This window comes from Mya arenaria, chromosome 12 (genome assembly GCF_026914265.1).
Source record: "Mya arenaria isolate MELC-2E11 chromosome 12, ASM2691426v1".
Taxonomy (NCBI): domain Eukaryota; kingdom Metazoa; phylum Mollusca; class Bivalvia; order Myida; family Myidae; genus Mya; species Mya arenaria.
The window spans coordinates 4,080,030-4,152,118 of record NC_069133.1 but is presented as its reverse complement, the minus strand read 5'-3'; the positions used below and the strand labels follow the sequence as shown (position 1 = coordinate 4,152,118).

At 37.0% G+C, this 72,089-nt stretch overlaps 4 protein-coding genes and 2 pseudogenes across 8 annotated transcripts in view; 4 read left to right on the top strand and 2 right to left on the bottom strand.

Moving 5' to 3' along the window:
• LOC128211684 (uncharacterized) overlaps positions 1–873 on the top strand; it is a 1,703-nt pseudogene extending 830 nt beyond the window's left edge.
• A 1,432-nt stretch (positions 874–2,305) lies between these two features.
• On the top strand, positions 2,306–3,101 carry LOC128211683 (uncharacterized; annotated as a pseudogene).
• Positions 3,102–14,279: 11,178 nt separating this feature from the next.
• LOC128211913 (uncharacterized) lies at positions 14,280–28,562 on the bottom strand. 3 transcript variants are annotated; one of them, XM_052917039.1, is made up of 7 exons: positions 28,417–28,562; positions 27,411–27,597; positions 21,689–21,750; positions 18,940–19,090; positions 17,336–17,430; positions 16,895–17,033; positions 14,280–15,945 (listed from the first exon to the last, which is right to left on the bottom strand). In XM_052917039.1, exons 3-7 carry the CDS (start codon positions 21,737–21,739, stop codon positions 15,017–15,019), a joined length of 1,365 nt encoding a protein of 454 aa, XP_052772999.1. In that variant the 5' UTR covers positions 21,740–21,750; positions 27,411–27,597; positions 28,417–28,562; the 3' UTR covers positions 14,280–15,016. The 3 variants fall into 3 exon arrangements, with proteins under 3 accessions (XP_052772999.1, XP_052773001.1, XP_052773000.1); XM_052917041.1 differs by lacking the exon at positions 18,940–19,090; XM_052917040.1 differs by lacking the exon at positions 28,417–28,562 and having other exon boundaries at positions 27,411–27,607.
• Positions 23,584–25,750, bottom strand: LOC128211916 (uncharacterized). Its single transcript, XM_052917046.1, has 4 exons — positions 25,644–25,750; positions 25,343–25,512; positions 24,722–24,943; positions 23,584–24,526 (listed from the first exon to the last, which is right to left on the bottom strand). The coding sequence occupies exons 2-4, from the start codon at positions 25,446–25,448 to the stop codon at positions 23,829–23,831; spliced, it is 1,026 nt and encodes a 341-aa protein (XP_052773006.1). The 5' UTR covers positions 25,449–25,512; positions 25,644–25,750; the 3' UTR covers positions 23,584–23,828.
• On the top strand, positions 28,027–46,609 carry LOC128211914 (uncharacterized). Of its 3 annotated transcripts, XM_052917042.1 has the most exons (7): positions 28,444–28,466; positions 29,149–29,238; positions 31,718–31,788; positions 31,921–32,071; positions 32,565–32,659; positions 43,204–43,342; positions 44,627–46,609. In XM_052917042.1, exons 2-7 carry the CDS (start codon positions 29,217–29,219, stop codon positions 45,343–45,345), a joined length of 1,197 nt encoding a protein of 398 aa, XP_052773002.1. In that variant the 5' UTR covers positions 28,444–28,466; positions 29,149–29,216; the 3' UTR covers positions 45,346–46,609. The 3 variants fall into 3 exon arrangements, with proteins under 3 accessions (XP_052773003.1, XP_052773002.1, XP_052773004.1); XM_052917043.1 differs by lacking the exons at positions 28,444–28,466; positions 29,149–29,238 and adding an exon at positions 28,027–28,169; XM_052917044.1 differs by lacking the exons at positions 28,444–28,466; positions 29,149–29,238 and adding an exon at positions 29,258–29,371.
• A 6,558-nt stretch (positions 46,610–53,167) lies between these two features.
• Positions 53,168–72,089, top strand: part of LOC128211682 (prominin-1-like) — a 22,292-nt gene continuing 3,370 nt past the window's right edge. Inside the window, exons 1-10 of the mRNA XM_052916699.1 lie at positions 53,168–53,522; positions 55,808–55,869; positions 57,755–57,963; positions 64,887–65,074; positions 67,610–67,705; positions 67,944–68,140; positions 68,625–68,705; positions 68,912–68,975; positions 69,840–69,916; positions 70,280–70,362. Of these exons, the coding sequence (XP_052772659.1) occupies positions 53,264–53,522; positions 55,808–55,869; positions 57,755–57,963; positions 64,887–65,074; positions 67,610–67,705; positions 67,944–68,140; positions 68,625–68,705; positions 68,912–68,975; positions 69,840–69,916; positions 70,280–70,362 (1,316 nt within the window). The 5' untranslated portion in view covers positions 53,168–53,263. The remainder of the gene's footprint in view (positions 53,523–55,807; positions 55,870–57,754; positions 57,964–64,886; positions 65,075–67,609; positions 67,706–67,943; positions 68,141–68,624; positions 68,706–68,911; positions 68,976–69,839; positions 69,917–70,279; positions 70,363–72,089) is intronic.

Sequence of the window (72,089 nt, the reverse complement as noted above, 5' to 3'; positions counted from 1 at the left end):
GCAATTTATCATATCCAAACGCGTAATCTCTTTACTTGGTCTCCAAAAATTATGTGGCAAGGCTATTTCTTTCATGTTAGCGGTTCCGGCTGCAATGAATCCGTGAAATGAATGCGGCGATATCAAGGGGTATAAGAGGGGGTCAAATTCATGTATCTGATACCCTGCGAGAAGACATAGAATACAGGCGATTTTTTGACAATTGGAAATAGAAAGTTGTCTGGAAACCTGAACGACATCTTAACATTGAGATTTATACAGATGCGTCACTATATCAATATGGGGGTTTAATAGATGTGAAGGGTGAACATATACAAATTGCTGGCTTTAGGGATCAGACTCAACGAGGGAAGCCTATTATGGTTTTAGAGGGTCAAGCTTTAGTTTAGGTGCTGCGCGCGGTCAGGTCAAAAATAGCTTCGCATAGGGTTGACGCGTACATCGACAATAAAGTTAGTTTTGTTACACGCATGGGTTAATCAATGCTGTAAATGACACGAGATGAACTTGGTCATAAAATAACTATTTCAATTGACTATGGAATATGACATTATACTGAATTTACAATATGTGCCTTACCAAAACAAGCCAGCAGATACACCTTCCCGATCTTTGAATAAGACTGATTCAATGCTTTCTAAATCATCCTGGGAATTGGTGGAACAATATTTTGGCGGTCAAAATGGCCATACTATAGATATTATGTCTCTTGACTCAAACTGTATGCTGGATTAAAGTGGATGCGCACTGCGTCATTTTACCCCGTGCCCTACTCCACATTCTGCGGGAGTAAATATGTTTGCACATGTTATCAGCTCATCCGAGAATTGCCACGTGTTTCCTCCATTTGCGTTAGTTTTGCCAACTTTTTAATTTTTCTAATTGAAAGCAAGCTCAGGTGTTCGGTGGTTTTGCCGTTAAGTGATGTAACGCCTTATTGGTTCCCGGAAAAGATATCATTCGTTAAAGACGCTTTTCTTTTGGGTAACAAAGCTATTACAGGCATTATACAGATTCCATCAAAATCAGGATTTGTGCCAGATTTGTTAGGTCTCAGTAAAGGTTTGTGGGTCATTCGGGTTGCTCCCGACAAAGGTGGTGAGGTAATCGGACCGTCATTGGGAAAAGTGGCATTAACATCATTGACTTCAACTTCAAAGAATAGTCATTTTGTCTGTGTGAGGGATTTCATTATTCGATTTTTACTGAGTGAGTCACGATTGCATAATCCGATGGCATCTTTTCCTTTAGTGGGGGCCTCATAAGTGAAAAGATTGATCATTTGTTTTGATTAGTAAACAAATTTCCCCGACGGGTTTTATTGGTCCATACAGATTTCAACAATTTGAGTAAAGAGCATTTGTACAGGAATGAGTTTAAACAATTGACCATGGCTTTCAATGAGCTTGATTTGATGGAATCATCCTTGCTTTCTATCATAGAATCAAATGAGCTTATACATAGTATTGTACCACCCGTCATTGTAACGCAAAACTATTTTATAAATGCCAGAGCTGAGCTGATCAATATTAAACTCAAAATATTTGTAAAACATATGGTTATGTGTACTTAAATAACAGTGACATCAAAAAAGTACATTTATATGATACTGTGCATCTAATTGAAAACGGTGAAAGTCTATTTGCTAACAAACTTCTTTATTTACAAGCCAATGTGAATATGGTTAATGGAATTCAGACGAAAGGAGAGTGCATTATATAGGATGGTTCACGTGTTTAAAAATAAATATATGTTCTGTCATTAATAAATGTATATGTATGTTGTAAATAAAATAGTAGATTTGGAGACATCTTCGTCTTATGTTGAGTTTTTTCTTAGTTAAGGTTCTTAAAAATTGTTTTATGCACATGCTAATGATGGCACATGTTTTCGATTTACTAGCCGTTTTAATTGCGCGCGGCAAACAACTGTTATCGCATTTCATCCTACCGCGTGGTTACATCACGTCTAATTACCACAATCACATGGTCGATCTTGTGATCCTTATACTAGATATGTATTTATTTACAGACCACTCGAGAAGAAGGAATCTACCAATTTTATGTTCTGGGTGTCAAACAATGAATGATGATAATTCCGTTTATTGTAAAATGTGTGGTGTTAAGCTTGGTAGTCAAACGAGTGCATCCCCATCGAATATTATGAATAATGACACTCTTAAAGCAATTGAATCTAGAATGGCATATCTGGATGCTTAAGCAGATTCTTCCTCATACGCTCAACAAAAGTCCAAGATTCAGTGTGAATTTAGTACATTTATAGGTGGGCTACAACTGGCTAAAACATGTTCAATGCAAGCACAGAGGATATCATAAAGTTCCTAGTGTATAAAGAGCGTTACGGTCGTACTCATTAACATACTGCTGACTGTCATTTTAAAGGTAAACCTGGAAGGAATAGTTGTAATTGTCCTTTGACGTTGGCGGAAAAATCCGTTGACAGTTTAATTGGCAAACTGCGAGCTTTATTCCGTGACATGGGGCGATCCGGTGAATGGAACCCAGTTTTGCACACTGGAAATCCCGCTTCTGGTTTGCTTAAAAAAAACCATTTAAAAGCGGTTGGTTTAGAGCATGCTGCCTGTAATGTTACAAAAAAAACTAAAAATTAATGTTCGATAAACAAGGTGCGCTTTGTACATTTTTGACTTATCAATAATTTTTGAAAGTGAGGAAATTGATGATAGTTCTCATTGCTTAGGGACAGATGGGCGATAGGGCTAGTGATCTGGGTCAATTACAGCAGAACGGGTGTTTGAATTACCTGACAATCAAGACATTTTTATTTCTGAATTTTCAGGGAAGACAGTTTCATTACACAATCCAAAAAATGTAGTCGTTTTTAATTTGAAGGATGAAAACATTCGCCCTGTTACCTATTTGCGAAAATACATAACTTTTGCCGCCACGATTGGTGTTGATCTCAAACGTGGTTATCTGTTTTGATTAAAAGATAAATCTGCAAAACATATATCTCAGAAGCAGGTCACTGCAACTGCAATGTCAGATGGATTAAAATGCCATTTGAAGGCAATAAATTTGTACAATGGTGAGTCAGTACATTCATCCAGAAGAGGGTGAAGACTACCTTGTCCAACGCTGTGGCATTGCAGTCAAGTGGTGATTCACAGCTAGAGCTTATTTCTAAACAACTCTCACGGTTAGAACAATTAAAAAGATTCAGTTGCAATTAACATGTGAAGTTTATGACAAGTTATGTACATGATTGCATAAATAAACGGTATGCTTATTTGCACTCGTCCATTTTATATTTGAACTACTGGTAGATTGTGCCTATAGTAAGGAAAGCCAAGTCCCGCTTAAGCCAGTAAAGTTCCACAGGTCAGTGGTTTCTGAAACATATGTTCAATTCTAAACATTTACTGTTGAGTTTTGGACAGGAATATAATGTTAAGATTTTATAGTGCCTAGCATCATAGATGAGAAACTTTTTGTTTTACTTATATCCAATACTTAGTTTTTGAGGACACGGAATGGATACTTGTAATATTTCGCTATCACAAGTGACCCTCATTGGCCGAAATAGATAAGGCGTACGAAACCTGGAAGTAGTCATTCTGTTGATCGACGCCTAAGTGTAATAATACGACTCTATTACGAGTTATTTAAGTAAACCAGATGATAAGTGACAAGTGTTTTATTATTATTATTATTATAGTTTCTGTATTCGCTCTTTGTCCATCATTTAAAGGAAATTTTGCGGTCTCCCAAATCATTAGCATTGAGGACAAGGAGTGGGTACTTGTAATAGTTCACTATCTTTTCTAAATCATCAACTGCTGTGTATCACCTACGTCCTCTCTCTAGTGACGTTCAGCAGTACTACATTAATTTAACGTCTCTCTTTCTAAATCATCAACTGCCGGGTATCACCCACGGCCTATCTACCGTGACGCTCAGCAGTACTAAATTAATCTAACGACTCTCTTAATAAATCATCAACTGCCGGGTATCACCTACGGCCTCTCTACAGTGACGCTCGGCTATACTACATTAATATAACGTCTCTCTTTCTAAATCATAAACTGCCGGGTATCACCTACGGCCTCTCTACCATGACGCTCAGCAGTACTACATTAATTTAACGTCTCTCTTTCTAAATCATCAACTGCCGGGTATCACCCACGGCCTATCTACCGTGACGCTCAGCGGTACTAAATTAATCTAACGACTCTCTTAATAAATCATCAACTGCCGGGTATCACCTACGGCCTCTCTACAGTGACGCTCGGCTATACTACATTAATATAACGTCTCTCTTTCTAAATCATAAACTGCCGGGTATCACCTACGGCCTCTCTACCATGACGCTCAGCAGTACTACATTAATATAACGTCTCTCTTTCTAAATCATCAACTGCCGGGTATCACCTACGGCCTCTGAACAGTGACGCTCGGCTATACTACATTAATATAACGTCTCTCTTTATTAATCATAAACTGCCGGGTATCACCTACGACCTCTCTACCGTGACGCTCAGCAGTACTACATTAATATAACGTCTCTCTTTCTAAATCATAAACTGCCGGGTATCACCTACGGCCTCTCAACAGTGACGCTCGGCTATGCTACATTAATATAACGTCTCTCTTTCTAAATCATAAACTGCCGGGTATCACCTACGGCCTCTCTACAGTGACGCTCGGCTATACTACATTAAAATAACGTCTCTCTTTCTAAATCATCAACTGCCAGGTAACACCTACGGCCTCTCTACAGTGACGCTCGGCTATACTACATCAATATAACGTCTCTCTTTCTAAATCATAATCTGCCGGATATCACCTACGGCCTCTCTACAGTGACGCTCGGCTATACTACATTAATTTAACGTCTCTCTTTCTAATTCATCAACTGCCGGGTATCATCCACGGCCTCTCTACAGTGACGCTCGGCTATACTACATTAATCTAACGTCTCTCTTTCTAAATCATCAACTGCCGGGTATCACCCACGGCCTCTCTACCGTGACGCTCAGCAGTACTAAATTAATCTAACGACTCTCTTTCTAATTCATCAACTGCCGGGTATCACCTACGGCCTCTCTACAGTGACGTTCGAATGGATAGGAACACACAGGGAAGTTGAAAGGTGGGGTTCATATGTTTCACAACAACGTACGAGTTGACAGGCTTCAATTTTATTAGGCGTGATAAATACATATAGAACATATATATACAGTGTAAGATAAAAAATAATGTATGTAGAATATGTTTGAACATTTTAGGGTTGGGACGTTTGTTATTTCGAAGTAGTTGAAAGGGAAATACAGATACACAAAATTTGATATGAAATGTATGTCATTGTATATTTTTATGCAGTTAGTATGCATAATATGGTCATTTTTTAAAACTCATCCAGGCATGTATACTAAAAGATGTTAATATTGTTCCCAAGGGATAAGTTTCACAATGGAAATGAATATCACATAAATTTTGAACAAGAGCTGTCAAAGAGACAGCGCGCTCGACTATTCCGCCGCTGTTCAGTGTAAGGATTGAAAAGTTTTGGCGAAACATGCATGGATCACTGTTAGATAAGATTTCAATGCAATTCATGTGGTGAGATATTAACATAAATGTGGTTACATGGAATATTTCAACCAGAATGTTTAATTCTAATAATGAAGGGCAATTATTTGTAAAATACAGTTATATATCTTGGTTATTCAATGACATTGAGTGGTTGAATACCATTCTATAAAGTCTCAATGCAATACATCGAGTAGTTGCTGAGAAATTTACCTATGTGTGCTTACACACAAAACCTTAATCAGAATATCTAAGTCGAATAATAAAGGCCTATCATTTGCATTAAATGCAAAGTCAAGTTATCTTACTTGGTTTATTAATTAGGTTGGATGGTTGAGTACCTTGTATCATGCAATACCTCAAGTAGCTGCTGAAATGTTAATCTGTGTGATTGCACGCAAAACCTTAACCAGAATTTCTAAGTCGAATAAGTCCTATTATTTGGATTAAATGCAAACTACAGTTATCTAACATTGTTAATTCAGTAGGTTGGATTGTTGAGTACCATTGTATCAAGTCTCAATGCAATACCTCAAGTACTTAATGAGATATTACCTATGTGTGCTAGCACGCAAAACCTTAACCAGATTTTCTAAATCAAGTAATAAAAGCCTATAATTTGCATTAAATGCAAAGTAGAGTTATCTAACTTGGTGGATTAAGTAGGTTGGATGGTTGAGTACCATTGTATCAAGTCGCAATGCGATACATTAAGAAGTTACTGAGATATTAACCTTTGTGTGCTTGCACGCAAATCCTTAACCAAGGTGTGACGCCAACGCCGACACTTGGGTGAGTAGTATAGCTCTCCATATTTTACGAATAGTCGAGCTAAATATTGATATGAAAATACCATCTGTTTGCAGACAGAACATGGAAACAAACAACATAGCAAATGAAAAGTGTTTTGTACAAACAAGAAGTACAATGTTTTATTTACATATAGAGAGATGGTTTATTTTGAATACATGTTCAATAAGCCACATGGCCCGTTAGAAAAACAAAATACACGATTTAACATTTACAAATGACACAGCAAGTGGAGCACGTAGGGCTTATTTCAGTTTTACGATAGATTTTACAGGTAACGAAGGACATGATAAGAGACAACGTAATACTTAAAGGTGCAGATCGATATCATATACGGAGAAGGTGATCATATACCTATATTACTACATACAGAGTCAACAAAGTGCAACATAGAAATCTTAGAAATTTACATGTCAAAATCAGAGTAAAGAAGTAATACATTCAATAAATGTCTGTGTTGTCTGTCTGATTAATTTTAATAATTTTTGTGTTGGAAATATTTATGTGAGCAAACTATGCATGTTTTGATGAGGTTGGCAATAAACACATGTGTAAATGCACATGAAAAATGTATAAACATTATCAACATATACAATGAAAGAACATACAAATGTATGAATGAAACATTTGTGTGTTAATGCACCATTTTCAATAAAAGTTTCAGTATAAAGCAACAACTGGTACAAAAAATGTGGTCATTGCAGCATTGCTATATTATGATAGATGGCACAGTGTAATTGCAAGCATGTTTAGTTGTGGAATTCGAATGAGTAAGAGATGCTTTTGAGTAAGACTGTTTGTCATTATTCAGTAAAATTTATATCGAAATTGGCTGATGAAATAAACAGAGCGACCGAAATTTTTATGGTCAGTTCGTGGTACATCTCGTATTCAAAACAAGTGACAGTTTGTGTGCTCCTCCTCATAATGATTTCCATGGCAACAGGGCAATGGTCCATTTAGAACGTCTGAATGTTCTTGGGATAGTGGCTTGAAGGCATGTTACATCACAGCTGAGTACATCAGAGCTGAGTAAATCAATACCATGGTGGAGTTGACTTCCTGAAGGCTTCAGTTTTCTGAAAGTACATGTACCACATACATAGTTAATAATATTCATTGCATGATAGAAGGGGGAACATACTTCAAAACTCATATATTTCATCTGCAGGCTATATGCAACACATATTGAAAGTTTGGAAATGATATATTAAACAATAAATGATTGAGACAAATATTAGCACCTATGGTATTTTCACAAAAAGCAGAAACAGCCATTTCCCTCAAATGGTAAGCTGCAAACCTTTGAAGAGCCATTATTTCTTTATGCATTTGGAATAATTTGACCAAGTAAAGTTTTCCTTGTAGCTTTCAATGGTGTCTATAGAACAGCACCACAAAAATGACCTGCCTACTCTTATAAGTTTTTTTCTAAGCAAAATAAGGTTTTTGCACTTCTTTTGCGCTTACAGTTTTATATAAACAAGAGGCCCAAAAGGGCGTATGCTCTACTGGCTGGGTGGATCTGGCTGGTTTTCAAAAGGAACCGAGCTCTTATGGATATGTAGATACTGTACAAGTTTCATCGAGATACAATCAAAAATGAAGGCTGTCGTTTTAACGAACAATTGTCTACTGACAAACTGATTTTTTTATACTATCAATGCCCATAATCTAGGCATGCTGGGGCGGATCTGGCTGGTTTTCGAAAGGAACCAAGCTCTTACGGATATGTGATACTGTACAAGTTTCATAAAGATACAATCAAAACTGAAGGCTATATCGTGTTAACAAGCAATTGTTTACAGGATTTTTATACTATCAAGGCCCATAATCTTGGCAAGCATGGTCGGATCTGGGTGGTTTTCAAAAGAAACCGAGCTCTAATGGATATGTAGATACTGTACAGGTTTCATTAAGATACAATCAAAACTGAAGGCTGTATCGTGTAAACATGAATTGTTTACAGACGCACAGACGCACATACTACGTACAAATTACCATCGCATAAGCCTTTGGCCAGAAGAGCTAAAAATGACATAGAACCAAACTGAAATGCTTCAACTTGTCAAAATTTTGCTTTTCTTATCAACTTATATACAAAGGTAACAGAACTGTTTAACAAAAGAAATTTAGTGATAATGTGTATATAAACAGTCTAAACACCACTATATGCCCAATTGTTTGCTTCAGGGACAAATGGCGCAACGAAAGAAAAGGCAAAAAAACACAAAAACCGAAAGATTCATGACAACTGCTAGTGTTTTCATGTATGAGGTGGCTACATGATGTAGAAAATGCAGAGATAGAATTAATATGCCCATTTTTTTTATTTATTTTTTTACTTTAAGTATCTGTTTTGAAGGCTAGATTTGGCATTAAATTCAGAGTACAGCACTTCACCAATGTCTATAAGTTGTTTATTTACACCTGATTTGCTAAAAAACTCACTCTTTTGATCGTTTACACACAAACAAGTACTACAGAGTTGACTGACATATTCATTCTTCTGAAATATTGGATTCAGAGCTGCATCGCCTGGATTCAGATTGCAGGACTACCGGTGGGAGGAAACAGGCGCAGCTAACCGGAGCTTATTGGCATATCATGATCTGCATGCAAGACACAGAAGCAATGTTTTACACTTATAAAACTATCTGCCAATTCTGTTAAAGTTTGAAAAAGGCATGTAAACACTCATTTGAGGCATACACAACCTTTTCTGTGGTCATAAATGTGATAAATATGCAGAAAAGCTCATGAATTGAAAGTTTTCAGGACAAATTTTATGACATATATATTCTTTTGGACATTTTGCTATCGGGTTTTAACAATTCATAGTTAATCGCATCTTATTGAGTACCCAGATGCATTTTGAAAGCATTAAAACTAGAAATAATTAGAATTTCTTCTTACTTGGAGACAGTATTCCTTTCTCTGAAATCCTTGCTGAGAGCCGGTATGGAAAACCACATGAGACCACATTTTTACCAGCACTGGTTCTTGTCCTTGAAAATTCCCCTGTGGCTACAGCAACCAGGCTGGCTATTGAAATAAACAATTCATTAGGGTTTTAAGACATTTATAATGTATTAAGCTTGTTTTTTAAATGCTTGAAGGGAAAAGGCTCTAATCTTTATGAAAGTGGCTCACTTTTTATTTCTTTTGCATTGAGAAATGTAAATTCCCCTGTGGCTTCAGCAACCAGGCTGGCTATTGAAATAAACAATACATAAGGGTTTTAAGACATTTATAATGTATTAAGGTTGTTTTTTTAATGCATGAAGGGAAAAGGCTCTAATCTTTATGAAAGTGGCTTACTTTTTATTTCTTTTGCCTTGAGAAATGTCAAGTTTTGCAATGTAAAAACTGCAAAAATAAATTAATATATATGAATGATTGATAGAATGAATTAATGAATAAATTAAGGTGGCATTATTTCTTTAAAATAGGGATCTCATTGTGTTGCTGTGATTGTTAAAGTAGATGTTTTCTTGTCCATAAGCTGAAAATCATATGCACACTAAATAAAACAGCATTCTGCATCAAATGTGCAGTAAGTTTTGTTTAATTGCTTATAGAATTTTAATTAATGTAATGTTTGCTTAAAAGAGCAAACATAATGTGCAAATAGATGCACAATACAGACCAAAGACTTATACAAGTCAGCAGTTTCATTATAAATAACATGAAAGGAATTCATTTAGGAACAAACAGTATCAATGGGCATATATGACCCAAACTTACTTTTTATACTTCAGTTTGGATACAATTTTCTATTATATGATCTAGAAGTACTAACAAATTACAGCAATGTTGGCATACACAAAGTACAGCTCGGCCGGGTGGGCAGCTCGGCGGGCGGGCTGTCTGGCTGGTCCTTTACAGTTCCTCCCGGGTCTGTTTAAAATAGCATTCACTTCGTTCGTTTGTTTATTGATCAGTGAAATAGTGTTTACATATCATTTCATTTTTAAGGAAATTTTAGAATTGTTTGGAATCGCTTAATCAATTATGGTAACTACTTCTTATACCGACTCACACCTGTAACAGTACATTTAGTTTTTCGCCGTTTTCGAGCGGTTGCGTATAAATATGTTGTCTTCATTTTGTGATTTTTTTCAGCTGCATTTTCAGGGATATGCAAAATGTACGAGTTCAAGTGTACATTACTATACATCAATTCAGATTTGTTGAAGTTTAAAGATGTCATGTGTATTCAAGGATTCAATGGGCGCATTATTTCGACCGAATCACCGTGTAATCATTTGTAGTAACGATCTAATGTGCCTACTATGAACGTGGCCCTAACGGCCCCCCGTTCAAAAATAACCTCTGTTTAGAGTGAAAAGGCAAGGGCCAAATTTAAACTCTCTTAATGACACAAACGTAAAAACACCCAAAATACAAATTTAAAACATAGAGTACATTTATATTCCGTAATTGTCATGGAAACACAGAAGCAGATGCGTGGATCCAGGCAACTGGATCCTAGAAACAAAGCCGTTTGCCAGTTTTGCACGCCAACGGTGAATCGAGACCAGGAGTACATTCGGTAATTGAGTCAAGCTCAGTTGTAGAGCGGGATCAGTTACATAATCATCTCAAATCTTGGTTCATCTTAAGCTCATATCAGCTGTGAACATGGCCAAATGTTTTTCGCCTATATACAGCCTTGTCATTAGATAACAACAATTGTTTATTCAAATATATGGTAAATCTGAACATCAAGAGTCGTTGACAAAGGATATATAATAATATTTACACCTCAACTTCAATCCCTTCAGTGAACGGCCTTTCGACAATAATTGCGAATATTTTCCGATGAACGTAAAATCTTTCGATATGTTCGGATCGCGAATCTTCGCGTATTTATAAAAAGTAAACATACTACTGTTTGTATTTTGTCAGCAGTCCACGAAATGTTTCAAATTAAATGTTGAACAGTTTCAAATTATGATTTTTTTTGATTTTTTTAGTCATAATAGCGTTTCAATCTTACGTAAAAAGTGTGTTTTTTACCAGTTTGTCTGCAGCAATAAAAATGTGTTAATCGGTCGAGTCGTTCTATTTACAGCATGTTAGACAGAATAATTGTCACATTTACTGAAATGAAATAATTCATTGTGTTCATAACTTTGGATAAAAAAATGAACTATTCGTGTAAATATAAGTAACGAATTCCGTAAATGATGTCATTATCGGGATATGAACGCAGTTGTGCTTGTACGCGTAGAGTTCTTTTACACGCCTTAACCAGCCCAACTGCGTTCATACCCCGATAATGACACCATCACGCAATTCATTCCTTAGGTTAGGGGATAGTGCAATGCCGTGGTATCATACTTGTGTATATAATGGCTCAACTATTTTCTCTCTGTTAACGTAATAGAAAAAATGAAAGGTGTGAAACAGAAATGGTTTTAATGACACTCAATTTGGATTTAGATATAACCATAGCACATCTATTTTTCTACGATTTTTCTTTCAAGGTATGTTCAAGGTATGCTTGAAAACATATAAATATATATATATAGATATCATGTGTGTCCGTTCTGAATAGAAAAATCCGACGCCCGGGCACGCTGCGTAGCCGGTTACGAGGCTTGCCGAGTTACTGGAAACGCAGCGTGCCCGAGGGTCGGATTTTTCTATCCGGAATGGTCACACATGACATATATTATTATTCCAGCACGGCTTAATTAACCGGAAATGCCTAGCTGGTGTTCTAGAAATAGGAGTCCGACGTTATTTAAACGTTGTAGTTGTCTCAGACACGTCGTTTACGTGTTCATAATGTTTTATTACGTCCCGTGATAAACATATACAAATTTTTTTCAAAATTATCTTAATCGTGTTTAAATACAAAACATTTTTAATGTATTACCACTAATTTCTGTCCAAGTAGCATGTGATATAACGCTTAAGTCACTTGCTTATTCAAGATATGGAAATTTGATTAATAATCAAACCAAACTGTTTTTTACAACGTTGAAATATTAATTGTCATGTTGGTTTGAATTGTATATATGCGTTGAATATAAAATATATTTTGGTTTGATTATGGTCGTTCCCCGACGTTCAAAACGTCTAAAACACTCAAATCCAACAATAATCCAACGTTCTTTTAATGATGGGGTCCTTTGTTTGCACAATGTCCACCCAACGTCAATGTTTACTGGGTTTGATCATTGACGTTTCTTTTCCGTTCCATATGTCGTAAATCATAAAATCTAAATGTTGTAAGCATGAACTCGCGGAGGTTAATTCGTGATTTCTTGAAGTTTAAATAGTAAATTCGTGAAATTTTGATTTCGAAATATCCCCGCTGGTCTTTCGTATAATACTCCATTATTGTGTGTGTATGCCAAAAGTGACACTCAGACAAGTAGAGTTGTTTTGTTACATTTTTTTTATAATTCGCATGATGACTAGATTTACTCGTAAAGTATATGTGTTGTTTTAACACTAGATTTAAGCAGTGGCGGGTCTACCGGTGGGTCACAGAGGGTCCATGCCCCCCTCCCCAGCTGGTCTGCAAGTTATGATCTTTGGGCACATCTTTATTGATTTAACTGTACAAACAATTTGTTTTGTCGCAATTTAAAGTTTATATAATTACTGGGGCAAATAAACAATTGAACCTGATGCTTGTGCTCCATTATTTATAGTATGCCAATTTCAAAGTATAATATAGTATACGACACGAAAAAGACGCTTGAAAATGACATCAGGGCCCGAACATTCGATTATGATAAATTTGTGCCGCATTTTACATAAATAGCTAATCAAAAGTAAACAAATATGCCTGAAATTATACGGGTAAGTTTACTGTTTTCAGGATATATCCTAAACCAGAAATATAAGTTATTTTAAACTGTTAACATGTACACATTATATGTTCGTGATTGCTTTTAATAATGTCTTTGTGTGTCAACAAGATATGTGAGTGCATGGCGTGCATTTAACAAAAGTTTAAATTCAAAACGTTGCCGCCTTGAAACTTTCCATTTCGGCCTTTATTAACGTCCAGTTATCTGAATCATGCTAGAGCCTTTGTAAATTAATACAGACAAATTTATTGGAAACCCTTTTTGATTTCTTTTGTCAAGTTGATTTTCCTTCAGTTAACTGACAATGACATTTGAAGAAAGGCATCGTTGAGTGCAATCAATATATTTAAGTACTATAGCATAGTACTTATTCTGCATCACATATGTGTGTCGAATGGTCGATCATGGGAAAGAAACGGCATGTTTCTAATATATGCATACAAAGACATCGATGTTAACATCGATGAGGTGGTCACATAATTTGCAAGCATGCAGTCAAGACGGTTGAAACGCCTAAACAACCTTGACAGCGACGAGAAATGTTAATTCCAGGTCATTATATGATTTGAATAATGCATTCAAAAACGTTTTATATGTTTATAATTAGTTGTGCCCCCCCTCCCATTTAGAAAGTCCTGGATCCGCCACTGTTAAGGTCAATGTCGCAATGTTATAAAAGGTCAACTCATTTTACTTTATGAATTCCCGATATTTTCTTTTCAATATTTCACGATTTGAACAATTACACCTTCAAGATTTCACCGTCATAATTTCACGATTTATAAAAAGTGGCTTGATTAGTGAACTTGAATTCGTGAATTTAAAATCGTGAAAAATAGTGAATTCGTTTAACAAGATGAAATCGTGAACTCGATTTCGTAAATTGGTGAATTTGAAATCGGAAACTTACGAATGGGAAAATGAAATATTGAAATCAAAATGTCACCACCGGTTTGTCGTATGTATACCCCCAAAAGACTTCGCTTCTAGGGCTATAAATATGAATATTGTTGAAAACTTGATACATGATTAAAACATCAAGCATAAGTAAAATAGTCCATGTTAACTTTATTGTACACAATGGATATCACAAAAAAAGAATTATAAATGCATTATTTCCATTGTGGTTCTTGTGGTAAAACATAGCTTGACAGAGGAAGACACATTTAGCTAATAAAATGTATCACAGTTGGAAGAAAAAACAGTTTGTTTAATGGCAATCATAAATAAAAATAAATAATTGCACAAGCTTAAGGACATACTGGAATCGAAAAATTACAGAATTGTAAAGCTAAGGAGTTAAAAGTTGCAGTGAACCATGAACATAAAAAATTATCAAAGTTATATCACATCCCTTGTGTTACAAATTAATCACGATTAATTAACTACTAATAAATCTATCTATGACAGGAAACTGAATTAAAACAATGAAATAAGATGAAAATAGCCTTAGTCGAACAACAACGCCTTAACGGAGATATCCGTTAAACTTATAGAGCAATAAATATTTAAATGTTAGCAAAGACTACATTATTAGCGTAATTACCTTTACCAAAAAATAACAATCGGACCGAAGATTTTTAAACACAATGTAAATATAACGGAATAAATAAATAATGTATTAGTTTAAAAAGTGACGTTATGTCAGTGACATCTGTTTAATAGTATACAATAAACATTGTTACAGTACGTTTAGTCCTTTTAGAGTAAGTTCAGATGAATTTGTTTTATCCATTCGTGTGTGAACACCGTTTTATTCTAGAAGAAAGATTTATTTTCGGTCTGACGTGTAGCATCCAATTACTGAACAGAATCCTGATCATCATGTAATCCAGGAAGATAAACGCCACAAAACCTATTTCTTTGTTTTGGCATGTTTTCGTTTGATCTAACATCAGGGTTATATAAAGTACTGACGTCGTTGTTTCTTTCTAGCTCTTTTTCCAACTCTTCGAGTCGCTCTCGTAACATTACCTGAGGTCTGTATTCAATATCTGGGTGCTTCTGTTTCCTATGGTTACAAACAGACCCTCTAGTTTTAAATGAGATCTGACATAAGTCACACGTGTATAATTTCATGTCCGTGTGACTTATGTAATGCTCCAATTGCTTGCTGCGGTCCTTATGGCCCTTTTCGCATCCTTTTACAACGCAAACAAACCGTTTGTCTTCTTTATTCATCTGACTTGTGCTCTGTAAACCAGACGTACTTGGACCAACAGTGTTTAAGTTAATACCATTACCTGGTTTAAATCTCTTCTTATCTGAGTTGACCTCATCCATTTGATTTGTCCTCTTTAGCCCTGTCGTTTCCCATTTCGATGATTCGGCTAGCAGTTCCGATTCTGACAGCAGACTGTCTGCATTAGTGGAATCCTCATCAGTGCCGCTACCAAGAAGATCTGAATCATCTGAATATGAAAACATTGATTGGATATCCATTTTCGCTGGTGTATTGTTGTCTTTTAGTGGTTGCTTTCCTCTACCATTCCATTGACTAGGGGATACATTTCTTGATAATGCTGAAGTTTCACCTTTTCTTGGTGTGGGACAAGGCTCTCCCTTGTCATTGGAATTGTTTCCACAATGATCGTTTTCTGACTCATGTCTGATAGGATTCTCAATCTTCAGATGCGTTTGCAGTTTACTGTGTACAGAATGTACATCTTCTGTGCTCGTTTCAGGGCCTTGTTCAACGGCCTGATCTCTGTCAGCCGTTTGGTGAGCTTCTGTATTGTAAAAAAGGAAATACGCATTATAGCATTAATTGTATAAGGTTCCCTAAACAATACCATTTGCAATATATATAAAACAAGAAAGCCATGGTGGCCTTAAATCGCTCATCTGAATACATTGCCGCTAACGATGAATTAGAAAAATGTGTAATAACATTAAATCAGATACTTAAACACTTCTGTTAGCATGAATTACTAACCGTCCAGGTAAAATCACATATAAACTTTCAACATTGCCCTGACATACAAATGTTACCCTGACTTTCACAGCGGATACATGGACACATACAACAAGATAACTATTTACTACATTTTATAATAGTATACTCATTCAAATATTTCGCAAATATCGGATAATCAAGCACCACATATTGGGTTTACATACGTTTTTCTAAGAGTTATCATAGTAACCTTGTTGTTTTTGTTGAAGGGAATTAACCAGATTTGAATATTATAAGAATAAGTTAAAACAATCATTCTGAAAACGCTTCGTTTAGACTGGTACAAAATTGTGACCAATAGACAGTAAAACATACAATAATTACTGATTTGCTCTAGGAACCGACTTTTTTTTATCAAAGAATAACAGTATTCAGAATCAACCAAGATTCGACCTAGTTACCTACATTTTTTGTTAAAGATTACCAATATTCAAAATTAACCAAAATAAAACGTGTTCTCTTATTTGACCTAGTGACCTAGATATTGATCCGAGATGATCCATATTCGAACCCGTCCGAGATTTTATCAAAACAATTTTTTCGACCAATTTTGTTGTCATTGTATCGCAATTGCCGCTGAAAATGCCGATAGCTGTCTGTTATTGTATATTGATAGTTCTTTCAACAACTCTCAATAACTATCCTGATAGAAACATTGTTTTACCGATAAGGGGTTTCGAGTTCTGAATCACACAGATCAATGCCAACATTGTTACACTTACCAACGTGTCTGGAAAAGGCTCTCTGAATGCCTTGAAACAAGATTCCACAGTAGGCTACCCCCTTGTCGGAGCCTAGAATATTTGGGTTTGTGGCAGTCACCACAAAGCACTCCTCCCCGTTCTCAGCTAGTCGACATGCCTGTATATAAAACAAAACGTATAGTTAAAAATGAGTGTTTTCTATTCAATGAAGTGTTTTGCTTCAGTGTTAACCTAGTGATAAAATATAGCTTCAGATGTTTATTTCCGACAAATGTTTTTCTATGTATATCTTTTTCGATATCGGAGGTATTGTAAAAGTGTGATGCAATTGTGAGTTACGAATAAGTGACAGTCTTTAAATTTAACGACTCTGCTATTGAAAACCGTTGGAAATGAATGAAAACCGAGTCGCCATTCTTTCATATAAACAACATTTGATTCACATTGGTTCACGCTCACCTGATATACAATCATAGATCGGATCGCCTTTTTGGCATCATTATAATCATCGACGACTTGGCGTGTGTATACTCTTTCGGGCATGTCCTGTTGACCTGGAATGGCATGTAGCGAAATAAACTGAAATACGCATATGGTTATGTTGTCTTGCAATAATTGATAAATGTATCAATATAGCTAAGAGACAGATAGAGGTTTAACATTTCCTTGTTTTTCGAATTAAGATAGTTCTTAATGATGTTTAGCGATAACTGATAAATGTATTAATTAAGTCAAGGGACAGAATGAGACAGAGTTTTAACATTTATTTCATGATCGAATTAAAAAGGTTACACAGATTATTTAGATATGCCCTGTAACATTATAATATCAAAACATTCTGACACGTCTTATTTTTCTTCACAAGATACATCGTTATACTATACTATACTATATACTTCCTCTCCTTATATAATTTATTTAAAAAAAAGTCAGTTAGGACTCTCATTACATATAGTCAGCCCATTCAATACATATTGACGTCGCTAAAACATTTCAATGTACCATAAACAGTGTGTGTATACCACGTGATAAATTGCATCATAAATGCTACGTCGGCAGGAAATATTTTCCTTTGGATGAAGACTTTAAACAAAAATCACTTTACCATTGCTTCACCTTTTTAAATGAAACAACGCGCAGTCTACGCCGCTTTTAGAGTCCCGCCTTTGGTCTTTTACCAGAGTTTGGTTGATTGTTTAGTTTCTTTAAACTCTTCGACATACCTTTTCGAAAAAACGGCTATCTGACGGAGCAGTGTCAGCACATTATTTTGGAAATAGGTTTGTCGAAGTGTTTAAAGAAACTAATCACCAAATAAAACGCTGGTAATAAAACGACGGCGGGGCTTTTTAAACGACATTGACTGCTCTTTGTTTCATTTAAAATGGTGTAGAAAAAATCTTGGTTTTAAGTCTTCATTTTAAGCATAAAGTTGCCTTCCGACGTTGCATATATGACGTAATTTATCACGTGGTAAACAAACATTGATAAAAACTAACGTAAATAAGAATACAACCTATATTTGAACCAATACAACTGCTGATAATGAAATATAAAAGACAAGGCTTAATCATTACGAATTTCAACTGCCGCGGGTGTTTAACTTTCCGTCTACTGCAACTCATCCGATACACACTCCCCGTGTCAGATTATGTGTCGACAATGTATCAGCCAATGAGGTTGTATTCTAAGTCAGTAAGATAACCTAAAGTACTATCTTAATAATTAAGAAGAGCTCGTTCGCTACGCTGGCTCCGCCCATTCTTAATCATCAAGATTGTAATTCATGTCATTTAACTATAACAAAGTATGCAAGTGAGAAAATCGAAAAAGGGTTTCATCAGCGAATAACGTGTTAATGTGATGCCCAAAATTAAATCGCTATTAAATATATTTTATTGCATGACTCGTTACTTAATGACTGCTCTTCTGACGGCCACATTGTAGCTACTAACAGATAAATTAAAGATTAAAGAGAACGTATTTATTTTTTCTTAAAAAGTGCTGACTATTACTTATGTCCATAGAGATAATACATTTAAGCATATAGGTGTATGACATACTTAAATAAGGCAAAAACTCCTCCACCACGCCTTTAAAGTAGTTCTGTATGTATTCAACACCCTTGCTCGAGCCAAATAGCTGGAAACTTCCATCGACTATACAAGCAGTGATAATAAAACACTCTTCCCCCTCCTTACTCAGCAGTAATGCCTGTAAAATATACGATACTATAGCAAGATATAATACATCCCTTCATACTCAGCAGTAATGCCTGTAGAATATACGATACTTTAGCAGGATATAATTACACCCCCTCTTATTTAGCAGTAATGCCTGTAGAATATACGATACTTTAGCAGGATATAATTACACCCCCTCTTACTTAGCAGTAATGCTTGTAGAATATACGATACTTTAGCAGGATATAATTACACCCCCTCTTACTTAGCAGTAATGCCTGTAGAATATACGATACTTTAGCAGGATATAATTACACCCCGTCTTACTTAGCAGTAATGCCTGTAGAATATACGATACTTTAGCAGGATATAATTACACCCCCTCTTATTTAGCAGTAATGCCTGTAGAATATACGATACTTTAGCAGGATATAATTACACCCCCTCTTACTTAGCAGTAATGCTTGTAGAATATACGATACTTTAGCAGGATATAATTACACCCCCTCTTACTTAGCAGTAATGCCTGTAGAATATACGATACTTTAGCAGGATATAATTACGCCCCCTCTTACTTAGCAGTAATGCCTGTAGAATATACGATACTTTAGCAGGATATAATTACACCCCCTCTTACTTAGCAGTAATGCCTGTAGAATATACGATACTTTAGCAGGATATAATTACACCCCCTCTTACTTAGCAGTAATGCCTGTAGAATATACAATACTTTAGCAGGATATAATTACACCCCCTCTTACTTAGCAGTAATGCCTGTAGAATATACAATACTTTAGCAGGATATAATTACACCCCCTCTTACTTAGCATTTATGCTTGTAGAATATACAATACTTTAGCAGGATATAATTACACCCCCTCTTACTCAGCAGTAATGCCTGTAGAATATACAATACTTTAGCAGGATATAATTACACCCCCTCTTACTTAGCAGTAATGCCTGTAGAATATACAATACTTTAGCAGGATATAATTACACCCCCTCTTACTCAGCAGTAATGCCTGTAGAATATACAATACTTTAGCAGGATATAATTACACCCCCTCCTACTCAGCAGTAATGGTTATAAAATATACGATACTTTAGCCGGATATAATTACACCCCTCCCCCTTACTCAGCAGTAATGTCTGTAAGATATACGATACTTTAGCAGGATATAATAACACCTCCCTCTTACTCAGCAGTAATGCCTTTAAAATATACGATACGTAAGCAGATTGTAAAAACCCTCTTCACCGTCCTTACTCAGCAGTAACGCCTGTATAACAAACGATACGTAAGCAGTGTTTAATAACACAACCCTCCCAACTCAGCTGTCATGCCTGTATAGAAAACGATTCTTTAGCAGGATATAATAAGTTAATAACACATCCCTCATTACTTAGCTGTCATGCCTGTTAAGAAAACGATTCTTTAGCAGGATATTATAACACATCCCTCATTACACAGCTGTCATGCCTGTAAAATAAACAATTCTTTAGCAGGTTATAATAACCCCTCCCCCATTACTCAGCTGTCATGCCTGTAAAGAATACGATTCTTTAGCGGAGTATAATAACACATCCCTCATTACTCAGCTGTCATGCATGTCAAATAAACGATTCTTTAGCGGGGTATAATAACACATCCCTCATTACTCAGCTGTCATGCCTGTAAAATAAACCATTTCTTAGCAGGATATAAGAACACATCCCTCCTTACTCAGCTGTCATGCCTGTCACATATAACATTCTTAAGCAGGTTAATATTACACTCTTAGAGAACAAGTATTTATAGTTTCACTGTGCAGAAATAAAAGTCATAAGTTGACAAGCCTCATTAAGATACGCTTAAAACCACATTGATAAACACAACATAAGTCAAGAGCTTTAACTTAAAAGTTAAATTCACCTTTTAGCTAATCACATTACGTCTGGACGTTTGTAAGAACCAATCGAATGAGCTTACTTTGCCTGTAAATGTTTCATTAGTTCATTCAAAGCGTTATTATGGAATATACAAAGTCACTTCATTTTTGACCCAATTTAAATTGACTTAACTTAAGGCAACTTTAAATGAATTACTACATTTTCATCGCCTACCGCCCCCTCTTTTTGCGCATTCCCTTACATTTTATTGACGCAAATAAAAATGTTGAACTACTTTCTGTATTTGCGAATCTGTCCGTTACTGTCCGGTAACGGCGTTTATTCATACCTGCCGAGTCGATGTATAACAATCAAATGTATATAAGGTGAATTGCTACAATCGTGTTCGTGGTTCGTCTAGAAACACCTGTATATGATCGCTTATAAAATAGAAAGAGCATGGACACATGCTCAAAGGTCAAACAGGTATCTAAGAAAAATTAAAGAATAAAATGTTACCCCAACCTCCCCTTCCCGATATAAAAAGAATGTTGACAATCAAGTAAATAATTTATATTGGCCTAAGAATAGTAAATTCTATCTTCAGAACATATGAATTTCAATGCCGCTCGACTTCACTTTATTGACACTCATTCAGACTGCAAATAACTTTAACTTAATAACAAATATTAAAAAAAAGAATATGTACGGATATTTTCGATATAATATAGTTTATCAAACCATTTTATCTTAAACGTACCAAGTGTTCCAACTGCGACCGAATGACTTCCCTGCGAACAAAGTTCTCCATAGTGAACACTTCTGAAACAATGAAATTTTAACGTGTGAAAGGAGAATTAATTCAATGTTAAGTCGGTGTACATTCCATGACAGTAAGTATTGATATCCCAATCGACCTTTTGTATACTTGTCCATATGTTTATAAAATTATAATAGAAAAGTGTGCTTACATTATGAATTTGGATGTTACTGGTTATCTCCTCCATTGAACTTTCTCCCTAATATAATTGACGTATTACTTTGGTTTCAACACTGTTGTCAAGAAGGTACGTACAGTCACATACTGTTACATGAAGACTTACAAACCAGATTTTCAAAATATCATCATTTTAATCAGAAAGGGTTTACTTTCGGTTTCATCAAAGCAAATTTAGGCCAAGTTAGAATACCAGTCAATGCGAATGTTCGACTTCTGTTTTGGTCGGTCACAATGTCAAGTAAAAAATTACAGTCAGCACCGTTTATTTTTCGGAAAATATACTTTCAGTTTCAATTTGATGGTTTTCAATAAATGTTCAGTATTATTTTTCATGATTATTCAATGTGTTAATCAGTTTATCACTGTTTGGAAACCTTTTTGTACATGTCATTGGTACAAGGGCAGTGCCAGTTATTCATAAATCATGCACACACGCAATCCGGGTGAATTCTCCAAATGCAACATAATACTGTATTAACAGTGTTCATATCAAAATGTAGTAAATATATATTGAATGTCTAAAAGTATAAAATTATATTATAGTTTGTCATGAACATGTTATTTATAACACATTTGGTCAAGCCTATAAATAGCTCCACCAATTTGGTAAGCGTAATTAACAAATAATGGGAACCATGGCCCAGCCTGCATCGCCTGAATTTGGGCCTACGGACGTACATTTGCTTTTATTGTTTTATTGCGTATTTGAATACAGAATGTCATACTGAAACGTTCATAAAGATATCACTCATATTGATCCGTGTTTACAAATAAGACCATGTAATGCGCATTTTGAATATTAAATTTAACGTAACGCACATGACGTCATTACGAAAGAACACTAATGAAATAACGCGGAACTGCATTAACGTAACAATAGTGAAACTAGCTTATAATTGTAGTTCTTTTCCATACAAGGGATCTTTATGGAACATAAATAAAGATAAATTCGATTATTAATTTTGTATTTTTAATCAAATGGACCGTTTTAAACACAGACATGAATGGAGACAAAATAAGTTGGAACGAAATCCGTGGTTGATTTGGAAACATGAGTAAACTAATGGTGAAAAATCGTCGTGAAAGTAATGCGCCAATGACAATCATTTAAAAGAAAAATGTTTGGAAGAAATACAAATACATAGAAGTATTTATTTTGGCATTTTAATGAATGATTATTTCGTTCGTAATAAGTATGCCTAAAGGCCCAACATCGCGCGATACGGCTCATGTTATTTGTATTTGAACAATCACAACTAGGCTTTAGTTGCTCTACAACCTTCAGGGGCGCCCCCCCCCCCTTGAATCCGTTAGTGATCCTTACTGATTTGATTTATTTCCTACATGACTTATATGTCATATATATTATCAATGACAGGCAACGAGAAAAAATATATTTTCACAGGACATTGCGACATATACACACTAAAAGATTACATGCCGCAACAAATTTTAACCTGCCGCAATGTTTTAATTAGAGATTAATATATGGCCGCGCGGGGCCAATGAGTGATAATAGCCCCGGCATATCGATAATGGCCCTCGGGCTAAAGCCCTCGGGCCATTATCAACATGCCGGGGCTATTATCACTCATTGGCCCCGCGCGGCCATATATTGAACTGTTTAATACACATGTTTTGACTCAAGTATTCAGTAGTCTGTCGATATGCCGATACTGGAAAAGCAAATTGAAATAAAATACATGTAGCACACATTTATTTCACAGGAAGTGAAGATAAAAGAACATTTTTCAACCCAAAAACATGTGAAATAAAAACAATATAATAATAACAGTGGATGAATGGAATAAAACATGTATGCAGAATAACTTTGTTCACTCATTCCAGTGCCTACAACTTAAGGAGGCAGTACAAGTTATGCATGCATACTGTATGGTTCCTAATTTCTCAAATTAATGCTGATAGGCCCATTAAAGGTGCAGCCATTAAACAGTGACTGAGGGTCCTTCATAATTTTTTGCAGGGTCAGTGTTCCACCTGGGCTTTGTTTAATGGGAAGGTCTAAAACTTGTTCAGCTTCATCATGTGTTGGTTTTCTTACAGGAATCTCTTCATATGTTTGGATGGAAGATAGCGCTTGCTCAATTTCCTGGGATGCTGCTACAAGTTCCTGATTGTCATCATCATCAAATTCCTCCATGCTAGTAATTGGTTCTGGTTCTGGATTTGTCACTGGTTCTTTTCTCTTACATATGTGAAGAATATTGGACATGTTTTGCTGCTTTTCTATATTGTTTGTATGGTAATGATTTAGAGACATCAGATTTTTGTGACCAGTCAGCTGTGCCACCTCAGTGGGGAAACAACCGGCATCCAGCAAATTTGAAATGCATGTTTTTCTTGCAGAGTGATTAACATGCATAGCCTGAAATCCAGCCTGCTCACTCATGGTTTTGGCCAGTTGTCCCAATTTATTTTTTCCCAGGTTTTGGTTGATGAACCAGAGATCATTTGATTCTGTTCCCTTTCCAAAATTTGGATTCAGGGCTACATAAAACCTTGTTTCTGGGGCGGACATCTGAGGTGGTCTCTTTTCATTGTAAAGCTGATACAACCTTACAGGGCAGTTTGGGTCTCCTGCAAATAATTATAAAACACATTCAGAGTACTCAATCACATATTTATTTCTTTTTTACAAAATCAACATTTGAATTCTTATTTTAAATGGATTTTAGTTTAAAAAGTTTTGCTAATAACTGCAATAAATGAACATCATCTGTTAACAATAGAAAAAATAACCTTTTTGTAACAATGCTATTTTTACTTGGTTACCTGGCTGTTCAAAGAGCTTAGGTACATATTGCCTGTGGTCACCAGCAACACCGTTTCTTGTTTTTGTCGCCCTCTCCGTGAAGGCCAAGTAACACACACCATCGGAGGTCTGGCTTAATTCCAAGTCCCCCCACAACATGGTCAAGTGCTCCTGTCTTCCTCGCAATCCAAGGTGCATGGTGTTGTTAAGCCAAATGGTATTTGTGAGGGAAATTGGAGAGGCTGTAATTAATTCGAAATTTATACTATTTGAAACAATTACATAGTTAAAATGTGCTTGATTATTATGTCGTATAATGTTCTCTACTGTTTAACAATGCACTGCACTGTAAACTCACTCTAAATGCATATAGATTTCTTTTTTCTACCTTAATATAGTAATGAATGTTTATAAAATATATATAAGGTTAAAGAAATATAAAATAACAGACATAAAATCCATGAATTTCGTCATACAATAATAATTACCCATTATTCATTATTACCACGCAATACATATTATAAAGGTAGGCTATTTTGAATACCGGGGACCGGCTTATATCGTTCTCTTTATGCTTTAGTTGTCTCCCTTGTCTTTGTTGCTTAGTGATATGTAAACAATCAATTAACTGCCAAATTTACCGGCTCCATGAAGTTCATTTTCGTAGAGTTGTTGAATCTCTGAGGAAGTGAAGGGATCGGCTCTCTGTTTTTGTTGCCAAGTCCCTTTTCTTTCAAGTCCACGCATTTCGCTTTTAGCGTGTCCCGTGTGAGTTTGAACTCTTTTCCGCCCATGACATTGCCTTCGTACTCTGTTGATTATGATTAAAATAATAAGTCTGTGCATAAAATTATAGGCAACTATAAAATATATAACTATTAAGGTGTTTATATATTAACTTTAGTTGTTTTAGATAATAATAACAGACAGAAATACGCCTACCATTCTCGGACAGGTGTCTCTTTACACTTGACAAGATGCCACGCAGGGTAAATGGCTCGAAGTTGGTTGCAGCGGGGCCATTCGCCTCTGCCGAAAGCTTGTTCTTCTTGACACTGAGCAGGAATCTGGATAGAAGAATATCTAGCTCCTTTTGTGGAATGTCTTTGATCTGGCGGGTCTCGCCGTCATCATTCAGCCAATCGTTCGCCTTTTTCATGTCACTCCTTGTTTTTGTTACCGTAGCCTTGTTTTTCTTTGCTTCAATGAATTGCCGGGCTTGTGCCTCAGTGAAATGTTCATTTTTTTCGATGGCAGAATCCAGTTGAAGTAGCCTGTTGGCTAAATTTTCGAGCGTACGTTCACCCATGTCTACTCCGTCAGCCATCTTCAACAACGTGAAATTGCGTCACGTTGCACGTGCGGACAATCGCAGGGTCATTATCGGTCACGTGACTGATTATAGCCCCGGGGCTATTATCAATTCTGATGATTATGGTCCCGCCGCGCCGATAATGACTATTCTGACAACGTTAAAATGTTACTATATATAGTAACATGTGTATTAAAGCGTATTTAGTAACATCAACCTAAATATTGATATTAAGCCGCTTATTTAAAGAAGTTCCGTTACTGCCCACTATAACATATTAAGAATTTCTTGGTTGAATGTGTCCTACTGTTATGAATTAAATAAAAGGAAGTTAAACATCAAGACAAAAATCAATATTTTGAATATTTTCTTCTTCCTCCGGCCTTCAAGTCGATCAATTTTTCCTCCATTGCCTCCCCAAACACCACATATTATTAGTCCTCCACAAGATCGCCCAACCCTGGAGCAGCTAGATCTAACTCTGTTAATTAATCATGATATAAAAGATAAGGTTATAGAATATTACGTATAGGACTACAAATCTAAATCAAACACAATAGTTATGCAAAAACGAAAGTAAAGTTCTTGTTATTGACAAGGTTAAACAGATCGGAAAGGGTGTCATCGTGGTATTACATCATCATATTAAATTTAATATAATTGCCGGGAACCAACTCGCCGAAAAAATATAAATACGGAATTTTGTTATTTCCGAACATTTCCGTAAAATTCCGTCTATCAATGAGTATGAAGGTACAAGATGAGATCGGTATGTTACGTGTGTTTTCGGCTTTTACGATTTGCAAAACGGGGTTTAAAATAGTGATACACGGATTGACATCAATTTAAATAAACATGAATAGTTAAAAATAACATTGAACATTTATTGAAAACTATCAAATAGAAACTGAAAGTAAATTTTCCGAAAATTAAACGGTGCTGACTGTAATGTTTCACCGGACATTGTAACCGACCAAAGCAGAAGGAAGTAAAGGTTATAGTATTTTAAAATACTGTGACTCTGTGAGTCAGCACATCCCTTTTGAAACTTGTCTGAACTTCTAAACTAATATAACTTGAACTACAGGAATCGGCTATGGTATTGACATAGTTCCTTTAACGCTACTGCCTTTGGTTATAAAACTCATGTACATGCAGTCCAAACTTATCAGCTATGGTCAATAGTCACAGCTAGTTTAAACATGTTTTATAAATATAATATGAGGATGAAATCATGGATAGGAGCTACGTTCGGTTACTAGATAGTAAATTTAGTGTTTCTACTGTGTAAACATGAGTCTACTTTCGCTTTTGTGGTTGATAAACATAAACTCTTGTATGTACAAATTCAATATAAAAATACTTAGTATGTACTTTAAATTCAAAAAGGTGCTTACCTGTAGGTTATTACGATTCTTCCATTCGCTTTGATCAAATGTTTGTAAAGTATCCTTAAAATGTACTATGTAAGTTGGTTTAACTTATCATAAAGCGTCTTGATAACAACTTCTCCACACTTCACTGACCAGCATTCTATCAGTATGACTAATATGCGATTAGGTTATGGAGACCTACTCGTGTACGCTGTACAATATAAGTGGGTTAATCCTTAGGCCATCATTAAAAAAATGTTGGTTTGCGGTGCTCCTACCCACAATTTTTGGGGTGGGTAGGTAGGTAGGGAATTTATTTATTTTTTTATTGATTTCTTTTTACATACGACAAAGGCAAATCTATATGACCCTCAGTCTGATGTAAGGGGCATGCATATTTTAGATAACAGCACTGAGAATTCAACGACAGAACCCTTTTATTATTTTTCAGATACATGGATACACTTTAATTCTTTCTAGGAAGTCTGTTAATAATGGGTCTCCCAGAGTCCTTCAAAATTGGCCCAAAGAAACGAAATGGGAACCAAAAAAAAATAAATAATAATAATAAAAAACAAAAATAAAAAAAATAAAAACGGCAGCGGTAGTGATAAAAAAGATTGGGTCGGGGCTAATTTCGGTGAGTCGGTCGGAGCACCGCAAACCAACATTTTTTTAATGATGGCCTTATTAGCGTATTTATTGTCCCAATGTTGATATTAGTGTACATGCCAGGACAGGAACTATCAACAACATACCTTCGGATTTTATAAAAATCGTACCGTAAGTAATAAACCTTTATTTAATAATTATTATTATACACAAATCGATTCAACATTAGACAGTGTTATTTAGATACTGATATTTGATTTGGACTAGAAGGATGTGAAATTCTTTTTGAAACAATCAAGTATTATTACTAAACACATTGCTTGCTACTAATCGTTTTGATCAACTGGGTTAAATCGACCTGATGGAAATAACTATTATGGATATTCTCTAATCGAAAGTAGCTTTATTTACGCATTACCAATAAGCAAAGAGTTGAAGTTGATAGCCACACGCAGATATTTTATTGACGTACTTTCACGTTATGTACCATTGAAAGATTTATACAAACACTCAAGATATAAACAATGTTAAAAGTTTATCTTAAGTTTACAAGTTCAGAATTTCAAAAAGTATTGTGTATCGTCATGTAAATAAGTATAAGGCGGTGTGACTAAAAACCGAAAAGCACGAAATACAAAGAAAAGCGCGAAAAGTACGGCGTAAAGCACAGAAAACAACGAAAAGCACATTCGGAACTCCTCGGACATTGTCCATCGAAAACAACCTCGGATGTATATGGACGGTTTACAATGGCAGAAATCTTAACATTTAAACTACGCTGCAAGTAGATCGGATAGTAGTTTCAATTGAGCAGTTAAACTTTATGACTTTACGCTTGGGAATTGTAATTATTTATGCAATAAGTCACTTCACTGACAACCGTTTTAAACTTAGGTATACAAAAACACGTTAAATCACTACAATTATTATTTAAAGTTTAACGAACTTCTTCTTTTGCTTTACTGGCATAACTCCGAGGTTGTTTTCGATGGGAAAAAAACCCGAATAGTACCGAATGCGTAAAACATGGGAAAAAGCACGAAAAGTAGGGAAAGAACCAAACAGCAAACAGAATTAGTGCCTTTTACTTTGCTTTTCGGTGTTTTCTGTCGGATTTCGTTCATTTGTATCATTGCATTTTGGTGTTTAGTCATACCCGTAATAACACAACAAATAATTCGGAACACCTCGGCCATTTTCAGTCGAAAACAAGCTCGGATGTATATGGACGGTTTACAATGTAAGAACTATTTACATTAAACTACGCTGCATGTAGATCGCGTAGTAATTTAAACTCAGCAGTTAAAGTTGAGCGTAAAATATTTACTGATTCTGTTTCTATGGTCTTCGTGGTGGTTTGCAGGTTTACAAAGGTAAACACAAGCTATTTACCTGTGCATATAAAAGGTGAAATGAAGCAGAGATTTTTGAGACACATTTCATAACATTTGTCAAGAACACAATATATGTTACCTGTTTTGACATGCCATAATTACTATTTCTAATGAAGGTAAATAGCGTATCAACTTGTATCTCTCAAAAATTACATTTCAGAAAAGGAATTTAATTAAAATGTACAAAATGACAGTTGTATAAGTATTCTTTTATAAACGTGTTTATCCTTCCATGAAATAAACCTGAATACGCAATATAATTAACACAGATGTATCGACTATGGATTCTAAAACGGTTTCTCAGATTATCTGTTTAAAAACACTCTGTAGGAAAGTCATCATCTATCTTTTAAAGCTTTTTAACAATTCAGATCTGATGAGACACTTGTTTCCAATATAAATAAATGAGTTGAATCACTTTAAATATTTTACAGGATTGAATTATTCCGATTCGGATAATCCACTTTTCTTTAATATTCACAAGAAGTGGTTCCATAACGCCCATTTTACTGAAGTCTCAATTAAGAATGAGTGGGGCTAGCTTATAACAGGCTCTTTACCGATTGGGCGCTTGAAGATTTGAACTGCAGGTTCAGACTTCTTTTCTGTTCCGAAGTGGACAAATATATGAAATATAAATGCTTCCGGCTTGTCATTGTAAGAGGCTGTTTTGTTAAACAGTCATGTTCATTTACAATTAAAATGAAATCATTTCAGACAAATACATACAGATTAAGTTTACGCTGTGTACAAGTATATGTTATTTAGATTTTAGTATATTTGAGTTATTTTCGCTCTTCCATTATAATCAAACTTGACTTAAAATTTAATATAGCCAGACTAGCAGCTGTTCGTATACGGGACGAAGAGTCCGAGTTCATGAAAATGCCCTGTTTATGTTCTAACATTAAGGGTATTCTTGCATACCGGACGTGTGTTTCCGGTCATGTGGCCAGTGCTGAAAAAACATGTCTTACACACCTCATGGGTAGATGAGTCACGCGCAACAACGTGCCACTTCTTATTTCTGTTATTGTATGGTTTATGAAAAGTATATTATGCCATTTCAATAAAGCGCAATAAAATATATAAGTATGCAAGACTTAAAATTAAAAATAAATAATCGTAAAAACGAGAATTTTAGAGGTACTATTACGTTAAATTACTGCGTTTTATGACGTCAGTAAACCACGTCGCACGTGCTTTTTTGGTGAACTGTACAATAGTGCGTTTTCTACGTCAATATTGCCACAAATTCATAATTTAAGATTTGCAAGAAAAAATATTAATCATGTGTTTCAGGTCTCGATCGAAAAATCCGACCATCGGTCACGCTGAGTGGCCGGTAACTCCGCAAGCCTCCTAACCGGCTTACGCGCGTGCTCTCCGGTCGGATTTTTTTTTTCCGTATCAGAATCACATGATAAATACTCACTATCTTATCAACATGCGGACAAAAAATAGTATAAGAGCCTTCCATGACCGTTCGTTTAAGACAGGTTCATCTCAGCGAGAGCGTAGGTTTTTTGCCGAAACGAGGTTTACAGAATTTCCGCTAAACACCCCGCGCGAGGTTTGGGATGAACCTATCTTACACGAGCGGCTATGGTGGATGTTTTTCCTCCCACCTCAATTAAACAAAATATAGTAAACATGTATTTTTGGCAGGAACTCTATATTGCTTAATGAAGAAAAAAATAGGTTTTACTTTATGCGAGTATTTTTTTTATTTTTTGCCCGTGGGTAAGATAAGGATTTTCAGCCTGGTCAACTATTTTGATCTACTTATCTGGGTTGGGAGAAAATCAGTTCAGCTTAATTTTATGACAGCGTTACAAACAAGATTTACATTTTTGCTTGTGAAATGAAATAAAATATGTTTGAAGTGAGAAATACAATTTTAACCTTTAGAACGGATAGTCATTTTTCATAGAGATATCATTCGAAAACACGATCGTACGGTAAGATCGCTGGTAAGATGACCCTGTGATGTACTGAAAATTAGGCACGCCCGAAATTCTCGCATGTATTTTTTTTTATTTAAAATCAGTTGTCATATAGGACATTTCAAACCAAGTTTGATATATAAGTGCAACCCGGCGTACAGTTTAAACTGGTTATTTAAAAAAACTACTCGAACTGGCCCAAATTCCGGCGTACCAAAGTATGTGTGTGTGGGTGGGGGGAACGGAAATCTGCATATGTTACAATCAAAAATTGTCTATGAAAACAGGCTGTATGTATCTGTATGTTCTTTGCAATAATTGACTCTATGACTGTATGTTATAGCTGTTTCGTTATAAGTTTGATATTGTGTATTTACAGACAAAACAAACATGGGCGATGAGCTGGCTCTTGAGAGGCGAGTTGTTATTAGATCAGAGTTGAATGATTTGGTCAGTATAATTCACGTTATAGTATTTTGTTTTCTAATCATATTTTTGGATATGTGTTTATCAATGTAGATTCTAACCTGTGAATAATATTTGTTTTAACGTTTCTATAAGAATGGTGTATTTTATTTACAGTCAACTTTGTTGAGCAAAGCTGGGGATGAGTGTTTTATAGTTACTGCCTGTGTTACTGACGAAACACCGCATCTGCTCGGCTCCATCAAGGGAACTGACTTTGTAGAGAGCAAATCCCTTATTGTCAAAACGGAATTTCTGCAATACTTAAGTACGTATAAAAACAGTGGTCTATTTTTACATTGTCGAAAGTTCCATGTTTTTGGTTATGCAGAGCAATCTGCATGCTTAAGACCTTTGATCTTATTAATCTATATCAACAGTTATAATTGGATACAATTGGAAGGTCTCATGGTATAGGAAGAGGGGACCCGACTCCTATCCCGGAGGTCGTTGGTTCGAATGCCGGCGACAAAACTTAATACGACTTCCACAATCCATACAGTAGCTGCGGTTGCTACTGTTTAGAACCCCGCTGGCAACTATCGAGCATGTTTAATCTAATGTTGGCAAACCAGCTTCACTGTATATGTTCAATAAATATGTATGCATCAAGTGTAGTGAAAATAGTATCGATGGATGACAAGTATATTGAATTGTACATCACATGACCTGAATGAGTTTTACCAAGCTGTTCATTCCATAATTGTAGATTTTATCTGCTTTGTTTTACATCATTTCATGTTTGCGTTAATATGTTTCAGAAAACCAGGTGTCATCAGAAGTCGTCAGAGGGCCAGACGTTATTGACGATCCATGCAGTGAGAGAAAAGTGGTCAGGTCTCTTATGATACATTTGGTGAGTAAAGATGCACCCTGTTAAAGAAAGAAGACATAAACCAATACCGAGTATGATTAACACACTCAACCAACACTGGATATAATTAACACACTCAACCAACACCGGACATGATTAAAACACTCAATCAACACTGGATATGATTAACACACTCAACCAGCACTGGATATGATTAACACACTCAACCAGCACTGGATATGATTAACACACTCAACCAGCACTGGATATGACTAACACACTCAACCAACACTGGATATGACTAACACACTCAACCAACACTGGATATGATTAACACACTCAATCAACACTGGATATGATTAACACACTCAACCAACACTGGATATGATTAACACACTCAACCAACACTGGGTATGATTAACACACTCAACCAACACTGGGTATGACTAACACTCTCAACCAACACTGGATATGATTAACACACTCAACCAACACTGGATATGATTAACACACTCAACCAACACTGGATATGATTAACACACTCAACCAACACTGGATATGACTAACACACTCAACCAACACTGGATATGACTAACACACTCAACCAACACTGGATATGATTAACACACTCAAACAACACTGGATATGATTAACACACTCAACCAACACTGGATATGATTAACACACTCAACCAACACTGGATATGATTAACACACTCAACCAACACTGGATATGATTAACACACTCAACCAACACTGGATATGATTAACACACTCAACCAACACTGGATATGATTAACACACTCAACCAACACTGGATATGATTAACACACTCAACCAACAGAAGAGATTATTAAAACACTCAATCAACACTGGATATGTTTAACATACTCAACCAACACTGGATATGATTAACACACTCAACCAACACTTGATATGATTAACACACTCAACCAACAGAAGAGATTATTAAAACACTCAACCAACACTGGATATGTTTAACATACTCAACCAACACTGGATATGATTAACACACTCAACCAACACTTGATATGATTAACACACTCAACCAACACTGGATATGATTAACACACTCAATCAACACTGGGTATGATTAACACACTCAACCAACACAGGATATGATTAACACACTCAACCAACACTGGATATGATTAACACACTCAATCAACACTGGATATGATTAACACACTCAACCAACAGAAGAGATTATTAAAACACTCAACCAACACTGGATATGTTTAACACACTCAACCAACACTGGATATGATTAACACACTCAACCAACACTGGATATGATTAACACACTCAATCAACACTGGATATGATTAACACACTCAACCAACAGAAGAGATTATTAAAACACTCAACCAACACTGGATATGTTTAACACACTCAACCAACACTGGATATGATTAACACACTCAACCAACACTGGATATGATTAACACACTCAACCAACACTGGGTATGATTAACACACTCAACCAACAGAAGAGATTATTAAAACACTCAACCAACACTGGATATGATTAACACACTCAACCAACACTGGATATGATTAACACACTCAACCAACACTGGATATGATTAACACACTCAACCAACACTGGATATGATTAACACACTCAACCAACACTGGATATGATTAACACACTCAACCAACACTGGATATGATTAACACACTCAACCAACAGAAGAGATTATTAAAACACTCAACCAACACTGGATATGTTTAACATACTCAACCAACACTGGATATGATTAACACACTCAACCAACAACGGATATGATTAACACACTCAACCAACACTGGATATGATTAACACACTCAACCAACAGAAGAGATTATTAAAACACTCAACCAACACTGGATATGTTTAACATACTCAACCAACACTGGATATGATTAACACACTCAATCAACACTGGATATGATTAACACACTCAACCAACACTGGGTATGATTAACACACTCAACCAACAGAAGAGATTATTAAAACACTCAACCAACACTGGATATGTTTAACTCACTCAACCAACACTGGATATGATTAACACACTCAACCAACAGAAGAGATTATTAAAACACTCAACCAACACTGGATATGTTTAACATACTCAACCAACACTGGATATGATTAACACACTCAACCAACAACGGATATGATTAACACACTCAACCAACACTGGATATGATTAACACACTCAACCAACACTGGATATGATTAACACACTCAACCAACACCGGATATGATTAACACACTCGACCAACACTGGATATGACTAACACACTCAACCAACACAGGATATGATTAACACACTCAACCAGCACCGGATATGATTAACACACTCAACCAACACTAGAAATGATTAACACACTCAACCAACACAGGATATGATTAACACACTCAACCAGCACCGGATATGATTAACACACTCAACCAACACTAGAAATGATTAACACACTCAACCAACACATGATATGATTAACACACTCAACCAGCACCGGATATGATTAACACACTCAACCAACACTGGATATGATTAACACACTCAACCAACACCGGATATGACTAACACACTCAAACAACACTGGATATGATTAACACACTCAACTAACACTGGATATGACTAACACACTCAATCAACACTGGATATGATTAACACACTCCACCAACACTGGATATGATTTACACACTCAACCAACGCTGGATATGATTTACCCACTCAATCAACACTGGATATGACTTACACACTCAACCAACACTGGATATGATTAACACACTCAACCAACACTGGATATGATTTACACACTCAACCAACACTGGATATGACTTACACACTCAACCAACACTGGATATGACTTACACACTCAACCAACACTGGATATGACTAACACACTCAACCAACACTGGATATGACTTACACACTCAACCAGCACTGGATATGACTAACATGCTCAATCAACACTGGATATGACTTACACACTCAACCAACACTGGATATGACTTACACACTCAACCAACACTGGATATGACTAACACACTCAACCAACACTGGATATGACCAACATGCTCAATCAACACTGGATATGACTTACACACTCAACCAACACTGGATATGACTTACACACTCAATCAAAACTGGATGTAATTAACACATTTTCGATATTGGATACCCTACGTCTAAAATCCTTTAGTGGTCGACGATCATAAATCACGAGTATCCGCTTTGAGTTAGTTGTTATGCCTCATAAGTGTTGCACATAGTTTTCATACTGCCTGTCTGTCTGTCCGTCCGTGTGCTCGTCCGTTACATTATTGACACAGCAATAGCTTTATTTAATATCCACAGAATTGTAGAGCAGTATGAAAAAAAAACATTCGTGCTGTTAACTCACACGTCAAGGTCAAATTTAGATATAGAGGTCAGTGTTATGCAATATGGACATCACAGCAATTGCTCTTGTCTCATCTATTACTTTACAATCATTGAGAACCATTTCATCAAACATAAGACATTTGTATTGCGCAAGTGTGTCGAGTAAAACATTCATTACTATTCTCAAAGCTCAAGGTCACACGTGGCGGTCAACGTTATACGGTCTGAAGTGGCGGTTAATGTTATACGGTCATACGTGGTGGTCAATGTTATACGGTCACACGTTGCGGTCAATGTTATAAACTCACAAGTAGCGGTCAACGTTATATGGTCGCTCGTGGTGGTCAATGTTATACGGTCACTCGTGGCGGTCAATGTTATACCGTCAGTCGTGGTGGTCAAGATTATACGGTCACACGTGGCGGTCAATGTTATACACTCACAAGAAGCGGTCAACGTTATACGGTCACTCGTGGTGGTCAATGTTATAAACTCACAAGAAGCGGTCAATGTTATACGGTCACTCGTGGCGGTCAATGTTATACGGTCACACGTGGCGGTCAATGTTATACGGTCACACGTGGCGGTCAATGTTATACACTCACAAGAAGCGGTCAACGTTATACGGTCACTCGTGGTGGTCAATGTTATAAACTCACAAGAAGCGGTCAATGTTATACGGCCACTCGTGGTGGTCAATGTTATACGGTCAAACGTGACGGTCAATGTTATAAACTCACAAGTAGCGGTCAACGTTATACGGTCACACGTGGCGGTCAATGTTATACGGTCACAAGTACAGGTAAACGTTATACGGTCACACGTGGCGTTCAATGTTATAAACTCACAAGAAGCGGTCAACGTTATACGGTCACTCGTGGTGGTCAGTGTTATAAACTCACAAGAAGCGGTCAACGTTATACGGTCACACGTGGCGGTCAATGTTATACGGTCACTCGTGGCGGTCAATGTTATTCTGTCAGTCGTGGTGGTCGACGTTATACGGTCACTCGTGGCGGTCAATGTTATACGGTCACACGTGGCGGTCAATGTTATACGGTCACACGTGGCGTTCAATGTTAAACACTCACAAGAAGCGGTCAACGTTATACGGTCACTCGTGGTGGTCAGTGTTATAAACTCACAAGAAGCGGTCAACGTTATACGGTCACACGTGGCGGTCAATGTTATACGGTCACTCGTGGCGGTCAATGTTATTCTGTCAGTCGTGGTGGTCGACGTTATACGGTCACTCGTGGCGGTCAATGTTATACGGTCACACGTGGCGGTCAATGTTATACGGTCACACGTGGCGGTCAATGTTAAACACTCACAAGAAGCGGTCAACGTTATACGGTCACTCGTGGTGGTCAATGTTATAAACTCACAAGAAGCGGTCAATGTTATACGGCCACTCGTGGTGGTCAATGTTATACGGTCAAACGTGACGGTCAATGTTATAAACTCACAAGAAGCGGTCAACGTTATACGGTCACTCGTGGTGGTCAGTGTTATAAACTCACAAGAAGCGGTCAACGTTATACGGTCACACGTGGCGGTCAATGTTATACGGTCACTCGTGGCGGTCAATGTTATACTGTCAGTCGTGGTGGTCGACGTTATACGGTCACACGTGGCGGTCAATGTTATACGGTCACACGTGGCGGTCAATGTTATAAACTCACAAGTAGCGATCAACGTTATACGGTCACTCGTGGTGGTCAGTGTTATACGGTCACACGTGGCGGTCAATGTTATAAACTCACAAGTGGCGGCCAACGTTATACGGTCACTCGTGGTGGTCAATGTTATACGGTTGCACGTGGCGGTCAATGTTATAAACTCACAAGTAGCGATCAACGTTATATGGTCACTCGTGGTGGTCAATGTTTTACGGTCACAAGTTGCGGTAAATGTTATACGGTTTCCGGTTTATATTTGGTGTTGTTCTATAAAATGTTTGGTGATGCACTGTTTGGTATTGTACTTCAAGATGATGGTTGCTGTACTGTACGATGTTTTGTTGTACTATAAGATGTTTTGTGTTGTACTGTAAGATGTTGGGTGTTTCTGTATTACATGATTTGTGTTGTTCTACAAGATAATAGGTTTTGTTCTATTAAATGTTTGGTGCTGTACTATAATATGTTGTGTGTTGTTCTATAAGATGTTTCGTGTTGTACTATAAGATGGTTGGTGTTTTACTATATGGTGTTGATTGTTGTGCTATAAGATGCTTGGGGTTGTTCTAAAGATGTTAGGTATTGTTCTAAAAAATCTTGGGTTTTGTACTAAAAGATGTTGGATGTTATTCTAAAAGATGTAGGGTGTTGCACTATAAGACTTCGGGTGTTGTTCTGTATGGTGTTTTGTATTTTACTATAAGATGTTGGGTTTTGTACTATACGATGTTTGGTGTCGTACTATACGATGTTGGGTGTTGTACTATACGATGTTTGGTGTTGTACTATAAGATGTTGGGTGTTGTACTATAAGATGTTGGGAGTTGTACTATACGATGTTGGGAGTTGTACTATAAGATGTTGGGTGTTGTACTATAAGATGTTGGGTGTTGTACTATAAGATGTTTGGTGTTGTACTATAAGATGTTGGGAGTTGTACTATAAGATGTTTGGAGTTGTACTATAAGATGTTGGGTGTTGTACTATAATATGTTGGGAGTTGTACTATACGATGTTTGGTGTTGTACTATAAGATGTTGGGTGTTGTACTATAAGATGTTGGGAGTTGTACTATACGATGTTTGGTGTTGTACTATAAGATGTTGGGTGTTGTACTATACGATGTTTGGTGTTGTACTATAAGATGTTGGGAGTTGTACTATACGATGTTGGGAGTTGTACTATAAGATGTTGGGAGTTGTACTTTACGATGTTTGGTGTTGTACTATAAGATGTTTGGTGTTGTACTATAAGATGTTGGGTGTTGTACTATAAGATGTTGGGTGTTGTACTATAAGATGTTGGGTGTTGTACTATAAGATGTTGGGTGTTGTACTATAAGATGTTGGGTGTTGTACTATAAGATGTTGGGAGTTGTACTATAAGATGTTGGGTGTTATACTATAAGATGTTTGGTGTTGTACTATAAGATGTTTGGTGTTGTACTATAAGATGTTGGGAGTTGTACTATACGATGTTGGGAGTTGTACTATAAGATGTTGGGTGTTGTACTATAAGATGTTGGGTGTTGTACTATAAGATGTTTGGTGTTGTACTATAAGATGTTGGGAGTTGTACTATAAGATGTTTGGAGTTGTACTATAAGATGTTGGGTGTTGTACTATAAGATGTTGGGAGTTGTACTATACGATGTTTGGTGTTGTACTATAAGATGTTGGGTGTTGTACTATACGATGTTAGGAGTTGTACTTTACGATGTTGGGAGTTGTACTATAAGATGTTGGGTGTTGTACTATAAGATGTTGGGTGTTGTACTATAAGATGTTTGGAGTTGTACTATACGATGTTGGGTGTTGTACTATCAGATGTTGGGCGCTGTACTATAAGATGTTGGGTGTTGTGCTATAAGATGTTGGGTGTTGTACTATACGATGTTTGGTGTTGTACTATACGATGTTGGGTGTTGTACTGTAAGATGTTGGGCGCTGTACTATAAGATGTTGGGCGCTGTGCTATAAGATGTTTGGAGTTGAACTATACGATGTTAAGAGTTGAACTATACGATGTTTGGAGTTGAACTATACGATGTTTGGTGTTGTACTATACGATGTTGGGTGTTGTACTGTAAGATGTTGGGCGCTGTACTATAAGATGTTGGGCGCTGTGCTATAAGATGTTTGGTGATGTACTATACGATGTTGAGTGTTGTACTGTAATATGTTGGGCGCTGTACTATACGATGTTGGGTGTTGTACTATAAGATGTTTGGTGTTGTACTATAAGATGTTTGGAGTTGTACTTTAAGATGTTGGGCGCTGTACTATACGATGTTTGGTGTTGTACTATAAGATGTTGAGTGTTGTACTGTAATATGTTGGGCGCTGTACTATACGATGTTGGGTGTTGTACTATAAGATGTTGGGCGCTGTGCTATAAGATGTTGGGTTTTGTACTATACGATGTTGGGTGTTGTACTATACGATGTTGGGTCTTGTACTGTACGATGTTTGGTGTTTTACCATACGATGTTTGGTGTTGTACTATACGATGTTTGGTGTTGTACTATAAGATGTTTGGTGTTGTACTATAAGATTTTGGGTGTTGTACTATACGATGTTGGGTGTTGTACTATACGATGTTTGGTGTTGTACTATACGATGTTTGGTGTTGTACTATAAGATGTTGGGCGCTGTGCTATAAGATGTTGGGAGTTGTACTATACGATGTTGGGCGCTGTACTATACGATGTTTGGAGTTGTACTATAAGATGTTGGGCGCTGTGCTATAAGATGTTTGGTGTTGTACTATAAGATGTTGGGCGCTGTGCTATAAGATGTTTGGAGTTGTACTATAAGATGTTGGGCGCTGTACTATACGATGTTTGGTGTTGTACTATATGATGTTGGGCGCTGTACTATACGATGTTTGGTGTTGTACTATAAGATGTTGGGCGCTGTACTATACGATGTTTGGTGTTGTACTATAAGATGTTGGGCGCTGTACTATACGATGTTTGGTGTTGTACTATAAGATGTTTGGTGTTGTACTATAAGATGTTGGGCGCTGTACTATACGATGTTTGGTGTTGTACTATAAGATGTTGGGCGCTGTACTATACGATGTTTGGTGTTGTACTATAAGATGTTGGGCGCTGTACTATACGATGTTTGGTGTTGTACTGTAATATTTTGGGCGCTGTACTATACGATGTTTGGTGTTGTACTATAAGATGTTGGGCGCTGTACTATACGATGTTTGGTGTTGTACTATAAGATGTTGGGCGTTGTACTATACGATGTTTGGTGTTGTACTATAAGATGTTGGGCGCTGTACTATACGATGTTTGGTGTTGTACTGTAATATGTTGGGCGCTGTACTATACGATGTTTGGTGTTGTACTATAAGATGTTGGGCGCTGTGCTATAAGATGTTTGGTGTTGTACTATACGATTTTTGGTGTTGTACTATACGATGTTTGGTGTTGTACTGTAAGATGTTGGGCGCTGTACTATAAGATGTTGGGTGTTGTACTGTAAGATGTTGGGTGTTGTACTATAAGATGTTGGGTATTGTATTATTAGATATGGGTGCTGTACTTTACGATGATTGGTGCTGTCCTAGTGTGTTGGGTCTTGTACTATAAGATGGTTGTTGTTGTACTATAAGATGGTTGGTGTTGTACTATAAGATGGTTGTTGTTGTACTATAAGATGGTTGGTGTTGTACTATAAGATGGTTGTTGTTGTACTATAAGATTTTGGGTGTTTATCTGTATGGTGTTGGGTATTGTACTATAAGATGGTTGTTGTTGTACTATAAGATTTTGGGTGTTTATCTGTATGGTGTTGGGTATTGTACTATAAGATGGTTGTTGTTGTACTATAAGATTTTGGGTGTTTATCTGTATGATGTTGGGTATTGTACTATAAGATGGTTGGTGTTGTACTATAAGATTGTGGGTGTTTATCTGTATGGTGTTGTGTGTTGTACTATATTATGATTGGTGCTGTCCTAATGTGTTGGGTCTTGTAGTATAAGATGTTTGGTGTTGTACTATTAGATGATTGGTGTTGTACTAAAAGATGATTGGTGCTGAACTATAAGGTGTTGTGAGTTGGGCTATAAGATGTTTGTGCTGTACCAGAAGATAGTTGGTGTTGTTATATTAGATGTTTAGTGTTGTTCTATAAGATGTAGGGTGTTGTATCATTAGATGATTGGTGCTGTCCTAATGTGTTTGGTCTTGTACTATACTTTGGGTGTTGTACTACAATGCGTTTTTGTATTTCAATGTGATTGGTGCTCTACTAGATTTTGGGTATTATTTTACAAGATGTTTGGTGTTGTATTTTAAGATGTTTGATGTTGTACTATACGATGTTTGGTGCTGTACTATACGATATTTGGTAATTGATACATTCGAATATATCTGAATCACAGTGATTTGGCCTATACTTTAAATGAGACTTGTATTTGAGTCCATTGTTCTCACTTCAGTGTATTTTTTATGGCAGTGTTTTTATGCTTTTGCTTAAATACTCAAAATAATGGGTTGTGTCGTTCCTGTTGCCGCTCTTGTTGCCGAACGATTTTAGCGGGGAGATGACAAAGAGGACGGACGTCGGTTTGTTATAGGCTGTTAAAGCGTTGACATAACAATATGTGTTGTGTTACTATCTTGATAAAAATGGTTAAGGATGTCGAAGTCAAATTGAGCGATGTTCCTAAGACAACCTTTAGCTAGAATTGTATTCGCCACATAAACCCACGACTCCGCAAAAAGAACTTACGATGGTGGAACATTCGTGGGAAATTCGTGGGGTTAACGTAGGACAATCTCAGGGCTATTATCAGGACATATCTAAGATTTCGAGAGCCTCAAAAGACCGAACAATCATATGAGGTTGATTTTTAGCTTTCTAGGCCAAATTTTAGAAGTGTTTATGCGATGGTGCGCTGTCCGTGCCTCTGAAAACAATTGCTTGTGGACATGAGAAAATCGATACTACATGATACAGTAGTTGTTATCCATGTGAGCTCAGTTACTTTCGAAAACCAGCCAGATCCGCCTATGTATGACTGGAAATGCAAAGGAATTTTCTTAAGGAACTAACTTTGTACAAAGCTTTTTGTGTTATTTTAGTGTTGTCTCCTTTTGAAACATGGTTTACTGATTGCTTCCCTTCGAATGTGGGTTCTTTTTGCCTATTACTATAGTATGACAAATTATTAATAGAGCCTGTTTAATTAGGTTTGAAACTCTACAATATTTCCATCGCAAAACACATGAGTTTCCTTGACACTATTGTCTTTCCTACGAATGTCTCCAATGTTTTGTCGTTGGCCTATTAAACGACGTATTCTACGGGTTCTTGCGGAAGATCGTTTGTTCGAACCAGGTGTCCACCCGTACCAGAAATTATGACGGCTTATGACAATTTTCCACTTTAAGAGATGAAAATGTCTTGTGTGATAATTACAAGCGGTTAACTTAAATCGCACAACTACCTTAAGAAATGATTTTGTTAACATTATATTTACAGGCAGGTCGATTACACGCCGACGGAGAGGAGTGTTTCATTGTGTCTGCAAACAACCCAAACGTTCTGGGCTCCGACAAGGGGAAAGCTTACTTCTGCGAGAATTTCAAGTTTTGTCAGAAAGCATTCTCTCGCCACATTGGTATTTTTTGTGTTTTTTTTTGAAGAGTTTTTTAACGTAAGACATTTAATTCCACTTTAGAGACTTAGATGTAATATTCTAAAGTTAAAGATGAAGTTTCAATCGTCTGAATTAAAGTTCAACTATATGTTTACATTAAATTTCACGCATGGTTAGGATTTTTATAAACAAAACGATATAATGCAGGTTGAAGTTATCATTGGATTTAGGCTGAAAGATTTATCCAGTATGATTATGAATAATTGCGTATAACCACTTAATGCATTTTTACTGAGCGTTTTCATTCGACGGCCGTCAAAACTCGGGCATGTGGTCGAACTCTAAATACTGAAGGTGATTGAATTCTGAAACATCGTGTACAAATGTGAATATCTGACATCCAGATTGCTATGTCACAAAACTGTATCAAATTGAGCCTATAAATGTATCACTACATTATTTAAATTCTACTGAAGCTATTTATGACTAGTTATTATTGGTTTAACGTCACATACTTAAGAAACTGAATATAGGTTTCAAAGAAAGACAAAGACAAAACACACCTCCACCTATATATACGGTTAATGACCATTTATGAATACGGCCCCACATTGATGGCCCTGCTAAAAAGAGTTTGTTTCCGACACCACGGTACAGTCCTTGTTGTATTTGGTCAAACTAATCTAAGGATCGGTGCTAAAATATAGGGTAGATTTAGACATTTGAATTGAACAATTATTTATATTTAGGCCTCATTAGAATCGTCGCTGGTTCTCTGACTGTATCTAGCGTTTACACATTCGGAACTCCTCGGCCATTTTCTATCGAAAACTCGGATGTATACCTGTACATCAGCAGAAGTAGTTCGTAAATTTTGAGTTATATTATTAATTAAATGTAGCGTTTTAACGTGTATTTGAATATCTAAGTTTAAATTGATTGCCAGTGAAGTGTATTATTGCAAGCATAATTAAGAATCCCAAGAGTTAAGTCATTGATTTTTACTGCTAGATTGAAACTACTAAGCGATCTACTTGCAGCGTAGTTAATGTGTACAGATTTCGGACATTGTAAACCGTCCATATACATCCGAGGTTGTTTTCGATAAAAAATGGCCGAGGAGTTCCGATTTGCGTTAACACTTTTGAAAAGGAGTTTATTTTTCAATGATTAGAAGCCCCTTTGTGTGAATTGTCTTCATTGGCCATAAATCAATATGGAAGAAAAGTAAAACGACATGTTTGCATTTGCCGGTATATTATGAGTTATGAAATATGTTTTGACAATTATATGTTCTGTTTACAGATGAAAGCAACCTTTATGCCAGTACAGTCGGGAAAAAACACGTCGAAATGAGCAGACCAAACGTCTCGTTTGCTCAATATTCTAGACCTACTGGCGGAAACAGATCAAGTCAATCCGTAGTACTAGTGAAAGATTACCAAATTAAGGAATCGCCTTCGCTCCTTCTTGGAAAACCTGTACCAAATGAGTTCACTCCAGTGAAGGCAAATGTTGATCAGCCTGTAACACCCGTCTCTAATGACGATGATTATTACCATTATTGTTCGAATTCAGATGACGAGTTGATGACAGATGATGAGCTGTGGGCACCAGACATAAAGAAACACAATGAAAATCACGGAATACGGTCAGATGTTAGCGCCGGAGAAAACAAGAGGGCGACGAACACAAATGGTTTTGAAGGAACATCTGATGAGTGTAAACAGGGAACTAATTCATACACATTAGAAATCAAATCATTTACATGCGTTGTTAAAGGGTGTTTGAGAGAATTTATCGCCCGATGGCCGTTATTGAAACATTATCAAAGTCATACCGAGACGAAACTAATCACATGCAGAGAGTGCGATGAACAATTTAAAAGCAGCACCACCGCAATCAAGCATTGTAGAACAGCCCACCCTTACAATGAGAAACTGCAACCGCAATATCCGAGCCGACAACAGCTTGAAGATCTCGAAAGGCAGCTAATTGCTGATAACACTGATGGCCGCGTCTAGTGATATACTGAACCGAGAAATATAAACACATATCCAAAAATACATGTATACTGCACTATAAAACTATGTATGTTCAGTTAAAGCCACAAAACGACGTCTACACGTGTGTGGAACTGAGGATTTGTAAAACTATATATGTTCAATCACAGCCAACGAATCACGTCTTTACATGTATTGAACTGAGGATCTGTAAAAATTATAGAAAGAGAAAAATGCCAATTTTTCCATATAAGTCCTAATAGCGATGATTGGTTTACGTTCCATGTGTATTTGCCATCACGGTAACTTAATTTTGCATCATGAAGCAATCCTGGCTTTAAAATTAAACACTGATTTTTTTATTATTTTTTTAAGTTAATCTTCAGTATATTACCACAAGTTTAAGGTTAGCCCTGTGCGAGACATTGGACCGATTGTTCGGAACTGTGTTTAAGTGAACAACGTTGTTTACCGCATCCTTGTTAACTTTAATTTTAAATGAGAAATATTTGATAATGTGCTTATGCATATAAATAAGGCAAATACAGAAAACACTGCTGTGTCAGATCTTGTTAGAAGTACAGCAGCTCACAAAACTTTCCAACAAATTTCAGGGCAGTAAATATTTGAAAGTAAACACCGATGACGTTAATAACATTGTTCACTCTAACAAAAGTCTGAAAAATCGGCCAAGTAACTTTTAGGTACAGTGTTATCCGCTGTGATAATAAATATACAGTACTAGGAGTATATTATTGGATAAAAATGATGATATATTTACTGTTTTGATGGTGTTATTTTCATTTTAAATTATAAGATATTTTGTTTTTTAAAAAGTAGTTTGCACCTGCCTCACTTGTCGGTTATCCAGGAACACATGCTTAACACAATGGAGATTACTAGTCATTTTGTCATGTTCTTGGAGTAAAACGATTTGTTAGAATTGCACCAACATCGTCTCACACGTGCACCAACGGTAGAAAAAACACACAGTAGTTTGGACCTTTTTGACAGAAACCATAACAGGTTTACGTCGATTGGAATCAAAGACGGGTCCCGTTCAAAAGGGGGAACACTATGATCAATAATGGTTGCTTCTTTTAGAGATGAAATACCTGATAACGGGTTTGTTTTCTGCCTTGCTAACATCGTTGTCTGGAATTCACCAGCTACCTCTTGTAGCGAACATGACCGAATTAAATCCGTAAAGAAAGGAAAACATTGCATGAAGTTTTGTTTGCTCCAAATTCAAATTTTACTATGTACCCTTATGTGATTTGGCTAAATCTAGTGACACCATATTCTTGTCATATAATTTGAAAGGGATTCATGACTAGAGGAAGAATTTGTTAAACATGGATCAAACAAAATATTATTAACTAGGTTGTTTGACCTTAAACGATTGTAAAATATGTCATTTCATGTCCGATTTCAGATGAAATAATGAACTAAAATATAAACTGCAATAACTATATGTATGATGATGTATCGTTAATTTTTTGTGTATATAAGTAATCAGTAAGTAGTACCCTTTCAAATGACATTTTGATATGGGGTTACAATGCGTTAACATTTTACAGTACGGTCAATGGCATATAAACAACGAAAGGCTTATTTGTAAAATCGGATACTTTATAGAAACGTTAATTTGACGCTTCTCTACAGTGACGAACAGAAGTACATCATTAATATATCCCTCTTTCTATATCATCAACTGCCAAGTACCATCCACGGTCTACAGTTACGCTCAGCAGTACCACATTAATCTAGCGTCTCTCGTTCTAAATCATCAACTGTCAGGAATCATCCTCGCCCTATCTACAGTGACGCTCATCAGTACTACATTAATCTAGCGTCTCTCGTTCTAAATCATCAACTGTCAGGAATCATCCTCGCCCTGTCTACAGTGACGCTCAGAAGTACTACATTAATTTAGCGTCTCTCGTTCTAAATCATCAACTGTCAGGAATCATCCCCGCCCTATCTACAGTGACGCTCAGAAATACTACATTAATCTAGCGTCTCTCTTTCTAAATCATCAACTGTCAGGAATCATCCTCGCCCTATCTACAGTGACGCTCAGAAGTACTACATTAATCTAGCGTCTCTCTTTCTAAATCATCAACTGTCAGGTATCATCCACGGCATCTCAAAAGTGACGCTCATCAGTACTACATTAATCTAGCGTCTCTCTTTCTAAATCATCAACTGTCAGGTATCATCAACGGCCTCTCAAAAGTGACGCTCAGAAGTACTACATTAATCTAGCGTCTCTCTTTCTAAATCATCAACTGTCAGGTATCATCCACGGCCTCTCAAAAGTGACGCTCAGAAGTACTACATTAATCTAGCGTCTCTCGTTCTAAATCATCAACTGTCGGGTATCACCCACGGCCTCTCAAAAGTGACGCTCAGAAGTACTACATTAATCTAGCGTCTCTCGTTCTAAATCATCAATTGTCGGGTAGCACCCACGGCCTCTCAAAAGTGACGCTCAGCAGTATTACATTAATCTAGCGTCTCTCGTTCTAAATCATCAACTGCCGGGTATCATCCACGGCCTCTCTTAGTGACGCCCAGCAGTACTACATTAATCTAGCGTCTCTCGTTCTAAATCATCAATAGTCGCGTATCACCCACGGCCTCTAAAAAGTGACGCTCAGCAGTACTACATTAATCTAGCGTCTCTCGTTCTAAATCATCAATTGTCGGGTATCACCCACGGCCTCTCAAAAGTGACGCTCAGCAGTATTACATTAATCTAGCGTCTCTCGTTCTAAATCATCAACTGCCGGGTATCATCCACGGCCTCTCTTAGTGACGCCCAGCAGTACTACATTAATCTAGCGTCTCTCGTTCTAAATCATCAATTGTCGCGTATCACCCACGGCCTCTCAAAAGTGACGCTCAGAAGTACTACATTAATCTAGCGTCTCTCGTTCTAAATCATCATCTGCCGGGTATCATCCACGGCCTCTCTTCAGTGACGCCCAGCAGTACTACATTAATCTAGCGTCTCTCGTTCTAAATCATCAATTGTCGGGTATCACTCATGGCCTCTCAAAAGTGACGCTCAGAAGTACTACATTAATCTAGCGTCTCTCGTTCTAAATCATCAACTGCTGTGTAACACCTACGGTCTCTTTATAGGAACGCTCAGCAGTACTACATAAATTTAACGTTTCTCTTTCTTGATAATTAACAGCCGGGTATCACGGTATCACCAACGGTCTCTTTATAGGAACGCGCAGCAGTACTACATTAATTTAACGTTTCTCTTTCTTAATAATTAACAGCAGGGTATGACGGTATCACATATGGTCTCTTTAAAGGGACGCTCAGCAGTACTACATTAATTTAACGTTTCTCTTTCTCAATCATCGACGAACGTCTAAATCGATATACCACGTGATAATGTGCGTCATAAATGCTACGTCGGAAAGCAATAATTTGCTTCGAATTAAGACTTTAAACAAAGATAACTTCACTATTTCTTCACCATTTCAAATAAAACATAGGGCAGTCTACGCCCCTTACGGAGCCCCGCCTTCGGTCTTTTACTAGAGTTTGATTGAGAGTTTAGTTTCTTATAACACTTCGAAAAACCTTTTCACAATACGGCCGTCTGACGGAGCACTGTCAAAACAATATTTTGGAAAAAGGTTTGTCGAAGTGTTTGATGAAACTAATCACCTTAACGAACTCCGGTAATAAATCGAAGACGGAGCTCTTTAAGCGCCATAGACTGCCCTTTGTTTCATTTAAAATGGAGTTGTAAAAAAAGTTATCTTTGATTTAAGTCTTCATTTTAAGCAAAAAGGTTGCCTTCTGATGTAGCATATTCGACGTAATTTATCACGTGGTATACACACACTGTATATGAAAATGATTAATCGAATAAAAAAAGAATCACAGTTAGTGGTAATTATAATGAATAAGTTAATATTTATGAAGTCAAATATGCGACAAAATGCACGACACACATTGGTTATCGATGGCCTCACTTCAAAATACCGAAGCTGCATTTTTTTCTGTTTCGGAATTTTTAAGTCACTAAAATAATAAAGGCGAGCTGCAACTAACTGTACAATGCCGAGTAAAAAATCCAATAAGAAAATGGTGTTGCATCATGTGATCAAAATGCCGTGCACTGATTGGACATCTCACAGAGAAGCAAAAATGGCGAACCTTCCGAAATTGTAAATACAAAAATTGTAACTTCGGCATTTTGTAAAAAAATGTGTGATCAAATTTCTGAGATAAAACACTTAAAACTTTGCTACTGAAGACATGGGATTTTGTAGCTACGACATTTGGAAGTGAGGCCATTGTTATATCATATCGCTAACATGACTTATTTTAGCAAATAATTTATTAATAATTTATTATTTAAGTAATACATGGGATATTACAGGGAGAACCCAAGCAGTCGAAAAATTAAAAATAACCTCTGTTTAGAGAGAAAAGGCAAGGGCCAAATCGACACTGAACTAATGACACAAACACCCCACACACAAGTTCCAAACATGAAGCACATTTTTCGGATATTCCGTAATTGTCATGGAAACATAGAAGCAAATGCGTGGATCCAGGCAACTGTATCATAGAAACAAAGCCGTCATAAGGTTTGGCCAATGATATGCACACCGACAGTGACTTATCCGAGAATCAATTCGGTAATTCGTTGCCAATGTAAATATAATTATATTTACACCTCAACTACCTTTTTTCGATGAACGGCCTTTCGGCAATTTCTTATATCTTCCGTTGGACTCAAAATCGTTTGATATGTTCGGATCGCGAATCATCGCGTATTAATAGATAAAAAAATGTTATTGTTTGTATTTTGTCAGCAGTCAATGAAACGTTTTAAATTATGATTGTTTAATATTTTATTGTCATTAGCGTTTCGATATTACGTAAAAAAGTGTGTTATTTTACGTAATAAAATAAATGATTAGTGTGAAAAAGAAATGGTTTTAATGACACACAATTTGGATTAAAGAGATAGCACCTCTGATTCTTTATTCATATTGCATAGTATTTTACAAATCAAAACTGCAGTGTGCCTTTACTGATAATGAGATGACATTTGACATAGCTATCATGAGGCGTTATGTGTGAACTAGTAAAATCAGATATGGGCATTTTAATATAGTATACGTATTTGTGGAAATACGAATAGTTCGTACTTTTTAGTGCTTATTTATTGTATATATTAATGATGTAAGAGAATTTATTGGTTTTGAAAACATCACCACTACGATCTTGAATTATTGTCTTTATACATGTTGTTATTTGCTGATAATGCTATTCAATACGGATCCAAACAGTTCACAAGCATTGCAGAAAATGTTTGTAAATATCATGTTGCATGGGGTTTGAAAGTTATGTTAATATAACATAAGTATGTTTATTTGAAAGCTGCAAAGCTAGATGTTGACACTTTTAAAAACAGTCGAGCCCCGTTGCTCGAACTCGCATGGCTTGATTTCCCCTCTGGCTCGAACTGGATGTAAAGAATCCATTTCTTTAAACTGAATGTAATCATTCCCGCTAGGCTCGAATTCATCATGGCTCGAGGTATTTTCGCCGGTCCCTGGGAGTTCGAGCCAACGGGGTTCGACTGTATCCTGCAATCATTTTCAAATATACTGGAGATGTGAAATATGCTGTACGAACATTGTATGAGCAAGCACTTCAAGTCTACAATAGTTTTACTTTCTATTTTCTGCAAAGTTACCGACGATTTTAAATCTAAATGAAATTTGTTTGACTTATTGATTGCTCCGACTTTACAGAACAGTTCTGAAATATGGGGAATTTATAAAGTTTGGATAGCATCTACTTGTTATTTAATTCACAAACTTCCCGGCGAATTGTGTAGATATGTTGCCTGTTAAATGTAGGAAACACGCACCGAGGTATTGGATAAAAATACTGATAATCATATGATACCAAACATATAATTAACAACAATTGCAATCAGTATACATAGTTGTGTAAAAATGTCTGACCGGATGTAATTGAAAAATAATGTTGCTACGTTGCTTATCCGATTTACAACTATGTGTTAAATCATATGACTTATTGTACACTTTGTGCGTGATGAATGTTTGGATGTCAATTCCATATTCGTTTAAATGAGAGGTTAATGCATGGCGAAGCGTTTTAGAATCGGCCTGAGTACTTCGTATCGGCCGGGACGTAGTCGTGTGATGTTATGAGAACGAGGGCTAGTCATCACACAATGACCCTGCTCCACCATGTTTTTATTAAATGTGTATGCACGGGGAAGCCCGGCACTTGCGTGATAATTGGCCCGAGTGTCTCATATCGGCCGAGACGTAGTCGAGTGACGTTATGAGAAAGGGGGCCATGTTTTTACTTCTTTTACACGTATGTTTTTTTCTTCTTTTATAAGTTTATTATATATATTTTAAGATAATCTCCATTTTACAAATGTGTTAAAACGATACTTTATTACATATGTGTAATATAAATATAATGAGTTGTATTCCACAATCATATAACATTAACATTTCATTTGTACAATGTAACTGTATACACAATGACGATATGATTGATTGATTGATTGATTGATTGATTCACTGACTGTTGATAAATGGATGGCTGGCTGGCTGGCTGGCTGGCTAGCTGGCTGGAGGGAGGGAGGGATTGAGGGAGCGAAGGACGGACGTTGATTGATTGTTTGATTAACTGATTGATTAACTGATTGATTGATTGATTGATTGATTGATTGATTGATTGATTGATTGATTGATTGATTGATTGATTGATTGATTGATTGATTGATTGATTGATTGATTGATTGATTGATTGATTGATTGATTGATTTTTGTAATTCGTAAAGTGCTTTCAATGCTACTGTTTATTACATTCTTTATTTGATCAATACATACACAAGTTGAATGCAGCTGTAGATAACCAATTAAAGTTGGACTACTACAAATTGTTTAAATTTGAGGTTAAATGTGATGATATATAAATAAATCAAAAAAACACTTTATGTTTTAAAAAACTTTTATTCTTTTATTATTTTAAATTTGAAGAATACCTTGATGTTGTTAATTATATTGTTTTGAGAAAAAACTGTCTCGATTACATTTAAGTTTTCATTCTTTAAAACTTAAAACAGAAGATATGGTAACATTGAAAGAGTTATTGTAAATGTTGAAATCTGAAGATCAATTTCACTTTATGTTATCTCGTCCATGTAATTTAAGACGAAACAATGTGTACGTTTTATACTTTCATCACTTCAAAAGAATGTAAAGATTAATTCATGTAAAAAGTCTAGAAATTTGAAGGTTAGTGAAACAAATCGAAATTAACACATTGTACAATAATACAGTGATTGTTCAAATCGTCCATACATGCATACATTTAAACTTTGTTAACTGTATCTCTTCTTCCTCTATTGTTTTCGCATTTCATCAAAACGAGGCTCTTCAAATTAAGTTCTATCTACATTTGAGATCAACAAATATAAAAACAAAACAATAAACTTTTGTAATTAATTACATCTGTAGTATTATTTGTATTGGATAATTTTGATCTCATATTTCTTATTTAATTCATCATTGGACATAAAGATGATATTTATTTAATACCAATCACCTTATAAGACCCATTGAACAATACTTTGATTGTCCAATGCTCCATTGTCTTTTGACAGTAAGGATTATGTTTGGTAGATTTTAATCAACACAAAGCCAGCAATTTAGTATTGTTCAATTAGATATTTGATAACAATAAATACAACGTCATCTATACCATCCCGATATATATCTCTGAGTACTCCCTTAACAAGAGCATTTATTCTTGATTTGGCCATTCATTCTATTAGTTTGGAATAAGCGTGCTTTGTGTGTCAAACTTTCAGTAATGCAACATTAAGTGATTTTACTGAAGCAACATGTGGGTTGCTATTTGGGGTTGGACATTATGTCTTGTTCTTCCGGTGCATGCTGTCGACCCCGTCTTTACGCCCGAGATACTGTCGGACGCAGCTGGGAACACGGCTGACAGCGCGTCTATGATCACGTGGGCGGGTTGGCCGGCCACGGACGGGTACCTGCTGTCCGAGCCCTCTCGAATCAGCGAAGGGCTGTCTACCTACTATTCAATGGTGCACGGGTTTATTGACGCAGTTTTTGCCAAGGGATTCCCGGACGGTAAGACAAAATGTTTGCATCTAAGTACAATATTTTATTCGAAGTACAATAAAACAAAGAAATTGTATTAGTGTTATGGCACTGTGATTTATCGATGTATGAAAACTTTGTCTGAAAGAGAATTACCCTTGCGCTGACCGAATGTTTTCATTCACGGAAAAATCGCAATTCTAAAATTCCAATTATCATAAGGATAATCCACTTTCGGCGCCGAAAAAAGTACGCGTCAAAGACATTCCTACATCTACAGCGAACTTAACTGGCTGTTTTAACAGCGGCGGCGTAAGTGACATCACTTGTTTCATCGATTTAACTAAAATTTTACTGCAAATGGAATTTGTATGCATTAAAAAAGATATGCGTTCATCCAATGAAGCCCCATATGTTGACATAAAGCGATTAATTCGCACCAACTTTAACTAAAGTCATGGAAAGCGGTTTTGCCATGTTGCGTAGTAGACAAATGTACAAACCTCTTCAAGGTGGAAAACAAAAACAGAACAACTCAAATCACCAGTTTGATTGGGACTTGCTACACGTTCAAGAATACATATTGAGTATCAACATAATTATGTCAATACTTTAATACGAATATACCAATACAGCACCGAAGTGAAAAATGAATCGTCTCGGCAATGTGATAAATTATACTTTGATTGTTTAGGTTTATATTTTAACAAAAAACAGGAGTAACGCCTGAAATTGTATTCATGAATCTAAAGAACTGGATCTTAATAGATATGTAGTCTTTGGATTTAGATTATACATGACATGTATGTTTACATACGTGACATGCATCTGTTTATATACGTGACCTGAATCTGTTTACATACGTGACATGCATCTGTTTACATACGTGACATGCATCTGTTTACATACGTGACATGAATCTGTTTACATACGTGACATGCATCTGTTTACATACGTGACATGCATCTGTTTACATACGTGACATGAATCTGTTTACATACGTGACATGAATCTGTTTACATACGCGACATGAATCTGTTTTATACGTGACATGCATCTGTTTACATACGTGACATGCATCTGTTTACATACGTGACATGCATCTGTTTACATACGTGACATGCATCTGTTTACATACGTGACATGCATCTGTTTACATACGTGACATGCATCTGTTTACATACGTGACATGCATCTGTTTACATACGTGACATGAATCTGTTTACATACGTGACATGCATCTGTTTACATACGTGACATGCATCTGTTTACATACGTGACATGAATCTGTTTACATACGTGACATGCATCTGTTTACATACGTGACATGCATCTGTTTACATACGTGACATGAATCTGTTTACATACGTGACATGAATATGTTTACATACGTGACATGCATCTGTTTACATACGTGACATGCATCTGTTTACATACGTGACAAGAATCTGTTTACATACGTGACAAGAATCTGTTTACATACGTGACATGAATATGTTTACATACGTGACAAGAATCTGTTTACACACTTGACATGAATATGATTACACAGGTGACATGAATCTGTTTACACGCGTGACATGAATGTGTTAGCACACGTGATATGAATCTGTTTACACACTAGGCATGAATATGTTTACACAGGTGACATAAATCTGTTTACACACTTGACATGAATATGTTTACACAGGTGACATTAATCTATTTACACGCGTGACATGAATGTGTTAGCACACGTGACATGAATCTGTTTACACACTAGGCATGAATATGTTTACACACGTGACATGAATTTGTTAACACACGTGGCAGGAATCTGTTAACACACGTGACATGAATCTGTTTACACATGTGGCATGAATATGTTTACACACGTGACATGAATCTGTTTACACACGTGACATTAATATGCTTCCACACGTGGCATGAAATTGTTAACAAACATGGCATGAATCTGTTTAAACACGTGACAGGAATGTGTTTGCACACGTGACATGAATCTGTTTACAAACGTGACATCAACATATTTACACGAACAATGTTATAAACATTTAAGACGATGAACTATTGTATATTGATCAATAATTGTTGTTCAAATTGTATAAAATTCAGCGTCAAAAACACAATGTGTCTACATTCCGCTAAGACTGAAGTCATGACAAGCACCATTTGCAATTTACAGACAACGTTAAAGCGTTCCGAGTTTCCGTATATGGAATGTTTTATTCTTCGCATTTTAGGAGATGAAACTTCTCTAACAAATAATGCCAAACTGTTATAAAAATGAAACAAAATTATCAATTCTAAAATTTTAGATGTTCTTGAGCTAGTGATGACACAGAACTTCACATCATTTAACACAGATGTCGTTTCAACAGTAAGTATTCGGTTTTCAACACTATCAAGTTATCCATTGTACAAGTTAATAGCTCGTGATTGTCATCCGGGTCTTCTACACCTGTATCATCTTGCAACATATGGTTAATATTTGCAGTCTCAACTGTCAATGCGCCTATTAGAAAACCGGTTTTAACACTAATCAACGAATTGTTAAAATTACCATCTTATCGTTACATTCATTGATTGAAATAAAAATACTTTACGCATCAAAGGTCCGAAAGAAATTATAAATCGAAGTGTATTAAATGACAAAAAAGGTTATATCTTACAAAAGTTTGTTTTTTAGGGGAGGAAAAACCCGAGTAAAATATCACAAGATACGATAATACAGGATAGATCGAATTTATTATTTCCATAGTTCCCTATTTTAACCTGGGTTAGAGGCGTGTTTTGTCCTCTCGTTATTAATAGTCTGTATCTGAATGATGTTAATCACTTATATTTAAACAAAAATGGTGTTGAGTGTTCTACTTGTTCGTCTGAGTATCTATCTATTGTCTAAGCTAACTTAAAGAATCGTAACCTTGCTCCCTTTTAGGTGTCTGAGCACGAAGTGTTCAAGTTTAAGCTCTTAAGTGATCGATCAATGACCGGCGTCTGTTGTCCGTCGTCTAGCCTCTACATTTCTTAAAACATCTCTGAAACCCAATGGGCAAGACCCATGTTATTTGGCATTCAGCTTTAGGTATAGTGCTCGTTTATCAAGAGTGTACGGACTGTGTCTCTAGGGTTAAAATTGGCCTTGCCACAGGGATCAAAATTTATCTATATACTTATATAGTAAAACTTTTGAAAATTCTCTTCTCTGGATCCGCAAGTCACAGACCATTGATATTTGGTATGCTGACCCCTGCAGTTGTCCTTCACCAAGACTGCTCCCTAGGGTGTAAAAAGGCTCAATCCCGGGAGCCAAGGTTTTCTCTATCATTTTAAAGTAAAAATGTAAATATCCTTTTCTCCAGCTAAATATAAGATACAGCTAAAACATTAATACCTTCATAAGCTTCAATACATTCTGACAACTTTAACTGTGTGTTTAAAATAAAAAAGTTTAATGCAGAGTGAAAATATTTAGTATGAAAGACAAACGTGCATCTACAGAACTTTAGAATCCCAGATATGACGAAAGAGATAAATTTAGAGATAGCTAGGTTCTCAGCTTAGGGTAATTTTAAAGGGACGTGGTTAACTAGCTGATAAGCCCTTGCTGCGTAGTATGTAGTATCATTTAGTGGCTTTATACCAACATTGCTCCTTAGGGTCAAAGCTGGCCATGCTTGAGGGGTTCTACGTATTCTTTATCCATATCGCCTGGCTCGATTTCCTGGATGACTCGAACTGGATGTTAAGGCCCGCTCTTGTTTATATTCGCGTGGCTCGACGAGTTTGGTCGGTCCCTGGGATATCGAGCCAAAGGGTTTCGACTGAATAGTAAAATATTGAAACCACATGGCCCAGACTTTTTGTATTTGGTATGTAGCCTCATGTTCAAATCATGACAATGGGTGAAAAATGGTTTTATTAATACTCCTTCTCTCTGAAACCGCAAGACCCGGACCCTTGATAAATGGTTTGCAGCATCATGTAGTGATCGTTTGCCAATATACTTAATAACCACTGTATAGTTGATTAGCCATTTAAATCAGGTGAGCGATATGGGGTCATTTTGGCCCTCTTGTTATAGATCTGTTTCAGTCTTTCGAAAATACATGTTCTTACGTTGTTTTATGCAACAATGTTAATACGACAAGACAAGCAATTGTTTGATGTGACAAGAATGCGTCAAGACATTTTTCCAATGTTGCTTTTATGAAAAATAGGAAACAAAAATTTATAATCTAATTAATCTTACCTGCTTGCAGAATGTTACCTTCTTCGCCGGCTTCGCTTGTACCATCGTTGTCGGCTTGCTGTTCATCCTGATATTCCCGATCGTTGCCTGTTGCTTCTGCTGCTGTCGTTGTTGTGGTAATTGTGGAGGAGAGATGAGACAGGAGCCCAATGACACAGAGAATGTACGCAGAAAGGCGTGTCTTGTCGTTACCCTCGTGATTTCAAGCACATTTATTCTGTAAGTCTTTCAATCTTTTTAACTCATTTTAAAGACAATGTAACGGGGTGATCTTAAATACGCAACATCAAACTCCAAGTTCAAGATTAATACTTTTAATAGAAATAATTCTTAAAACAGCATTTCAACTCTTCTCTCTCCTCTTCTCCCCTCTGCTCTGGAACACTCAGCCGACTTTTCAGCTGAGAGGACAGATCTTTCAGCTTCTAACTTTGTTTGTACAAAATGAAAATCAAGTGACTTTTAATAGATTATAGTTTAAAAATCTGAAAGTTCAATTTACAGTTATTTAGTATAATATAATCTGAGAGTGACAAGTATTATCAATAAGTACCCAAAGTTCCAAAATAACCTGTCAACTCTTCACAAATAAACACGTGGTGTTTACCTACGAAGTCACGTTGTACAATTGCATCAGAAACTCTGTCCTTAGCATTTTAGACTTATGATTTGAATGAGAGCCAAATGTAAACATTCCTGTATTTGACTAATATTGTCGTAGTTTATACTTCATAGATATTTACATGAAAACCCAGCCGAGACGTTTGAATACCATAACATACAATAATTATCAATCAAATATAGCAAACATAATTCATTTCAATACGACATTAATTAATTACACAAATATAAAGCCAACATAGGCCAACATACCCAACATAGCCAACATAGGCCAACATACCCAACATAGCCAACATAGGCAACATAGGCCAACATAGGCCAACATAGGCCAACATAGGCCAACATAACCCAACATAAGCCAACATGGCCAACATAGGCCAACATAGCCAACATAGGCCAACATGGGCCAACTTAGCCAACATAGGCCAACATAGGCCAACATAGCCAACATAGGCCAACATTGGCAACATAGCCAACATAGGCCAACATAGCCAACATAGGCCAACATAGCCAACATAGGCCAAAATAGGCCAACATAGGCCAACATAGCCAACATTGGCAACATAGCCAACATAGCCAACATAGGCCAACATAGCCAACATAGCCAACATAGGATAACATAGCCAACATACCCAACATAGCCAACATACCCAACATAGCCAACATAGGCCAACATAGCCAACATAGCCAACATAGCCAACATAGCCAACATACCCAACATAGCCAACATAGCCAACATGGCCAACATAGGCCAACATAGCCAACATAGGCCAACATGGGCCAACTTAGCCAACATAGGCCAACATAGGCCAACATAGCCAACATAGGCCAACATTGGCAACATAGCCAACATAGGCCAACATAGCCAACATAGGCCAACATAGCCAACATAGGCCAAAATAGGCCAACATAGGCCAACATAGCCAACATTGGCAACATAGCCAACATAGCCAACATAGACCAACATAGGCCAACATAGCCAACATACGCCAACATAGGCCAACATAGCCAACATAGGCCAACATAGCCAACATAGGCCAACATAGCCAACATAGCCAACATAGCCAACATAGGCCAACATAGCCAACATACCCAACATAGCCAACATAGGCCAACATAGCCAACATAGGCCAACATAGCCAACATAGGCCAACATAGCCAACATAGGCCAACATAGCCAACATAGCCAACATAGCCAACATAGGCCAACATAGCCAACATACCCAACATAGCCAACATAGGCCAACATAGCCAACATAGGCCAACATAGCCAACATAGCCAACATAGCCAACATAGGCCAACATACCCAACATACCCAACATAGCCAACATAGGCCAACATAGCCAACATAGGCCAACATAGCCAACATAGCCAACATAGCCAACATAGCCAACATAGCCAACATAGGCAACATACCCAACATAGGCCAACATACCCAACATAGCCAACATAGCCAACATAGCTAACATAGCCAACATAGCCAACATAGGCCAACATAGCCAACATAGCCAACATAGCCAACATAGCCAACATAGCCAACATACCCAACATAGCCAACATAGCCAACATAGCCAACATAGGCCAACATAGCCAACATAGCCAACATAGCCAACATACCCAACATAGCCAACATAGGCCAACATAGCCAACATAGGCCAACATAGCCAACATAGCCAACATAGGATAACATAGCCAACATACCCAACATAGCGAACATACCCAACATAGCCAACATAGGCCAACATAGCCAACATAGCCAACATACCCAACATAGCCAACATAGCCAACATAGCCAACATAGGCCAACATAGCCAACATACCCAACATACCCAACATACCCAACATAGCCAACATAGGATAACATAGCCAACATACCCAACATAGCCAACATACCCAACATAGCCAACATAGGCCAACATAGCCAACATAGCCAACATAGCCAACATACCCAACATAGCCAACATAGCCAACATAGCCAACATAGGCCAACATAGCCAACATACCCAACATAGCCAACATACCCAACATACCCAACATAGGCCAACATAGCCAACATAGCCAACATAGGCCAACATAGCCAACATAGGCCAACATAGGCCAACATAGCCAACATTGGCAACATAGCCAACATAGCCAACATAGGCCAACATAGGCCAACATAGCCAACATATGCCAACATAGGCCAACATAGCCAACATAGGCCAACATAGCCAACATAGGCCAACATAGCCAACTTAGCCAACATAGCCAACATAGCCAACATAGGCCAACATAGCCAACATACCCAACATAGCCAACATAGGCCAACATAGCCAACATAGGCCAACATAGCCAACTTAGCCAACATAGCCAACATAGGCCAACATAGCCAACATACCCAACATAGCCAACATACCCAACATAGCCAACATAGGCCAACATAGCCAACATAGCCAACATAGCCAGCATACCCAACATAGCCAACATAGCCAACATAGCCAACATAGCCAACATAGGCCAACATAGCCAACATAGGCCAACATAGCCAACATAGCCAACATAGCCAACATAGGCCAACATAGCCAACATACCCAACATAGCCAACATACCCAACATAGCCAACATAGGCCAACATAGCCAACATACCCAACATAGCCAACATACCCAACATAGCCAACATAGCCAACATAGGCAACATACCCAACATAGGCCAACATAGCCAACATACCCAACATACCCAACATAGCCAACATAGCCAACATAGCCAACATAGGCCAACATAGCCAACATAGCCAACATAGCCAACATACCCAACATAGCCAACATAGGCCAACATAGCCAACATAGGCCAACATAGCCAACATAGCCAACATAGGATAACATAACCAACATACCCAACATACCCAACATAGCCAACATAGGCCAACATAGCCAACATAGGCCAACATAGCCAACATAGCCAACATAGCCAACATAGGCCAACATACCCAACATACCCAACATACCCAACATACCCAACATAGCCAACATAGGCCAACATAGCCAACATACCCAACATAGCCAACATACCCAACATAGCCAACATACCCAACATAGCCAACATAGCCAACATAGCCAACATAGGCAACATACCCAACATAGGCCAACATAGCCAACATACCCAACATACCCAACATAGCCAACATAGCCAACATAGGCCAACATAGCCAACATAGCCAACATAGCCAACATACCCAACATAGCCAACATAGGCCAACATAGCCAACATAGGCCAACATAGCCAACATAGCCAACATAGGATAACATAGCCAACATACCCAACATACCCAACATAGCCAACATAGGCCAACATAGCCAACATAGGCCAACATAGCCAACATAGCCAACATAGCCAACATAGGCCAACATAGCCAACATACCCAACATAGCCAACATACCCAACATAGCCAACATAGGCCAACATAGCCAACATAGCCAACATAGCCAACATACCCAACATAGCCAACATAGGCCAACATAGCCAACATAGCCAACATAGCCAACATAGGCCAACATAGCCAACATACCCAACATAGCCAACATAGCCAACATACCCAACATAGCCAACATAGGCCAACATAGGCCAACATAGCCAACATAGCCAACATAGCCAACATACCCAACATAGCCAACATAGCCAACATAGCCAACATAGGCCAACATAGCCAACATAGCCAACATAGCCAACATACCCAACATAGCCAACATAGGCCAACATGGGCCAACATAGGCCAACATAGCCAACATAGCCAACATAGGCCAACATAGCCAACATAGGCCAACATAGCCAACATAGGCCAACATAGGCCAACATAGGCCAACATAGCCAACATTGGCAACATAGCCAACATATGCCAACATAGGCCAACATAGCCAACATAGGCCAACATAGCCAACATAGGCCAACATAGCCAGCATACCCAACATAGCCAACATAGGATAACATAGCCAACATAGGATAACATAGCCAACATAGCCAACATAGCCAACATAGCCAACATAGGCCAACATAGCCAACATAGCCAACATAGCCAACATACCCAACATAGCCAACATAGCCAACATAGGCCAACATAGCCAACATAGCCAACATAGCCAACATAGCCAACATACCCAACATAGCCAACATAGGCCAACATAGCCAACATAGGCCAACATAGCCAACATAGCCAACATAGGCCAACATAGCCAACATACCCAACATAGGCAACATACCCAACATAGCCAACATAGGCCAACATAGCCAACATAGCCAACATACCCAACATAGCCAACATAGCCAACATAGCCAACATAGCCAACATAGCCAACATAGGCAACATACCCAACATAGGCCAACATACCCAACATACCCAACATAGCCAACATAGCCAACATAGCCAACATAGCCAACATAGCCAACATAGGCCAACATAGCCAACATAGCCAACATAGCCAACATACCCAACATACCCAACATACCCAACATAGCCAACATAGCCAACATAGGCCAACATAGCCAACATAGCCAACATACCCAACATAGCCAACATAGGCCAACATAGCCAACATAGGCCAACATAGCCAACATAGGATAACATAGCCAACATACCCAACATAGCCAACATACCCAACATAGCCAACATAGGCCAACATAGCCAACATAGCCAACATACCCAACATACCCAACATAGCCAACATAGCCAACATAGGCCAACATAGCCAACATAGGCCAACATAGCCAACATAGGATAACATAGCCAACATACCCAACATAGCCAACATACCCAACATAGCCAACATAGGCCAACATAGCCAACATAGCCAACATACCCAACATACCCAACATAGCCAACATAGCCAACATAGCCAACATAGGCCAACATAGGCCAACATAGGCTAAAATAGGCCAACATAGGCCAACATAGCCAACATAGCCAACATAGCCAACATAGGCCAACATAGGCCAACATAGCCAACATATGCCAACATAGGCCAACATAGCCAACATAGGCCAACATAGCCAACATAGGCCAACATAGCCAACATAGAATAACATAGCCAACATAGCCAACATACCCAACATAGCCAACATAGCCAACATAGCCAACATAGGCCAATATAGCCAACATAGGCCAACATAGCCAACATAGCCAACATAGGATAACATAGCCAACATACCCAACATAGCCAACATAGCCAACATAGGCCAACATAGGCCAACATAGCCAACATAGCCAACATACCCAACATAGCCAACATAGCCAACATAGCCAACATAGGCCAACATAGCCAACATACCCAACATAGCCAACATACCCAACATAGGCCAACATAGCCAACATACCCAACATAGCCAACATAGGCCAACATAGCCAACATAGGCCAACATAGCCAACATAGCCAACATAGCCAACATAGGCCAACATAGCCAACATACCCAACATAGCCAACATAGCCAACATAGGCCAACATAGCCAACATACCCAACATAGCCAACATACCCAACATAGGCCAACATAGCCAACATAGCCAACATAGCCAACATAGGCCAACATGGGCCAACATAGGCCAACATAGCCAACATAGCCAACATAGGCCAACATAGGCAACATAACTATGTTACAACAATGGGCCGATTGTTCAGAACTTTTTGAAAGTTAACAATTTGTGTAACGTTGTTAACTTTTAAACGTTTATTTAGTTTAGTTTAAGCAGTATATATTTTACAACGATTGTGAAGAAAGTTATAATAACTTATACTAAGTCACTCTCGTTGGCACGATGTTCCGCGAGATTGTGGTCTTGTGCTGTGGGGGAAACCGGAGAACCCGGAGAAAACCCACTTGTCCAGCTTGGTGACCACTTCAACAAACTCACATGCGCCAAGGCCGGGAGTCGAACCCGGGTCGCCTTGGTGAGAAGCTAGCGCGCTAACTACTGCGCTAACCGGACAACCGTTTAACGTTTATTTGTTGATAATGTGCTCGTATATTTTTATAGAAATAAACACATATAATTAGTTGTATCAAATTGTGTTAGAAATAAAACAGATAAAACCGATCACAAGTGAATCCATTCAATTTTCAGATCAGTAAATTTGAAAGTTAACAATGGTGACGTGAATAACGTTGTTTACTATGAGCAATCGGCCTAATTAAAATTATGTTAACGACTGTCCAAATGACCGATTGTGTAAACTCTCTTGATAAATTATAAATTGTAATACCAGAACTGACATATAATCCGTTTGTTGAACTATACGAACGCATAGGCGATTGAAATATAAGCATTCCCCTATGCAATGTCAGATTGTAATTTCTCTGTGTTGATATCATGTTACAGTCGAAACCCGTTTGCTCGATATCGATTGGCTCGATTTTCTCGTTGGTTCGAACTGGATGTTAAGGACCGATTTTGTTTAACTCTTTTTGAGCATTCCCTGAGATATCGAGCCAAAGGGATTCGACTGTATATGATATTATGTTTATTGATAGCCAAATATCCCGATCTACTTTTGCAGGGTGGCCTCGATATGTTTGTTTGTCATTAATGGCGACATGTCTACAGTCATTAACTCCATTGACGGCACTGTCGACGATTCGATAAATGACGTCAAAGTTTTCACCAACAATACCGTCGTAGAAGCAAAACACGTGATCGGCACGAACTTCAATTTTACTATTGACGTCATATTTCGAGACATAGATAGTGAGTTGTTTATCTTTTCTCATTTTTTATATTTTTTATAAGAAGAAAAAACAAGCCCATTTTTCTGATGTTTTGTTGTAATATGATATATTCCGCTTTCGAGTAAAAAATATTTGCTATCTCCCGCCATTGCATCTGATATTTATATAATACTTATATATTTTTTATGTAAAGATATTTATTCCAAAAATAAGAAAATTAAACAAAATCCCATTTCGTTTGTCATGTTAGAATAATAATAAAAAAGTTCAGTCTTAAAATGTGTTTGGAAATCAGAATTATGTATATCAAACACATACTGGAAATCACAACAGCTTTTCGCAATCCAAAACAACATACAACTAATTAGTGGTTAATACACGGCGTAGCCGGGCCGGGCCGTTGAGTGATATTTGGCCCGAGTAACTCATATTGGCGTAGTCCCTACGGGCCGCAAAATGATAATCGATAATCGGCCCGGGCGGCAAATCTGATAATTGCAGAGTCATGCAAATAATTGCGGAATCCCTGTACAAATGTGTTACTATAAATAGTGACGTATGTATTAAATAAAAGTACTAAAAGTATCCCAGGGAACGCTTGGGAAGGTGACACAAGGTAAAATGTTACTTCAGTTCATCGAATTGTCTTAGAATACTATCTCATTGGCTGACACATTGTCAACGCAAACCCAGACGAAGGGAGTGTGTATTGAATGATTGACAGATGACGAACCTTTAAACACCCGCGAAAGTTAAATATCGTTATGAATATCAAATAAACAAGAATGTGTGACAACGATCAGCTAACAAATTGTAAGTAATTTTCCAAAATTACATCAGAGGGTTTTGATAGCTTCCGCTTATCTCTTGTCATCAAAGCCATTTTCCGTAATTGTTGTAGTTCACCCCTATTCTTCTTTGTTTCTTTTCACTCTGTTATCCAAGTGGCATGGGCATTTCAATCTCAATTTCGAGGTTCCTGCCTTTTCGGTTCTTTTCCATCTCTTGTGTTCGCTTAGATCTCGAGATGTTCTCCGTGATGACCGTTTTTGCTCTAAGTATTAGAAAAAGATTTGGGATATTAAAGAGATATGCTGTGGGTCAATCTTGGAAGTTAGCATATCATGATGTGGATATAACTAATAATATGACTAATTAGGCAAACTAAAATCGTAAAGAAAGGAAAAGTAGTTGTAGTGTTCGTAACCTAACCCCCACCCCTGATTCTGCTTTATACGGATAGGATAATGTAAGCTGCTAACAAGATGTTAACGGAGGTAATAGCGTATTCTGTGCGGGGCTTTGGGGGAAACTATTCACTTGCCCATCGTCTTTTACATGGCAAACAGTTCTTATTTAAAGGAACCGACAAACGCGGATATTGTAAAATTACTTGAAAATATGAATGGTATACTAGGGGAAGCAGAAAAGATACTATGGGCTTTGGATGCACTTGAGCAGAAAATGGAGAGGCGGGGGGGGGGTCGGGGGAGGGGGATGAGAAGGAGCTGAATAGCTTGTAGGTAGCGGTTGATGTCAATGGCAAGCGGACGGAGGTGGGCCTGATGGACATACAGGACCACGATGTGTATGTGCAGTCTCAATCAATGCACAATAACCTTATGTTTCCATGGATACCAGAGAGCGGTCATGACTCGTTTGTGACGGAGGATAGAAAGTTACGGCAATTTTTACGATTGCTTCTGTGGCATGAGAGGTTATTATCTCTTGTCTCTTCGACATTAACCAAAATCTATTATTTCACTGTATTTGCTCACTGCATCTTCAGACTTAAGCAAGTCTCAATGCGCCAATGGACTCGTTTTACAGCAATTGTATCCTAAATGAGAAGAGATTTGCGTAAATAAACAAACATCGATCAACGCCGCCATTTCCAAAATACAATGAAAACTACAGGAACAAGCCCAGACAACAATTCAAATACAACCGCGTGCAATAAACGCAATTGATGACAATTATCTCCATGTTTGCTTACTTGAGACCACTAGTTGCATTGTCAAGATGACCTCTATCTCTACCCGGTAGAGTTCAACTTAAAGCTGGCCAGCATACTCGAAATACACGAAACTCTCTTTCCAGAAGTGTTATGTACACTATGAAGTATAACGTAGAAGTTGCAGATGCAAATGGTTCAATTTCAGGCAGTCCTTCGGTATATAATATCTTCAGTGATATTTTACCAAAAAAAAAATGATTTATTTACTTAGTCCAGGTTTATGTCAACATAATTCAGAAGTACAATCGAACCCTGTTGTCTCGAACTCCCAGGGACCGGCGAAAATACCTTGAGCCTCGGGACTTTCGAGCCAAGCGGGAATTCTTACATTCAGTATAAAGAATTCGATCCTTCACATCCAGCCACAATGAGGATTTCGAGCCTAGACTGTTCGAGCCAATGAGGATTTCGAGCCAAGCGAGTTCGAGCAAACGGGTTCGAAAGTATTACGAGAAATAGTATAGAATATAATAAAATTATGTTGTGAAATGTTTGTCATCATTTTCATTGATGGACCTTTACCTCTTATCGTTACAGATATTGACGTGCTGTTGGGTATACCAGTACGTGATGAGATTAAAACAGAAACAAACATTTCGTTCGCATTGGCTACCGCCGGAACTATTGTTACAGGTAAAGTTGTAATGGCTCAGATTATGAACTTTACCATCGGGCAAGGACTATAATACACGTACATGCATATGATGCGTTTGGCAAACCATGCTGTTCAAACGGTCGGCCTGCTTTCTTAACAATAATTTAAATGTTATAATTTCAGCATTTTGACGTTGTTTGTAACAGATTTTTTCTAATAACTACATGATTTGTAAACAATACAACATACCCTATAAAACATCATAATCATTTCCAGAAATGGATGATGTCGACTCAGCCCTTACTAATGTTGAAAACACAATGACGGAATTAACTACTTCCATCAACGCCTTGAATGAATCACTCGCCAACATCACCACCAGTATGGACGATATATTTGCCAACTGCCCGGCATGTCCGGTAGCAGGGAGGCCGGACTATAGCTCGGCGACAGTCTCCATTGACATGTCTCAGGTTGTCGCCCGTTTTGTATCTGTATTGTATGTGTGTTGTATGTGAATATAACACCATATGAAGTTACAACAACTTTTTTTTACAAAGCACCTGTATTTGAATAATTAACAGTTAATGAAATAATTTACACCTAAACAAAATATTTAAGAAGGCAAGTTATTTTTCTAGAAACTTGTAACTTTAAGAGTTTGTATAAGATTGTGGGAACATATTTTAAAAATACATTTCATTAAAGTAATGGTGTCTTCTATGAAGCAAGAGGATCATAACTTTATTAAGGAATCGAAGCCACAAATACGCACACACACGCACGCACGCACACACGCACGCACGCACACACACACACCCACACACATAATTGAAGTAGACCTCGAAAGACTAAAAGATGTTATTTAAGACAATATATATATTTGATTTATGCACCGTTTCTTTTTCCCGATAGTACGATCAATTCAGTTTCAGTTAAACAATGTCTATATTTCAGTTTCCGAATGACGACATGGCGTCCGCCAGATCCAGTATGGACGACGCCAAGAATACAAACATGACAGATGAGATACAAAAGGTAAAGGACGATGTGTCTTGAAAAGTTCTCGCTTGACATTAAAGTTTTTAGAATATCACTTTTTCACGGTGAAAGAAACAAACGGCAGTGTTTATAATATCGAAATTGTAATGAATTAGAATTTCGTTAATTAAAAACAAACAGCAAACCACTATATGTTTACAATTTCTTGGATTATATAAACTAATTTAAACAAATTGTTACAGGCTGAACTCGAAGTTGACAATATTCCGGAGACGGTGAAGAATGACTCCAACCAAGCCATGACAGGTTATCTAAACACTATAAAATAAATTACTATTATCAAAAGAATGTTTAATTTTATTTATGATGAGTCTATTTAATCAACTCAGAGATTATTTCTCAATACATCTGATGATCAGAGAATAGCAACGTGTATGTTTTTATGGTAATGATTTGGTTAAAAGCTCGGTCTAGGATACGATCAAATACTACAATCAAAACTACAGGAACAAGCCCAGTACACAAACAACAAAACAAATATAACTTCTATGTAACGCACAAGGTAAGAGTCCAAACAACAGTGTGTGAGAGAGAGAGAGAGAGAGAGAGAGAGAGAGAGAGAGAGAGAGAGAGAGAGAGAGAGAGAGAGAGAGAGAATACAAGCGTACACTCACAACAAAGAGACGCACGCATCCAAATAGCTTCATCTCTAAATGAACGGTCAGTGAAACACGAGTTCACAGGGCGTTTAAACTAGCTTTTATACACATGATTACCAACCGTTAGTCCCAACATATATCAATACATACAAAAAAAAAAAAACGCTGAAAACTGCAGGGTCAGGCTCAGTAGCCAAGAATATCTGATGAAATTAAATTAAAGACTACTGGACTCAATCTCTGTAAGCCTCAACGGTCAGCATCAAATTGAAAACGTTGGAGAAAAAAGGAAAACTGTCTTAAGAAAGTATTAATTATGGTTCAATAAAAACACCGTTTAAGAAATATTCAGCATTGCATTGACCTTTGGTAAATACATATTTATTGCTTTTATAATTATAGTCTGTGTTAAATAAACTGAACGTGTTGTTTGGATAAATGATTTTTACAATTAATTGATAACAATATATATATATTTAAATCATTAAGTTTGTACTTATTTTACATACAGACATGAAGTCCGACATAGATTCAATAAGAGCTGACCTAGATGATATTTTAGGCTCGATTGATGACGTCAATGATGAGGTAGGAGCTATATTTGAAAATTATGTTTTGATAGCAAAGTCGCTGTGCAAAATTGTTAACCTTGACCACAACTAAACACCGTTTGTTGTTTTCAGAAAGAAAAGCGCCAAATTATATTTAAAAGTAATGTCATTCGGGAAATGCCGTCGTTGGAACTGTGTCAAAGAACGGTTAAAAATGATAAAGATCAATTTCAAATCAACCTCCGGAAAGCATATGAAAAAGTCACGTGAAACTTAGTACACATGTTTCCAATGACTGAAGTCCCATAGCTCTAGTCAAGTCAGTAATTATATGGACAATCATTTGTTTGTCAACATGGTTTTGAAATGTAAAATAATACGAAACATTTATTTACTCTAGGTTCAAGGGGGTAGTGAAACAGGAAGCTTTACGGAACTAGTGGGTAACTACACAGAACTGGCAAAGACGTACGGCAAATACAGGTACACGTGTTGTGGTCTCAAACAAGCATTTGTAATAGGGCCTATTGTTCAGAACTGTGTTGACGTCAACAAAGTTGTTGACGTCATCAGTGTTAACTTTAAAATATTTACTGTTCTTTAAGTTTAATGGGTACACTTGTGATCTGCAATGTTTCTAAGAAAATTTGAGACAACTGTTTCAGTTGTACTTTTAAACACATAAGGGAATCACAAACACTTTACTTTCAAAAATTAACAACGATGTCGTTAATCACGTTGTTAATTTTGGCAAAGTTCTGGACAATCGGCCCATAATTCATAAATCATTAATTTGATCATAATAATTCAAGCAGTATTGTTTGCATTGTATTACATAAGACACTATATGGTTATTTATATCCATAAAACATAATACACCGTTAGGTACAGTTTCTTTTAGTTACGTTTGTTATACATGATTTAAATTGTAATAGTTACTATTTATAATGCATTCTCTAACGCATATACTGCATGTGTTGGATGAACATAGACAGCAAGTGGTTCTCCTAATTGTGTGACATTGTTTAATAACTCGGATACAGATTACATATTTATTTATTTTTTGTATTTAAAATATAACAATATGCTTTCATTTTATATTTTCTGAAATTCACTGGAGCCTCTGTATGGACCTAATTTGACTTGAATACAGCGTTTTAGTTGAGCCTGGCCCCAATATCGCGAAAATACTCAAGTCAAACCTAAATCTCATTCTAAACTCATTTGTCCACATTACAGTATGACATTATTTAAATGACTTATGTTCTACTGTTTCTAAAGCTCTTTCTCTTGTTCATGATGTTGTTAAAAATCATTGCTCAATATGTTTAAAATATAATTTCATAGCACAAACTGTACTTGAGTAAAACTCAAAAATAATAAATGAGACCCAAGTACAGTTTACAACCCGATATCGGCGATGAGTGCGTTTAGTCCCACGAGGATATTGTTTGAAAATGACGAATGTGAAAGACGAATGTGAAAATTGAGAATGAAAATTGAGAATGAAAATTGAGAATGAAAATTGAGAATGAAAATTGAGAATGAAAATTGAGAATGAAAATTGAGAATGAAAATTGAAAATGAAAATTGAAAATCATCAGAGAAAATGAAAATTGAAAATCATCAGAGAAAAAAATGAGCGTCTTGGTATCAGATACAAAAACAAAGTAATTTATTTCAAGTTTTTATTTTTTATTTTGTGAAACAAGATAATTGTCACAATCAATCGAAAACTTTCTTCAACCACGTCAGGGTTAGCCGGCCAAGATTGCAAGATTTTCAAATCGGTGGAAAAAACATGACAAACAATAGTTTCTCATTCGCACTTTTGGTGGCGTTCCATTAGCCTTACAATCATTACAGTACCACACATATCGAAAACAGTTTTGGCAGTAGCCAGCTGGAGGGAAAATGTTCAAAAGATCATGTCGTTGACAAGGTTCTAACGTAAAGACTCCAGCACAACACAATTGGCATTCCCAACAGAATGTTTTGAAATAATCATTGTACTGTAGTCCAGCAAACCCAACGATGTCAGTATATCGTTTTGCCATAGTTAGTGAAAAGTACAGTCACTGCTGTATGTTTAAATAGTTTGAAGTACTCTAAAAAGCGTATACATTATTTCTCGAACTTGCATTCGTCAACTTTGCTAACCAATGTTAGAAATTTGAGCTAACTAGCGTATTGCGGTTGTCTACAGCATA

What these genes read in the sequence shown, in the direction of transcription:
- LOC128211916 (XM_052917046.1), bottom strand. Translation starts at nt 25,448, where the DNA reads ATGCGTGGACTTGAAAGAAAAGGGACTTGGCAACAAAAACAGAGAGCC. An exon ending in AAATGAACTTCATGGAGCCG is followed by an intron (nt 24,944 to 25,342) that starts GTAAATTTGGCA and finishes AATTAATTACAG; the next exon opens with CCTCTCCAATTTCCCTCACA. An exon ending in TAAGCTCTTTGAACAGCCAG is followed by an intron (nt 24,527 to 24,721) that starts GTAACCAAGTAA and finishes AATTATTTGCAG; the next exon opens with GAGACCCAAACTGCCCTGTA.
- LOC128211914 (XM_052917042.1), top strand. Translation starts at nt 29,217, where the DNA reads ATGTATATGGACGGTTTACAAT. An exon ending in GGAATTTCTGCAATACTTAA is followed by an intron (nt 32,072 to 32,564) that starts GTACGTATAAAA and finishes AATATGTTTCAG; the next exon opens with AAAACCAGGTGTCATCAGAA. An exon ending in AGCATTCTCTCGCCACATTG is followed by an intron (nt 43,343 to 44,626) that starts GTATTTTTTGTG and finishes TTCTGTTTACAG; the next exon opens with ATGAAAGCAACCTTTATGCC.
- LOC128211913 (XM_052917039.1), bottom strand. Translation starts at nt 21,739, where the DNA reads ATGGAGAACTTTGTTCGCAGGGAAGTCATTCGGTCGCAGTTGGAACAC. An exon ending in GGAGTTTTTGCCTTATTTAA is followed by an intron (nt 17,431 to 18,939) that starts GTATGTCATACA and finishes ATGCCATTCCAG; the next exon opens with GTCAACAGGACATGCCCGAA. An exon ending in GATCTATGATTGTATATCAG is followed by an intron (nt 17,034 to 17,335) that starts GTGAGCGTGAAC and finishes TTTTATATACAG; the next exon opens with GCATGTCGACTAGCTGAGAA.